Below are 61,524 nucleotides of genomic sequence, written 5' to 3'. Positions count from 1 at the left end.
GACCCAATCAGCAAGTTCTTTTTTAGGCAAAAAAACTACTGAATTGGGACTGGGCTGTAGCAGTTATTCACAGTATTGCTTGGACAGCTGAAGTTGCAAAAAGACTGTTTTCTTGCATATTATTCCAGCGTACTACGAAACAGCTGGACAGCTCAGGATCCTACAAGGACCTTTAAAATCCCATTTGGGTGTTGTGATTTCATACCTGTCCTCTCTGTGCTTACAGGGCCAGATTAAGGAGGGCCACTGTAATGACAGAATGCCAGTAACCTTCTCTCCAGTTTGCAAACTCTCTGCAGTAGCTAGTCATAATTACAGGTTCTCTGCCCTGCTAACATCTAGGGACTGTTCCTCTGAGTCCCCGGAGTTGAAAACCATCTCAAACGGTAGAGGAAGGAAGTGGAGAAATAGTCCTGCCTCTGTTCACATTACAACACAGAGTAGCAAGAGACAGTGTGGTACACCTGCTCTCCCTGCAAAGTAGGAAACATAGGAAGCTCATCTGTAAAAAAGCTCATCTGCAACTAAGGACTATGCCTGTCAAGTATACATGGCCTGATCTTTATTCCCATCCAATCCCCAAAATATCTTCCTGGATATGCAAGCGTAAACACAACACCAAGATTTACTTTTCTTTTCAATTCCATCTTTCAGATTAATGCCAGTGAGAGTCCTAAAAAGGCAAACCATGCTGACTTCTTCACTTGGAATAACTGAGCTATGTAATTTTGTTTCTGAAATTAGAAGGAAAGTAATCAGGGTATAAATATGAGCACCAGTCACTTATTCTGTTAAGCGGAGAGATGTTGTTTCTTTGCTCTTAAGAGATTTAGAGGTAGAGATCCTATTGGAAGGCAAAAAAAACCCCATCAACAATACAGTTCCTAGATTGTTCAGGTGCTTTTCAACATTCCCACCATATGTTTTTTTTTCCAGATGTATTGCACAACTATTAACAGGTGTGCTTTGCTTATGGCCAAGTTCTGGGCATGGCAAGAAAAACACATTACATAAAAGATGGTGTTAACATTTAAATCCATTAATTAGAACTTTCTATTAAGTTGCCATAAATTCTTCCTTGAGGAAAAACAAACACATTATTTCTAAATATTTGTTTGTCTAAGTAAGAAAACCTTGATATTTCAATTTCATGGGATTCAACAACAGCTAGTCAAAATGTTTAATTTTAAATCTTTTTTATTGGAAAAAAATGGTTCTTTTAGGAAATATATGTTTTTCTAGGAAAAGTTATTTTAATTCTTCAACTTTTACAAGGATTTTTTTTGAGGGGGGGAGAATGGACAGGGGAAGGGGGAGAGAGGTTCTATTTTGTCATTACATATTGAGGTTTGTCTACCTGTTTCAGTTTTTGGGCTGCAACGTATCATAAAGTTTGGATTTTTCTCTAAGATTTTAAAGAAAATGAAACAAGGCAAATTGTAAACCATATTTACCATTTACATACACTCAGGAGCAGGCTCTGCACCCTTTTAACATGCTGAATTCACACTGTGGTGGGAATTACTAATAGTCTACCTCAGATTTGCCTCTCTCAATTTGGACACAGCCTTGTTATCTGGGATTATGATTACCAGTAGATTTATGCTGTGATTTTGTGTTAAAGAAACTGAAAACCTTTGGTCAAGTGTTTAATTACTTCTCTTGGCAAATCCTGGCCACTTCCATGCTGAGGTGTAGCCTTTTGTGTAGGTGTCAACTCAGCTCTTTTAATGTGACAAGATCCATCTCCTCCACTATTTATTACTTCATTCTTATACTGCTGGCTCCCCCCCTCCCCCTCGCCCTCCCCCCCAACATACGCTCTGCCTAGGTAGTTTAAAAACATAATCGGAATTACTCCAAATTGAGAAGCTTTTGCAAACAGGAATATTTTTTTTCTGTACCCTACCGGTACTATAAAGTTCCCAACACAATAACAAATGTGTTATTAGTAAAACATAACTACCTTCTCTTCTCAATCCTTTTTCTCTCTCTCTTTTCCAAAGCTTTGGCAGTCGCACATAAATTTCAGTGCATGCTGTATCCTATTTCAAAACATAACCTCACCCAGAATTGAACTAATCATTTACAAAGACATTTCAAGAGACTAACTCTTTAAGCAATCATTTTAAAGACACCTAAGATAGTGATCTAGAGTCCTTCTAAACATGAGTCATTCATGCAAACTCCTGAGCAACCTTGAGATTTCACTCTAATTATGTGCAATTACCTGTAAATATCTGATCATACGCCAGTGAGGCTGATCAGACTGATACCGCCTTTCTCAAGTAAAGAATCTTGAGGACTGAACTAATCTCTTGCATCTTTCAAATATTCCCAACGATTTACATGAACAATTAAAGATTAGCTTCTCCAACCTATCTGGTATTATGTCATATTTTCAGTATAGTGTAAGCATTATCTTTTTAAAGGTTTAAATTCAGCATCTCTCAAGCCTCACATTGCAGCCTGGATTTGCATCTACTGTTGATGGTACAATCCAGAACTAGGTGCCTGTCACACTAGTAGACATATAATAAAGCCAAGGACTGTGTGTTAAAAACAGAGCTCCCTTCTAAGACAAGCCTCCTCTTTGTTGGGAGAACAGTTTACAAAGAAGTGGCATCTTCCACTAACAATGAAACCATGAAAGCAGCCTGGCCTTCCTGTACCTCCTCCAAACTCTTCCTGTCTGCAATCTGTTCTCCTCCCTCTAACTTGCAGAAAGGTTGCTCTGCTTTCAGTCTCTTGCCACGCAGGTGAAAGTTAGTAAGAATTAGGTCCCAGTCTGGCAAGATCTTATCTGAGCTGTATTTATTCACATAAGGTGCATCTACACAAGATACTTGGAACACAGTAGACTAATTCTACTGTGCATTAGCGCGATGGACAAAACCCATGGACTGATGTGCAGTAGATTTAATCTTAATGCACAGTAGTGCCAGTTACGACACATTGGTAGTACCCATCATTACAAGTACTAAACTTAACACACCATAATCAAGGCATATTAATGAATGTGTAAATGTACCCACCAGGTAACATTCATAGTGTTGCCAACTTCCGTGATTTTTGGTGGTGTTCTTAAACTCCCGCGCATTGCATTAGTTTCACTAAAACTTTCATCTGCAGAAAAGTGGGGCCTAAATGATACATTGACTTTGCGCTAGCCCTTTGAAGGCAATGCATTAGGAATGATTTGTCCAAAGTACTTCATTACCCAACAACTTGATTTACTTTAGCATGTGTACACAGAATCTGACATAATTCACTCTTATCCTGCTCTGCAAGTGGGTCAATACATGACTACATGCTATTTTGAACTGCCAATGAGAATGATAGTTTCTGTCCTTCGAGGAAGTCAGTGTGATGAGTGATGCAATTAAGTCATTCTCGCCCATCTCTGGGTTTTGTAAATTTCTGTACATGATCAAAGGATTTGCTGCGCACCGGTGACACCATGTGTTTGATCACTTACGGGCCTGAGTGTCATAGGCCTCACTTTGGAGTAGCACCACAGTCTACAAGTAGTCCTGTAGATTGACAGAATTGCTTGGATAATGATGGACTGCTCAACATCACACAAAGTATCAGACTAGATCAGTGATTCTCAAACAGGGTGCCATGGCACTCTGGAGTGTCTTGAGATCCTTTCAAGGGCATCAGACAGAGTTAGCAGTTAGGTGTGCAAACAAGATTCACAGGATAAACCCAGAAGTTTCAAATATGAATCCTTAGTGTTAAAAAGAGTCTTAACTGTTGCAGTCTTTCTGGGTTCTTTGCAATAGAATAATTGCTCTGTTATTTTTCCTGTAATAGAAAAAACAGAACAAAACCTGCAAGTGAAAATGAAGAGCTGACATTTTCTAAGAGATGCCTGAAGTCTAAAACCACTCGAATAGTTCTTGCAGGGTATTGTGTTATAAAATTATGTCCACATAGCACAGTTCCTTACTGAAGTGGAACTGAAAAATTGCAGTTGTGGGGTTTTTTTGTGGGGGTGTTGAAACCTCTGTTGGAATCCATGCTATTTTCACTTCACAGTAAATTGCTTGGAAAACATGTTTATAGAATCACATCTGTGCTCCATACCATTTTGGCAGTCTTTCAGCTGCCTTTCCATATTGTTTCTCAGCCTGCCCCAACCAAACAGACTGGTTATTTTCATGTCCTCTACTGGAGTCACGATGGCCAAGTGTCATTTCCCTGTACAAATGCTCATTGTGGACCTGGAATTTTGTTCTATTCCTGTGCAAATCTTGTAATCATTCTTTCTGCTGGATCTGTGCTGAGGTCCTGGATTTCCTCTTCCTCCACAAGTGAAGGTTCAGGAAACTGGGATCCAGAGAGAGGCACAGATGTGTTTGAAGAAAAATGTCAAGGCAATAACCAAGGCAGGCCATATTAAGCTCCAAGTTAAGACCAAAAGGTATGGAAAGGCAAAGGCTAAAACCTGGACTTCCAACAGTGCTCCAGCCACCTGTCATTATAAGGGCCTAAACAGGATTTTGGCACATAATCAGTAATCTGCTCTTTTTCTTGGATATAGCTAATGGACAAGAGAATGCAGAGGACTGTCTAACAACTTTTTGCATATTGTTAGATGCACTTGCAGCCAGGAGGTCTTGAATATGCAGAAGCCTAACCAAAAACCCACAGAAACAGAGCTGGACACACTGACCATATTTCCTGTCATCAGGCAGCCTTCTCTTACTGAGAACAGTGCTGCAGAGGAGGATGCTGAACATGGTTATATTTGTCTTAATTATAATTAATTTGGCAGTGCATGTTGTGATATACACCTGGTGTTTTTATTCCTAGGGCTGGATGATTCCATCATGGGTATGTATGCACTACTCTTTCCAAATGCGATTTTCCCTTCCTTTTAAGTTACAGCCTCCTTCCATGTGCTCACAGTGGCAGTTGCATTCAGCTAAAAATGTAACAGCAAGCCTGTTAGCCTCACAAGGCTGACCCATCAGCCACATCATGCCCTTTATTTTCTTTCTGGTTCTCTCACTCCCATTTAAACCACAACCACCTTTCACTGCATGCTTGAAGTTCTGACCCCTCCTTAGTCAGATTATTTGCTAGCTACTCCTATAGCAACGAGGCCTCCACTCCATGCCACATGTTCACATGCCAGTTTCATCACAGACTTTCCCATGTGATGTGTTGAATTCTGACATACATTATTAAGACACGCTCTGCTTTTATTAGATTCTCAAGAACGAGTTGTTTTAAGCAAGTAAGCAATTAATTTCATTCTTCAGTGCAAGTTTGGTATAAAACTAACCTTTGCAAAACATTTGTTAGTAGAATTCCTAAAAGGTCTTTCTTACTACAGTATATTGTTATAGTATACTATGCTATTACGGTTTCCTTTTATTCAATATAATCAAAGCCACAGGGTGGTGCGAAAAAGAGAATCCTCCCATACAACAGAAGCACATTTTGTTTTCCTCCCAGGTAGACACTTAACAATGGAGTGCACTGGATATCTCTTCCCAGCAAAGTCTGCATCAGCCTTGGAGCATTGTCCAAAGATTTCAAGATGTGGTAGTATTCACTACCACATGGTAGCAGGCTTGACCAGAACTAGGACGTTCTGCAGCCTTCATGCCAAGTGGAACTGAATGATCAGTTCCCAAAAGTCCTGAGATGGAAAGATATAAACAGGGACCAGTACCTCAAACTGAACCAAAGTCCTTTTGGTGTCCCTCTCTTCCCCCCTGCTTCAGTCAGGGCCCATCTCTGCTTCCCTTGTCCTACTGTTCCTTCAATGTCTCCCTGTCACCTCTTCAGCATGAGGTACTACCACCAGCGTGGGTCTCCCAGGCAGGGCTTCTTAGATGCAATCTTCTGCCTCTCCCCTTTACAGCTACCCTCCACCTCACATTGCCTGGAGAAAGACCAGGACCTAGGAGGCCTGACATTGGACCAAAGATGCTCTCAGTCTTAGCTGGGGTCCTCCCACTGCTGGCCTCCCAGTCTTCTGCCCCCCCAACCCTCTCTACCTCAGCAGTCCAAAAGTCAAGTTTTCCTTAGCAGCAACTTCACCTGCTCTGATTGCTGGAACTCACTCTATTGTCTCACTCTATTACAGTGGTCTCCAACCTTTTTAAGTAAGAGATCACCTTTGGCATTTAAAAGCAACCCAAGATCTACCATGTGCCACTGCCACCCACCCCCCACCCAGCAGGTAAGTCTGTGGGGAGGGAAAGGGGGTGCAGATTGAGGCAGAGGGAGAAAAAATGATTTGAGGGCATGCCTCTCCAGCAGGTAAGTTCCACCCAACCGGGCCCCCACTCAGTTTACCCCTGCTCCTGTTTCTGCGGCACTGCCCCTTACCATGGGGTCCTTAATGTAGCCCCTGCCCCTTCTCTCCCCCATGGACTAACCTGCTGGGCTGGAACGCATGCGTGCATACACATGGGCACTCAGCCCCTAACCTCAGCCTTGGGTTGACTCCAAGAGGCTCCAAGATCTATCGGTGGATCGAGATCCACTGGTTGGTGACCACTGTTCTATTATATTCCTGCCAAAGTGAGATCTCCCAACCTGAGTAATCCTTCTCAAAGGGCCTTTCCCCTTCTTTTTCACAATGTGGGGGAAAATGGGACCCTATTATAGAAGGGAGGATGGCGACTGGTGGTAGAAGTTATAATATAGAGCTGCTCTCTTAGACTACAGAGATTAGTAATTGGGAGATGGCCCCTTAGTTAACTAGCTAGTTAGCCCAAGAAACTAAGAACTCCAGAGACTTGTTCTACAGTAAAGTTTGTTTAGTTCTTCTCATTCATGTATGCTTGTGCTTGTTGAAGCCAGTGATAACTATATGGTCTCAAGAAAGGCAAATGAGAAAGGAATTTGATTTCCAAACTGAAACAGACGTTGGAAACTGACAGCGAGTGAAGCAATACCGCCGTGTGGAGACACAAGAGCCTCCAAGTGATCTGACTGCAGTTAAGTAACAGGATAGTTAGACATGTAAGTTTTGCAACCTCCCCCATCTCTCTGTGGTTAGGGAATACTGCAGAGAACTGGACAGCATTTAGAAACAGATTTGACTGGTACCTAGCAGCAGGACCATCCCTAGGGGGTGGAATTGGGGCAACTGCCCTGGGCCTCACGCTTTGGGGGGCCCTATGGAGTGGCCACGGTGACTTTGCACTGCCACCAGCTTCATGTCTGGCTGCTCAGCACCCCACAGCCACTCCTGCTGAATCTACCACCAGCTTCCTTGCATCCAGCTCTGGTTGCCTCTGCCTAGCACTCACAGAGCCAGAGAAGAAACATTACAAAGTCAAATCCCCAGTCTTCTTGCACATTGTCAGAATATGAACTTAAGTAAAATACTCCAAATACTTAAGTAAAATGTCCAAATTTGAGGATGATTACATGCCAAAAAGGAATGAGATTCTTGAAAGAGATTTACGTTCAAACAAACAACAAAGCAAAGTATAGATCCTTATGTTACTGACCTAAAGAGACTGAGTAAAAACCATGCTTTTGGGAACTTGACAGAATCTCTAATTAGAGGCAGGATTATTTGTGGTATCACAAACTCTGCATTACAAGAAAGGCTGTTCCATGAGGGAGACTTATTCCTAGAAAAGACTGTCCAAATGTGTAGAGCAGCAGAAACTGTGGAGGCTCAGGCTGCAGAACTGAATGCACAAAAAGTAGGCATGAAAGAACGTGACCAGGAAAAGCCACCTGGCTAAGGAGCCCTCTAAAGGAATGAATTTTCTATTGCTAAGGAGCCCTCTAAGGGAATGAAGGCTCACATGCAGACATGGCACCACGTGTGGAAGACAACATGGACCCAAATGCCATGCTGCATTTGGAAAGCTCTATTTTACAGATAACAAGAGGAACTGTTTTGCTAGGGGCAGCAGATCCCAAACACAAAAACCTGAAGTGCATACGGTAGATAGCATACCAGAAGAATTTTATATAGATATGGTAAATCCCCATGGATGGATCCATGGGTGGATCCAGAAGGTTTGCAGTGACATGGCTATACCCTTGGCCTCCTTTAGGACAGGTCCACTCTGCAAGAGCCCCTGGGGATCTTTTTTAAAGTCCCCAGAGCAGGTGAGAATCCCCTCCCCTCCTGTGCTCAGAAGCATGTTCCTTCCCTTCTGTTTCCTCCCCACCCACCACTCTGCCCTCTGCTGCTTTCCACACTGCGTTTGTAACAGAGGACATTTCAGAGCTGTTCCTACTTGCTCCAGCCAGGCTGCATGGGGCTGGGCTCAGCTGCAACAGCAGCAGCAGTCATTGGGGAGGAGGTTCCCCTTTCCTGTGCCTGTTCCCCAGGGAGACTTGGCAGGATGGGGGAATGAACCCACCCACCCACCACCACTGCTGCTGCCCTACTGCATTCCCAGCTGAGCCCATTCCCTGAACAGCCCATCAGCTGGAGCAGGCAGAAGTGACTGTGAAGCTTCTACACCCCTGGGACAGTGAGGAAAGCAGCAGGGGCAGGTGAGAGAGAGGAAGAAGGGGCCATGCCTCTGACCAAAGAGGGAAGCCAGGCAGGACTCTTATCTGGTTTCTGGACTTTAAAAAGTTTCCAGAGGCTCCCCTTGCCTGGTCTGCCTGTATCAGTGGGAGTGGGGGAAATGTGGGAAGAAGAAGCTGGCATTGGGGGTGCAGTTGGCTCTGGATCATGGGTTGCTACTCTTGAACCCTCCTTTGCCAAATCCTACATCCACCCCTGATAGACTCAAGCAAAAGGAAAAAAGATCAGAGAGAGAGAGACTGGATTTTGCCACTGGAAGTACAAGGAACAATGGTTTATTTTAATTTGGACATGAGCTCAGGTTAAGCTTTTACCAGAAGACGAATATAAAAAATTAAATTAGAAACCAAATGCGAGTCCAACAAACACCAAATAGCTGGATGTTCTGGAATAAATATGCCAGTGAAAGGGAGATGCGTCGTTAGCATCCAATATAAAACAGGAGCATACCAACTCCCATTCACTGTGGTCCCTAAGGAGGTGACATCAATTTTGGGTCCAGCAGCTTGTAAGAAACTGAATTTAGTTATGTGTGTACTTGCAGTACAAGACACAACATTCATACCTCCTGATACTACTCTTGGCCATCACAGCCCAAATCTGGGCAATTTTCTTAGGAAGAAACCAATTATTCCAGAACACAAGAAGCAACCATATCCTTATAGAAAGAACTGTACCTACAGGTATAAATGAAACTACTATCATGAAGAAAAAGGAAATCAGCCTTGGCAATCTGCAGTTAATAAACTTTATGCCAGGTGCAGAAGCACAGATGCCAAAAGTGCAAGTCAGTCAGATTCTAGCATAAGGATTCAAGTCTATCAAGATGTGGAGGAAAAGTTTCCCAGCAAAAACAAATAAAACTGGATCTGATACTTTGTGAGTCTGAGAAGTGAAACCTGAAAGACTCAGTGAGCACATCCACATAAAACATTACTCTGCATTTATTTAGTACTTGCTATAAGCCAGAGTTATTGCACAGTGCACAGTAGCCCCAGTGAATGCCTTTTAGGTGACACTACCGTACGGTAACCTAATATTACTGTGCAGTGGCATCTCAGCACTGTTTTTGCCACATAACACTACCATGCAGTAGTATCAGGCTACTGCACAGTCAGCACCATGTGTAGACACACCCAGTGAGACTTGTTAAAAGAGCTGCAGAAAAGAAAGAATAGAAAAGTGAATGGTAAGGACTTCCCTCAGAATTTCATGGTAGTAACCTTTCTCCTGGAGGTAGGCATGAATTTATTTTGTATTTATTATTAGGAGGGAAGATGTGGTAATATAAGTTAATATTTAGAGATGTTCCTTGCTTAGACTACAGAGGCTGATAGTTAGGACATGGCTCTTAATTAAGTAGCTAGTGAAAGTGACTGAAATACTGCAGAGGCTTGTTTACAACACCACAACAGAGTTTATTTAGTTCTCATTCATATACGCCTGTGTGCATCGAACCCAATCATCACTACAGGGCATATCTCCCAGCTGCTTCTATCAAGATGCCCAACTGGCTGTTTTCCTTGCTATGCTATAAATGTGTGCTCACCTGTAGTTGGAAGAGTGTCTGGAACACTGGCATCATGAACTTGCCCAAGGCATTCCCACATTGATACGTATGAGCTTCCCTCCATAAGCACTAAGGTATAAGCAGTCTCAAGGTGCATAGGACTAAGTACCTGAGCCTGCAGGAAATGCAGCCAAAGCTGCCCAAGTGGGTCAAAATTAGGGTGTCTGAATTATTTACCTAGTCCATAGCGACATCTATGCCTGTAGTCTAGGTCTGGCCACAGATCAGGAGCCAGAGAGTCCAGAACAGGTGACATGGTAAGCAGGAATAAAGTACTGGGGTTTAAGATAGAAATAAAGGTCAAAGCTACTGCTGTATGTGAGCCATTGAGTAATGAAAGGCCAAAAGAAGGGCTTGGACTTACATACTTAGCCTTCCCCTCCCAGCCCATCTTTCCTATAGGCACTTAGTTTAACACTTGCAGGTGGTAGGTACCATTCTAATACCAGGTGATGCTGCTGAGTGTATAGATTTCCTTCTAACACCCTCTTTTGTCAAGAAAGGCTTCCATAAAGAGTATTATTTCTATTGTATATACAAGTATGTGCAACTTCAGAGGTTCCTCACACCCTGTAGTAGCCCTATAGCTAATAGGCACATGGCCTCAATCCAGCTTGGTAACCCCTTTTGGGGTGGGGGGTCATTAGTGACTTTAATCATGCACCAAATCAAGAATAGTTTTGCGAATATCCATTAGCTGGCTCTGGAGGGCCAGTACAGGTTCTTTTCATGCTTTCAGAAAGGTCACCTTCCTCATGCGGAAGTTCTAGGCCCACTCCTGTTTAGCAAGGCACACTGCCAGCTTCTAAGGACAATAAACAACTGCCAAAATGTTCGGTAACATGTGTCACACTGTATCTGCCTCCTTTTACTCAAGCAAGCATTACAGTAATATCAACTGCTGGTATAGCTTATTGCTCAGAATAGGATCCCTGACTTGCCACTGTTGGAATGAATGCTGGAAGACAGAAGTCTACATAGAGTATGCTAAGCTGGAAATGGTTTACTTTATTGAAGGTAGGCTGAGAACACTTGGACATGGGTGCCCAGGAACTTCACAATACTTCTTTCAGGTTCTTTCACAATACTTCGTGAAAGAATCCAGATATCTGTGCAGGGTAGTGCCATGCTCTGAACCAGGAGATATATTTCCAGAAGTCCTGATGGGTGCTATTGTGGACACAGTGGAATGGACATACTAGAGTACAGTTATGTAATGTGGATGCTCACATCTACAATTTTATGTGACGTGCTAATCTGTAAAATCAAAACATATCCTAAAATTGTATATCCTGCAGTGCATTATATCTACTGTATTGGAGTGTGCTGTTTGTAAGCTTTTATGATAGAAGTACTCCAAATCTGAATGAAAAATAAAACGTGAACTATGCTTCATCAGGATCTCCTAGCAAGAAAACATTTTAACAAGTAAACAAACAAACAAAGCTCTTATAGAATATGTCACTGTAATCATCACACCATACTTTTTATACATATATATTAGTTACTGACCTCAGTAAGATTTTTAAATTGATTAATTTCAAACAAAGATCCAAAAGGGATTTAGGATTAGGTCCAAAAAGAGACTTAATGCATAAAATCCTCTCAATAGGATATCAATAATTGCTATAGGAGGCATGTCTTTTATATTGTTGTGTGTAAATTTAGCTTAGTATTGTACCAAATTTAAGCTCTTAATAGCAGGGATTTTGTCTCATTTATATTGTACAACACCTGGCTTATAGTGAGTACTATCAGGAATAATTAATTCCTAAAATAATTTCCAAGTGATACAGTTTGTCTGGCAAACCTGGGGCCTAACCTTCCTCACTGACAAGAGATATGCTGGTGGATCTCCTGATCAAAGTCCTCCTGTTATCCTGACGTTTATAGAGGGAGCAGTATTTAAACAGCTCTGCACAATAGCTTAGCTGCATTGAGCCTGCACTGTTCTTCACAGATTCTGTACAGGGGCAGGTGGCTTTTTGTCTAATAAAAATCAGGGAAAACAAATAGGCTGTTGCCCCAAAGGAGATCCACCCACCTGACAGCTCTGAAACAGAGTGGAACGTAGGCCTGAAATGATTAGGAGAGTGTGGAAATAGAGCTCCCCATCCTCACAAGACACCAGTTTGTCTTTTAGTTTTTGCCTTGTCCTGGTGTTTCTCTTCCCCAGAAAACCTATACAGAGGTGTACTATAACCCCACTGATGCCTGAGGACACAGAAGAAAGAGCAGGGATTCTCCTGGCTGAATGGGAATAGACCTCTGTCAAGATCAATCAGTGTAGTATAGATGGAGTGTACGCATCCCTTCTAGTTTTACAGCTCTCCCTCAGGATTTGGCGTTTGGAGCATTCAAATTATATTTTTCTACATGTCAGATCTGCTGTAGAAGTATATACCTGCCAGGATAGCCCTTCCTTTTCCCCAAGCTAGAGGAACACATTTTTTTTCACTTCCAATTTTAACTTCTATATCAAGTAGTTCTGCTTCTTAAATGCATCAAATTCTGAGGCTGTTGACAAGGAGAGCTGTCTTACTAACATGATCAATACTAGACAGCCAGGACATGATCTGTTATGATATATTGAAAGCTTTAGGGTTCAGACATTTCCAATTAATAATTACTTAGCTATTTGTCTTTCCATCTTCTGAATGTGCTGAGTCCCCTGCTGCTCTGTGTTATCAACAAGTGGAGTAATTTATTCCTCAGAGTCCCAAAGTGACAAAGCAGTGTTTCCAAAAACAGCATTTGGAATGTTTGTTTATCACATCTTCTGCAGACAAAGGAAAAAGAAAGATGACACGCTTTATTATAAACTACTCTTTAAAATAAAAAGATCTGGTTTTGATCTAATCCACTGACCTAACGGTAGAGCTGTTTATCTTTGAGGTGGTGGTTTAGTTTTGATCTTGATCTGTTGCTTCCCAATCAGGGGGGATTGGATGCAGCATGAAAATGTGGGGCCAAATTGTGCAGAAACAGAGACTTCACATAATCTATAGGATGCAGATAACAAAATAAAGAGAATTAACCTTTGGATGACTTGAGTTTGGGGACATTTTGCTACACTGACAAATAAAAACATTTTTTTTTCCTGACACAGCCAAAGGGAGTCTACACATTAATTAAGGACAACATCTAAAAATGTAGTAACAGGTGCCCCTTCAGTGATACATTTCTAGCTTTCCTAATCTGTGTTAAAGGACTCTAACAGGGTGGTACGTCCTACCTATTTCAGGTAGCTCTTCAGGTGTTATGTAAAGATCATACAAAGCTTTTTGGCAATATACAGCATAAATTCCCTATTCTGGCCAGTCTTCCTGCTTTTCACAGACTATTCAGGTACTGAGGGTAAGTTATCAATGATTATATACAATAAGACATGTTATATAATCATAGCTAGGTTCCTCACTTATTTGTAGAGGAAGTGGTGCAGGCTTTGAAAGAACATCACCTCTGAATAAATTACTGGCAAATCTGGACTATTTGTTTTTGCTGTCAGTGGTTTACAAAATCATAGTACACTTAGTTCCAAATATCCTGGGGCACAACAGCAGCATTTCTCTATCCATTGATCTCTATTTCAATCACTCCAGCACCAAAGCCACCCATTGCAATTAACATTCTCTTGGCTGAGGATCACTGCAAAGGTCGCTCTCCCCTCTTGGTCAAAAGGATCACAGCTGAATAAAGTGCGTATGCTAACATTGGTACAGCATGTACAACTTATAAAGCACCAAGGGCATAAAGAAGGCTGCAGATGCACTATAAAGGACCAAAGCTCCTTATTATGCCTAGGTATAACTCAAAGGTATCTTTAATCTGTTATATCTCAGAGAAGGAAGATGGAAGCAACACCACCATCTCAAATATATACCCTCAGAAGCACAGGAGTTCCTGCTAGTATAAGTTACAATTCCTCAGGCTCCATAGGGCAAATCTAACCCCAGGTAAAATAATTTATATTGTAATTTTAGCTAAATGTTTAAGGTGTAGCACAGTTAACCACAAGTATCCAAAAATCATGAGCCAGGTTTCTCCAGAATCATGAGATTTTAATAGTTGGGTTTTTTGTATGTGTCTTCTGTTTGCTCAGCCCTGACAGGAACATCTCCAAGCTTTTCTCGCATACATCAGGGCTAAAAACTTTTAAGTAAGCTCAGAGATTGTTACTGTCAAATTATTTCAGGACAGGCTTGAAGAAAAACACTGATCATCATGAGATACAGAGTAAAATTGTGGAAGTGACAGTGTTTGGTTATGAAGCCCTAGTTCTATGTTTTGGAGAGCTCCTGGACTCCACTTGCTGCTTATTTCAGTACCCAGTGGATGTTTGCACGCACAAGGAGTTCCTCCTTATTGTTCAACCAGTCCCAGTATTTAGCAAAACTTAAGTGCTTCTTCCTTTGTACTTGGAGAAATCCATGGCAAGTCTGTACCACCTAGAGCCATATCAGTGAGCATGACCATGAAAATGTGCGCTGCCTCTAAAGATACTGCTTCTTTAAGAGGCTTATAAAAATGTGACTGTGTTTGCTGTATGGAACTGGCTGTAGGTAGTTGATTAAGAGCAAAAAGTTCCAAGCAGTTGTATTAATAGAATTATTTTCCAGTTTCATCCCTCTCCTTTAGTTTATTGTGTTAATAAAGCTGATTGCAGTTCCTCTGCAAAAACCCATCAACAATGTATTGCCTAATTGTTTCTGCTCTGTGCAGAATACCAAGTACTGAATACCTTGGTATGATGCAATGCTCTGATACAGCTCCTCTTCAGTGTATGCCCATGGCATGCCCAGAACCACTCTTAGATATATGGTTTGGAAACCTTCAATCCTTCCCGATCATGGTGTATACATGAGAGGTCACCCAGACTTTTGAACCATGTGCCTAAGCGGGAGTATGGAGAAGTAGATGCTTTCCAGACCATCCATCCATCTTTTAGGCCATTAAGACAGGATATAAAGGCTAGACATTTGGTGCTTCCATGGCTGTAGCTGTATGAATGTATGAGAATTGGACCCTGGCCTCCTGTGCAGTAGACAAGGATTCCGCCACCGAACCACAGGGGACTCCACCACTCTTAGACTCTTGGGGCACTTGTATATGTGACAATCATCATGCTGTACACATGACAAAAATGTCATTTGTGTGGCTTAATGGCATCACACATTACACATGCACCAGTTTTGGGTGTTTTAGATGAGTTTGCATCATTGCAAACTAAACTACATCCCAATCTAGTCTAGCTTGCAACCTTGCAAATTGCAATGATGCAGCTGTCAGCTCAGGCTCTGGCCATGAGAGACACAGGCAGGCTCTGCAGAAAAAAAGTATCTGGCCCTTCACTGTTTCTGCTTCAGCAGCCTGCTGAGGTTGGCAGGATACCTGGGGCCACCCCGGAATGGGCTGGCTGGCTCCTGGAGCAGTGCAGGAAGGCAGCAGGAGGGTGGCTGGGTGTGCTGGCAGCTGGAGAAGGTGGTAGAGATGGTGCATGAGGTGTGGGGCTGCCCAGCTGGGCTGCTAGCTAGCCAGGTGCTGCCCCAGCTTAGAGATACCTGATCCACAGAATCATAGAATCACAGAAAATAAGGGTCGGAAGGGACCTCAGGAGGTCCATCTAGTCCAACCCCCTGCTCAAAGCATGACCACCCCCAACTAGATCATCCCACCCAAAGCTTTGTCTAGCTGGGTCTTAGAAACCTCCAAGGATGGAGAGTCTACCACCTCTTTGGGTAATCTGTTCCAGTGTTTTACTACCCTCCTAGTGAGAAAATATTTCCTAATATCTAACCTAAACTTCCTTTGCTGCAACTTGAGATCATTGCTCCTTGTTCTGTCATCTGCCACCACTGTGAACAGTCTAGCTTCATCCTCTTTCAAAGCCCCCTTCAGGGAGTTGAAAGCCAGTGTTAAATCTCCCGTCAGTCTTCTCTTCTCCAAACTAAATAAGCCCAGTTCCCTCAGTCTTTCCTCAGAAGTCATGTCACCCAGTCCCTTCACCATTTTCGTTGCCCTCTGCTGGACTCTCTCCAATTTGTCCACATCCTTTCTGTGGTGGGGGGGCCCAAAACTGGGCTAAGTACTCCAGATGTGGCCTCACCAGTGCTGAATAGAGAGGAATAATCACATCCCTTGATCTGCTGGCAACACTCCTACTGATGCAGTCCAACACTTCTCCAAGCTCACTTGAGTTTCCAGTGGCCCGTGCACTGTCCCTGCTGTCTTTTCTGGCTTCCAGCACACCCAGCTTGTCCCTGGGACAGCATGGGGAGATGGTAGGAAGGCAGCTGGGTGTGTTGGCAGCCAGACAAGGTGGCAGGGACAGTGCATGGGATGCTGGAGGCCTAGGTGGACTTGGGGAAGTGTTGGATTGGGTGCCTCCAGGCTTGGGCAACACCCAGACAGCTAGGAGCCTGCCTGGGCTTCTAGTACCCGTTGTGTTTCATTTGACCCTGAAGGGGTAATCAAGGAACAGCTCTGTACTTAATATAAACAGTGTCTTTATTATGGCAGTTTCTTACAGAGGTGTTATAGACCCTGCTGTTCTCTCTCAGCCTCTCTAACTCTCTTGTTTCTTCCTGTCTCCTCCCCATCACTTTGTGTTCCTCCTTCGGACTCCTTCTTTCAGCTGCTTCTGGTTTTGCCTCTGAGATCCATACATATTGTTACACTGTGCACCGTCCCTGCTACTTTCTCCAGCCATCAGCAAACCCAGCTGCTCTCCTGCTGCCTTCCTGCACTGCCCCAGGGGCAAGCCAGCCTGTTTCTGGGTGGCCAGCTGCAGGAACCTGCTGAAGGCAGAAGTGGCAAGGGGCCTGATCCTTTTTTTTTCCAGCGGAGCCTACCTGACTATCCTGCAGCTAGGGGGCAAGCTGCCAGTGGGTCTAGTGGCCCCTGAGCTTTGGGGCACCCTGATCCTTCCCTCCATGGTGTCAATCCCCCCTGGGGCCACTTGGCCAGGCTGCTAGCAGGCTGGGTGCTGCTCCAGCTTGGGGTTGGGAAGAGATGGATCAGGCCAGGTGCTGCCCTCGAGTTGGGGCTGCCCTGGCGGTGTGCCACTGCTGCAGAGAAAAGGAACAGCACCCCACACAGCTCAGAGGCCTCTCAGCCTGCCAGCAGCTGCCCCGCTAGCCACGGATAGGCTCCAGCTCTGACAAAAAAAAAAAAAGTATCGGGCCTCTGATTATACCATGACAGAAAAATTGAAATGGTGGGTTTCAATTAAAAACCAACCATTTCAATTCAAGGGGCATAGAATAAAACCCTGAGGACTAAATCCTTGTCACATGTACAAGCGCCCTCAGCCTTAAATATACTTATCAGACACTTTTGGGCATGGTATTAAAATGGTGCTGGGCATTTACAATATGGTTTTCCCGTGCTTGGTGCATGAGGAGTAGGGGGGAACATGCAGAACACATTTTTGTGGCAGTGCTTCCTAGCATGGTCTGACTTTATATGGAAGTGCATGCAATGTCAAACTCGAAAGAGAAAAGTTATAAACAGAAAGTATCTTTCCATTCATAAGCACTAGCCTGCATAGGAGGCAAGCTGCACCCCACAAAGAGCATTTTACACCCCACAGAATTATGGGTAGAAAAATTCAAAATTATGCTAAATTAATTACTTAGAAATATAACCAGGTACTTTGTATAGTTGGGAGTGGTTGTGGGGTATGTGGGGCAATATGTGACAGTGTGGGGGGTGTGGGTATGTGTATGGGGTTTGTGGGCAGGTGTGGGGTTTGTGGGGGAATTTGTGAAGGTATGGGGGTGTGGGGTTTCTGGGTGCGGGTGGGAGGGTGGGATTTGTGGGCAGGTGTGGGGTTTGTCGAGGGTTGCGAGGAGGTGTGGGTATGTGGGTTTTGTAAGTGGATGTGAGCACCCCCTGCCACAAGTCCACCCCCACATGGTGCACAGCCCCCACCATCACAGCAGCAACAGACAACAAGTTCTCGGGGCGGTCGTGGCCAGCACATGGGGTTGCAGCACTGCAGGAGGGAGCTGCACACCATAAGGCTGGGCAGGCTCTGTGTCTCCATGTATGGCTTCCCACTGGAGTGCTGGAAACCCCACATGGAAACACAGAGCTGGCTGGGCTGGCCCAGCCTGATGGTGTGTGGACCAGGAGCCACACAACATCGAGCTGGCTCCGTGCCTCCATATGGGGCTTCCCACAATCCAGCGGGAAGCCACATGTGGAGGCAAGCAGGAGCCTTCCCAGCCTGATGGTGAATGACTCCATGCCTCCATGTGTGGCTTCCCTTCCAGCCCAATGGTGTGCGGTTCCTGATCCATGTGCCATTGAGCCAGGCCAGCCCTTCATGTTGGGCTTTCAGCACTCCAGGAGGAAACTGCACATGGAGGCATGGAGTCATGTGCCATTGGATTGGGTGGGCTCTATGCCTTCACATGTTGCTACCCACTGGAGTGCTAGAAGCTCCATGTAGAGGCACTGAGCCAGCTGGCCTGGCCTGATGGCACACAGCCCACACCCATGCACATGCCCACCCACAAACCCCAAGGCCAATCCCTACTTCTGCAGCCAGGAGTTCCCCTCCCCACTTACCCAGTGGTCCAGTCACATGGCTATGCACCTCCACATCATGGAGGTGGAGGCACAGAGCTCACCACAGTTAAATTATACAAAATAATGCAGTTATGCACAGTCATGCCTTTTATGTGCAAAATCGCATGGGCACATAATTGCTTAATTCCCCAGGGTATACTATATGTGAATGGGAAGGATTCTGCCTCTCTGCAAAAGTGAATAACTTCTGGTACTCACCTTGGGGAAGCAAGATTCTACCCTATCCTTCCCTATTATCAGACTTGCAAGGCATAGTTGTGCCCAGTATGTTTTAGGAAAAGTTTTGCAAAATACCTTACATTACCTAGAACCTGCCATTGTATGGTCTCAAAGCTCTGTATAAAGGCTAATGATTCAAGTTTTAAACACCCTCCAGGAGGGAAGTACTTAATTACAGCAGTTTGTTAACATTAAAAATAACTATAGTACTGGTTTGTATACTGAGTTGTTACTGCAGTTCCAGTCTATTATACTCCAGGCTATGATTATATAAAATTTCACAAGCCAAGCAGGGATATACCTGTTTGGAGAAGAAAGTAAGTGTTGCAGCAATTATATATGATTGGAATACTTTTTTCTGAATTAGCCCTGAGCTAAAACTCCAATGATGCCAGGAGGCATCTTGGAGCCTTAAAGGTTGCATTTTGATAGAGAAGTTCTGACCACACATGAACATTAAATATTCTGTGGCACTGTTTGCCCATAGTGTCGCAACTAACATTTTACTCCTGCAAATTCAAATTAAGCCAATTATTATTTTTTCTTTATTTTCCTCTTTGTTTTAAATGGATATGTGATTCTTCACTATTGTGTAGAGTTGCCAACATCAACTGGGTCATACTCCAGAGAAGGTTGCATTTCAGTATTGGTGGAAATTCTTAGAATGTCTGAAATGGGCAATGAAGGTAGCTAAATGTATTTGTGGGAAGTGATAGGACTATGCTGCTGGCAGGGCCAAATTTGGTTCTTGCTCCACCCAAACTTTAAAACCAACTGCCTGAGTGGGGCAGCAACATTTCTATTCAGGCAGTGCTGAGAGAGTCATTGTCATCTCCCTGATTCCTGCTAATCCTTCTTGGCTTCACAGATATCAATGATAGAGATCCTTCTTAATAACCTTGAAGTTTCACTGTGCAAACTATCCTTTCTTCTGCAATTTTTCTGTCTGTTAACCATTCCTGGTAATGTTTCTCTTCTATTTCAGAGCACTGCAGACTTTTTTGTTTGTTTTTATTTTATGAATCTGAATAAGAGACGTACATTTAACTAGAATAACTACAGAACTAATAACAATATTTTTAACATTTTTTCCTTGTTTGCTGTGTTTTTTTTAACTTTTATATAAATCTAGCACATTAGTGTACATTGCAGTTATTTGTTTTTGTTTTGATTTTAAGCTGAATAATATAGTGCTAGGCCCTTTTCAAAATTTTAGATATGCCCATAGTTGCAGGTACTAAAAGAGTAGGGGAAATGCAGCTGCAGTATACATTGTCCAGAGAGCTTAGGAGGAAATTTTGCAGATGTGTCCACAATAAAAAACCTAGCTATTCTAGCAGAAATCCGTAGTGAAGACACAGCTTATGCTGACACAAGGACTTTTGCCAACATAGCTATTTAACCTCTTTGAGTGGCAAAGGCTAAAGTGACAAAGTCCTCTTGTCTGCATAGCTGTGCCCATGTTCATGAGAGTTTTACTAACTTAGCCATGTTAGCATGGGATGTGATTTTTTTCACATCTCTATCTCTAACTCTTGTTAGAGATAATAAACCATGTTGTCTGAAGTCAGTCAGACGCAATGACACTTTACAGCCTGACTAATTTGGAAAGGCATAAGCTTTCCTAAACAAGTTTACTTCATCAGATGCTATAAATGGACCTGCAAGGAGCATGGGTTCTAAGCAGAAAGCAATACTTTGAAGACAAAAACTAGTTCTAGACTAACTGAATTAGAGATGCTTAAGCTTTTGTGAGCAGAAAAAAGGCAGTAAAACCACAGGGGCATAAGGGATATAGAAGTTAGCCCAGGTAATGGGGTAAGAATCTACAGTCTCTGTTTAGACCATAATTACCAAAATCAAGTCCACGGGTGAGTTGCTATTCTGCAATTTTGTGTTCAAGTATTTTTTGGATTATTTTGGTTTAGAAACAGTTACTCTGAGGAATATTATGGAATGTACACGGAAGCTAAAGTGTGTTGCCCCAGGCTTTTGTATCATTCTAGAATTGAGGTCAGATCAGAGTCCATTCATTCTTTTACACAGGGATTGCCCCATCTGTCTCTCTGAATTGGTTAGTCTACAGTACCATTCTGTCCTGCCTTCTGCCTGACATAGTTGTACCAACAACACATTTTTAGTGGTGAACTGGCCTGCCTCATGTCAGCTGAATTTTTGAAGTCACCTGATGCACTGCAGTCCTACATCTTCCATCCCTCCAATATAGGCATGACTTAAATATGACAATCAAGGCCAAAATATAATCAAGAACCCTATATTTTATTTTACAGTAAAATGATTTCATCTAGTTAATAATATTTAACTAATAGTTTAAAACGGTTCAAAACCCTACGTTCCACTGTACATACATAGATACAAAACTATAAAAGCATCTGGAGAGGGCTTGTAAGGATCAGAAGGATCATGATTTCAAATGGAAAAAACCTCTACAAGTTATGTTTGAAAGGGAAGTGATGGCCATCATGCATACAGCCATGTACCCCACTTCTGCCATTTCTTGTAAATGGGCAACTTTGCTGGGACCCTATAGCATGTGCAAGAAGTCACAGAATTGTTTTTTTTTCTCTTAGCCCACCACAGTGATAAGTTAGACCCTGATATCCTGGAAAGATGTATGCAGCACTCATCAATAACTTTAATATATCATTATATATTAGTCTGCAAAATCAAGATATCTGTGTGTATAGAGAACTAACTTATACTCAATTTGGAGGTTTCTTCAAAAAATATGAAACTTTTTTTCCCACCACCAAGTCTTGTGCAGTTAATCTCATGTTTTTGAGACACCTGTGTTCCAGGCTCAAGGTTATGGAGAAATAGTATATTCTCTTCCTTTCACTCAATCTTCCTTTCCCTTTTTCTCTATCTCTGTCTTCTGTCTGACTCTAGATTCTAGAGCTCACTGTCTACCCTACCCACTTTCTTTTACACTCTGGTGGCCTCTCCTTTCCTTCTCATCCTGTCTTCTTGGTCTAGAAGTGGTCCTTTTTTGTTTTATTTTTATTTCTATTACTTTCCCTCTTCTTTATTCCCCATTTCGCTCCTCCACTTGCCTCCACACTCCTGTCTGGTTCTCTTTCTGTCCATAGTTCCCTCATTCTTTCTCTTCCCCATTTCTTCCTTCCCCTCCTTTTGTCCTTCATTATTATCTCTGAGTGCTTTCTCTCTCTACAGTCCCTGTCCCTCTACTGCACTTTAGGTGAGACTACATGAAATGTAGTCACACCAGACTTAGCTTTAAAACAGCTGCCTTGGGTCTTAATGACAGAGGAATCACAGCAGCATGGAGTTCTGTATGGGCTAATTACCAGCATATTTGTCCATCCTGTACTGAGCTCTATTTCTGTGGCTTGCATGCCTAGCAGTACCTGGGCCAGCTATTTTAAAGCTAGGTTGGTTTAAAGCTCTGTGAGCTGCAGTCACAGCTCCACTGAAGTATAGACATAACCTCTCTTTTTTTCTCTGCCTTTCTGGGGAACTGTTTCTCTCTTAGCCTTCTATAAAGGGTCAGGAAAACCTTTGTTTCTACACTGCCCAAACTGGATTCTTAACTTGAGCTAGCTATCTCCAGATAAAGTCCCTGGGAAGATGCTGCAATATGTACTTTTTACCACAAGTTTGCAGGTCAGATCAGTTTGCAGGGAAGACTAATATTTGCTGAAGTAGCATACTTTATGTAAATAACAGAATATTTGTGGGAAGTTGATTTTGAATGAATAAGCTGGAGCTTGGAAACCTGGTCCAAGAGTGAGAAGAGCCATCATCCTGTGTCCATATAAACCAGCTTTCCATTTGAATATAAAATACCCACAAGTGGCTACTTATGAGCACAGTGCAGTGGCAGTACTTATGCTTGTCCACAAGTCTTGGAGGTGTTCCTCTGAGGGTGTATGGGGAACTACATGCTAGCTGCTCACTCCACATCCCTTGGGACCTGCTGCTGTTTGTCTTAGAGACCTGCTGCAGACGGTTAGCACTGATCTTGCCTTGATACTACAGTGCTCATTGTGTAAGGGCCTAATGCTTGCAAATCATGCTTTTACATTTTTACCAAGAGAGCCAGTCTTAGGGGTAGATGATGTGGGCAACCACCCAGGGTGCTGCGGTTACAGGGGCACACACACACGTGAACAACCCATGATCACAGCAATGTGTTTCCCCCTGCTCCACTCTGCCTACCTTACCCCAGCTGATCCCTACCCCAGGCAGGAGGAGCAGTGCCCAGCCCACCCTCCCCCCAACCTCCAGCCACTGCTCAGGAGGAAATGGGTCAGGCAGTGTAGGCAGCAGCAGTGGTACATGCCTGCCTGCATGGACAACTGGTGCCACCTTAGTCAGGGGGAGCACATGCCCCTGCACTGATCGGTCAGCTACCAGGGGGGTCACCCTGTGGCCAATCACACTGATGGTGCTCCCACTCCCTGGCTGGTGCTCCTGCCTGCACCACTGCCCATTGCCTGCACCAGTGCTCTCAGGGGGTGCACATGTACTCCTGTGCACCCACTACATGTTGCCACTGCCTGCCCATTTGCCTGGCACATCATGCTGCTCTGCCTCACTGCCAAACTGCACCCCATGCCCTTCCTGCTTGCCTCTGCCTGCAGCAGCACTGCTGACCAGGGGTGGGGGCACCCAAATTGCGGTGCCAAAATACCAGTTCACCCAGGGCACCGGTTTCCCTAAGGCTAGCTCTGTTTACCAGCATAGCAGAACAGTGTAGTGCCAGCAAAGAACCAACAGCTTCAGCTAGTCAATATTAGAACAAGAGTAGGGGCAAGTCCTTGGAGAGAGGAAGTGAGAGATTGTGGGGGGGGGGGAGTGTGGCTCAACCAGTTATTTCTGTCTTATCAAAGAATTATCAGCTACTTGCCAGATTTTGTGTCAGTAAGAACAACATGTCAGCACATTCTTGCAAGAAGGACTAGCAGAAGTGTTCACACCCTGCCACACACCACTGGGTCAACAAAGAGGAACAAACTTTTATAGCTGAGTGACAGCTGGAGGAAGTGGCCTTCCCTTTGGGCCCCTGGCTGGGCCTGGGGGTGAGGGGAGTGTGGTGTGGTGAGGCAGTGTTAGAATGACGCTGTGGCTGTGATGTTGTTACAGCAGTACCCATGAAACCTTAGTAACGGCCTGAGATCTTGCAGCAGCTGAACGATGTGCTACAAGGACACATCTGCTGACAATGGGGTGCTCTTGGGTGATAGCACAGAGAGGCCCAGGAAGGATGCGAGTCCCCTGACTGTTAGTTCAGACCTAGTTAAGGATTACCTTAGATGTGTCCAAGTCAGCAGGCCGGGATGACCTTCATCCGCGGGTGCTGAGGGAATTGGCTGGTGTCATTGTGGAGCCATTGGCATGGCTGTTTGAGGACTCCTGGTGCTCGGGCCAAATCCCTGAGGACTGGAAAAGGGCCAATGTGGTCCCTATTTTCAAGAAGGGGAGGAAGGAAGAGCCTGGCAACTACAGGCCAGTCAGCTTCACTTCTATCCTGGGGAAGGTCTTTGAAAAAATTATCAAGGGCCACATTTGTGAGAGCCCTGGAGGGGAAGTGATGTTGAGGGGTAACCAACACGGATTTGTGCCAGGCTGATCCTGCCTGACTAACCTGGTCTCTTTCTATGACCAGGTAACAAAGAGCTTAGATGTGAAGGAGGAAGTTGATGTCATCTTCTTGGACTTCCAGAAGGCCTTCGACACAGTGTCCCATCCAATTCTGGTGGGCAAGCTGAGGGACTGTGGCATCGATGAATACACAGTCACATGGGTGGCAAACTGGCTCCAGGGGCAAACCCAGAGGGTGGTGGTGGACAGGTTGAAGTCGACCTGGGAGGGTGTGTGCAGCGGAGTCCCCCAGGGCTCGGTCCTTGGGCCAGTGCTATTCAACATCTTCATTAGCGACCTGGACGAGGGTGTGGAGAGCACCCTGTTCAAGTTCACTGATGACACCAAGCTGTGGGGTAAAGTGAATACACCGGCAGGCAGGGACCGCATTCAGGCAGACCTGGATAGGTTAGAGAAGTGGGTGGACCTGAACAGGATGTGGTTCAACAAGGACAAGTGTAGAGTGCTGCACCTGGGGAGGGGGAACCAGCATTATAGTTATAGGTTAGGGGCTGGCCCTCTGAGCACCACAGAGGCAGAGAGGGATCTTGGAGTCAGGATTGACTCCAGGATGAATATGAGTTGCCAATGGGATGAAGCAATAGGCAGAGCCAACCGCACTCTGTCATGCATCAACAGGGGCATCACTAACAGCTCCAGAGAGGTCTTGCTCCCCCTCTATGTGGTGCTGGTCAGGCCACAGTTGGAGTACTGTGTCCAGTTCTGGGCACCGCACTTCACGAGGGACGTGAAGAACCTGGAGAGGTCCAGAGGAGGGCCACTCGTGTGGTTGAGGGCCTCCGTGGCCAGCCCTATGAGGAGAGGCTGAGGGACCTGAATCTCTTCAGTCTCCACAAGAAGAGACTGAGGGGGGATCTTGTGGCTGCCTTCAACCTTATCAGGGCCAGCAGCAGGGACTCGGGGAAAGTCTGTGTCCCAGGGCCCCCCTTGGAGTCACCAGGAACAATGGCCACAAGCTGAGGGAGGATAGGTTTAGGTTAGATATTAGGAAGAACTACTTCACTGTAAGGGTGGCCAGAGTCTGGAATAGGCTCCCCAGAGAGGTGGTGCTCTCACCTTCCCTGGAAATCTTTAAGAGGAGACTGGATAGGCACCTGGCTGGGGTCTTATGACCCCTGCCACCCCCAGTGCTCCTTCCTGCCCATGGCGGGGGGTTGGACTTGATGATCTATCTAGGTCCCTTCCAACTCATTAATTCTATGATTCTATAGGTGTAAGATGATGTGCCCCACCCCCTGCCCACATCATGGACAGAGCACAGCTGAGTAGAGCCTATGGGAGGGGTGGGGGCAGGTGCAAGCTGCCTGCTGTGGGCTCAGGGCTCTCTGCCCTGTTGCATCTCCCCAGGAGCCCTGCACTGGCCATGCTGCCATGGCAAGGCACCCCCTAGCAACCTGGCAGCATCCCTGCTGTTGTCAAGAGGGCAGGAGATACCTCACCATGGCAGCATGACCAGTGAGGGGCTTAAGGGGGCAAGGCAGCAGGGTAGGGATCCCTGAGCCCACAGCAGGCAGCTCACATCCTCCCTTGCCCTGGGCGCAAATCTGGCAGGGGGCATGTGCCACTCCATTTCCCCTCTCCCCAGGAGTGTGTGCAGCAGCAGGGAGCTGGCCCCTCCACCCCTGGATGAGCTGCCTGTGAGAGAGCCCAGGGGTGGGCCCGGAGGTGGACCAAAACCCCTATATCCAGTCCTATGCTTCTGTGCTGTGGCTTAGTGCCCCGCACCCCACAACATGCCACTGGCCTGTCTGGCAAAAAACTGCCTGGTCCTGGGTGATGCCAAGTCAGGGGGCAATCTCAAGGGGGGCACATGCCCCCCTCCCCGTGTCCCCCCTACCACTCGCCTGTGATATGGCACCCCCTGTGTCCTGCTCCCTGCAGCCCCTTGCAGGCTGGAACTCTGCTAGCCTGCAAGGAGAAACCTGCTGTTTCCCAACCTTTTTGTAGTGAATGGAAAACCTGGATCCCCACACAATACTGGGAATCTGAGACAAATGCAGTCCGAGACCCATGTAGCCCGGGACTGGGACTTGATGTTCCCATTTTGGGACTGTCCCACCTAATTAGGGATGGGTGATCACCCTAGCCTCTTTTCAAGGCTCAGGGCTCTCAGACCCCCACATAGGAGGTGCCAATGCAAGGACATATTGAAGGCCAAACCTCAAGAAAACAGATTCTGACATCAAGAGCTGGGAGGAGCTGGGTGTTGACCAACCTCAATAGTGTCACAACCTCAACCAAATGCCAACTTGTTTCAAGATAAAGCATCTCACCCCGAAGCCGAGAAAAGAGAAGGGAAGAAGGAAGAAGTGAGAAATACCAGCCTACAGCATCCTCTCCCCTGCAGAAGGGCCTGCAACTTCTGTAGATGTGCATGTGGCTCAAGGATTGGGTTCAAAAGTCACCTCAAGATCCATCCATGAACTGTGGTAGAGATCATCTTCAAATTGAGGGGCTGCTGGCAACAGGGAGCTGTGATGCTCCAGAAATTACATGGTGAGGACAATATCTTTTATTGGACCAAATACACGGTGTTTGGGGGTGGGAAGGAAGTTAGACAAGCTTTCTTATCTTTCCAATACAAGACTTCCTTCTACAGGGGTGTTGTGGGGCCATTTTCAATGTCATTTTCAGGCATCTTCTCAAAAACTGGGCACCGGTGGGGAGATGCTCCAGGTGGGCTGGGGTAGGGGGAGGTGTGGGTGGCAACTGAAGCCCTGTGGTGGATGAGATCCATCGTGCATAAGAGCCAAGTTACACACATGGCTTGAAAGAGTCTTGTTCCCAGGCCTCTGGACTTGGCAGGCCTCTAAAAGGGAAACACCCTTGGACATATCAGATCTGGAGGGAGATCTGACTCTATCCGTGTGCAGTTAAAGACTTGAACCAGACTTGTGTCAGGATTGATGGCAGCTTAGGTTATGGATTTGTATGGGATAGTTTAGACAGGGATGATCCTGCCTCAGGTAGAGGATTGGACTAGACCTCTGGAGGTCCCTGCCAACTCCACTTCTCTCTGATTTCTAATTGCTGGCCTCTTATCTAGGGCTGCAGTGGGCTGAACTGCACAGTACTCTTCCTGACATGAGCTATTGTCCCGAAACCTCACAGTGCAAAATGCTGGAAAGTTGAGAGAAATCAGGGGCTTCTTTTGTTAAAACTCTTCCACCCTATCTCACTTTCTGATACCCCCTGGCCCCTCCCTTCTCCAAAAACAGGGAGGGAGGGAGGGAATTCAAGGAACAAATCTCCATTTTTCCATGATCAAAATGAAACCACTATCTATCTATCTAGATTTAGATATCTATATAGTTATATGAAGTGAAAATGAAATTGAGTGAAATGAAACACCATAAACGCCACTAATACATAGAAATATATATCTATATAAAGATCTATATCTTTATTGATATAGATATACTTATGTATTAGTGGTGGTTCATTTTAATCACAGAAAAATGTGGATTTGGAATTACTTTCTTGAACCCAGAAAGTTGGGATTGTTTTTACCAGAGAACCAAGATTCCTGTTCACTACACAACCCCACCCCCGGCCGTGGGCAGGGAAGGCCTGTCCCTTTAAGAGGGTCTGCAAGCTCTTTCACAGCCCTTGGAGCTGCGGCGAGTCCTGTGGGCGAGAACTGAGCCCAGGGGGCACTACTGGAGAGCGCCGTCTGCCCATTGGTCGGGGCTGGGGGAGAGGGGCGGGGCTTGAACCCGGGACCCAAAGCTGATTGGTGGGCAGGGCTTGGGAGTGCTGTGTGCCCATTGGTCAACGCTGGGAGCGGGGGGCGAGACCACGGTCTCCAAGGGAGATGGGGAGGGTATGCGCCGAAAGCCGGAAGCAGCCGCTGGAGCAGCTACGTGAAGTCAGGGCGCGGCGGTGGCGGCACGATGGGCTGTTTCTTTTCTAAGCGGCGGAAGCCGGGCAAGGCGCCACTGCCCTCAGGCGCGGGGGCGGGGAGCGAGGACACGCAGCCGCGGTACAGCTGGGACCAGCGCCCCCAGGTACGCCTCGCCCCTGCCCCCCGCCGTAGGGGCGCTCGTGGCAGCCGTTGGGCAGCGCGGGCACCGGGCGGCGGTTGGGTGCTGACGCCACCCCCCACCCCGGGGGCTCCCCGCGCGCTCGCGTCAACCGTTAGGTGGCTCAAGGGGGCTGGCTGGAAGGGGGCGTCACAGCCCCCCGCGCCCCGCTCCTCCTTCGTGGGGCCTTGACCCCTCTGTCAGGGGCGGGCTGGAGGCGCTCCCCTCCCCCCCATGACTTGGTGACTCTTCCCTGGTGGGGAGTGCCAGAAGTGTGACTCCAGACCAGGGTGCACCCAAATCCAACAATTTTACAAATAAAATTAAAATTCTGATTTTTTAAAATCAGAATTATTTTATTTGTAACTTTTTTTTGTTAACATGCTTTTAAGAAAAGCTTCTATAAAGATAGCTTTAATTTAACATGTGTTAAAGCTCGAAGATATTATCATGGGATAGGGTTGCTAACTCTCCTGGGCTGCCAGCTCTGGTATACTCCCAGCCATCGATCTCCCAGTGACTATTGAAAGCAACCCAGGAGACCGATATTGTGAATGGGTCGAGTGGTACAATTAACGACATTGCATCATGCTGGGGGGGGAAGTCTCTGGGAATAGCTTCAGTCGGAGTTGGCAGCCCTGTCATGGAATTGGGATGATAACTTCTAATTATCTACTGGTTGAGACCATATATTCAGGTAACCTTTTTAGAAAAGTTCTATGAGTAGGTCACAACAGGCCATTAACTATGTCAGGGGCTCAATCTTATGGGGTTCCCAGAGGCTTCTGTATAGATGAGCAAAGATTAAAGAAGCCGTACACTTCCGTGAATCTGCGTAAAACCACTGTACCCACTGGGTGCTCAGTCTAGAGGATCCCATGAAGCATCTCTGTGATGCTTAGTTTCAGTTCTCAGGCTGTGGATCCGTGTCTCCAGAGAGAACGTCCTTGTTTATAGCAGTATATGGAGAGGAGAGAACAGACCTGACTACCACCCATCAGCCCTCTTGTCTTTCTTACAAGTTTGTGTACACAGTCAAGCCCTTACCTCTCTCTAAAAGTGCAAAGGTTCAAGAAGTTAAATGAATAAAGGATATTGAACGACAAGAAGGCACTTTTTGTAGAAAACAATGATTAAATTGAGGCTTTTTGACTGGTGATTTAAATCGTGATTTCAGATATTTAAATCAATTTGATTCAAATCAAATCCACCCTGCTCCAGACTGGCAAAGTGAGGGTGGCAAGAGCTGCTGGGGTGGGCATGGCTATCATTAGGGATCCTGGTTTTCTCTGATTTTAAAAAAAGCTCCCAATTTTCAGATGATAAAAAGTAACTCAAAATTGACAATGAGTCCTGGTACAAAGAGGTTAAGAGCCACTGGAGTAGAAGACCTCTGGAGATCCTTTCCAGCCCGGCTTCCCAGTGCCTGTGTAGCAGCTTGGTGGAGAGTTGTGTCCTGTAGGAGAAGATGCTTCTTGGTGCTGTTGGCTGATTCCTCAGAGGGGTGAAAATGGCTGAGATCTTTCAAGCAAGTAGCAAGTTGGAAAAACTCGCCAAAAGAAGTTGTTTTCCACCCTTGTATTACAGGCAGGGTGAGACTCATCATGCCCAGATGTGATGGAAGCTGGCAGCGTAGCCAGATTGGACAGCCGGCAGCATAGCTAGAAAGGGTTTGGAGAAATCCTTGGAGGAAAGGGTAGCTATTGAGCATGGGAGTGAGGATACAGCCTCTGAATCAGAACTTCCCAGATCTTAAGTGCTAGAGGCTGCATGTGACAGAGAAACAGAATTGGGTGGGGCTGGGGGGGGGAAACACTGGTCATACCCAGTTCACTTCTCTTTCAGCATCCACTCTGCTACTGTGCGACAGACCTGTTTGATGTGCAGTGGGGACATGGGCCAATGCCCACCAGGTGAAGTTGAAAGCCCCCTTTAATCTTAGTCACAGGGTGCACATCAGGCGCCACTAAAGAAAACAGGGATGGGAGTGAGGTGTGTGTGTGAGACAGGATGCTGGCCAAGATGGACTTATGGTCTGACCTAGTAAATGTCAGTTCTTATGTTCTCCAGTTGTTAAGAGGAAATTGAGATAACAAGGTGTAGAGTGGAAACTTGAGCCTGAGTCTCTTGTTGTTTTTTACACATGTACCCCCTTGGCTGCAGATTTTACTTCGTGTTTGTGATATTGTGTCCTACTGATGCTCCATTCTTCCCTAGCCTTTTTGCTTGCTCAGGAAGAAGGCAATTCAGAGGTTTTCTTGTTTTCTTCACATGTACAAACGAGTAAACAAATGAAAACCATAGGTCACCTTCCCTTGTCGAGGAGGAGAAAAGGTGCAAACCCATTGCTGTGTGCACTTCACAGTTTTAAACTTGGCTAGATGCCTCAGTGTGTCACCTCAAGCTTTCAGAGGGATTAGGCCAAGCTGTGAGGTTAAGTCTATGAAAAGCTTGTTGGGGCAGTCAATGTGTGCAAAGATAAAATGCTGATCTGTTTTTAGGGGAGACTTATAAGTGCAGCTTGACTAGGACAGTAAAAGGAAAGGGGCAAACTTCACTGCTTCTGGCAGTTTCCTCACAACAGCAATAAATTGTACTTGAAGCCAGGATCACTTTGATCTATAGGTGAAAGGTAGTGCAGGTACCCAAACATTCATTTAAAATTATAGCAGTTGAACTAATCAACTGAATCTTGCTAACAGTGGTGACAAGCCTAATAAAATGAGCTACAGATAATTCTCAAAGCAAGTGGAGGAGGGAAGTAAAATCTGTCATGGTTCTTCAGGAAGTGAATGTATTGACACACTTGGTGCAATGTCATAAGCACCAGTCTTGAAAACTAACTGTTAAACATTCTGAAATAACTAATAGGCATAATCTGTGTGAAAAAGAAGCACACCTCTTGTCTATTGACAGCTATTTAAGGGCTTCCTCTTTTCATACATCATGCTTGCTTATGCTTCTGGGTTCAGTGCACTAAACCCCTTTATTACTAAACAAATAACTTAAATATTCAGTTTAAAGTGCTATAAATAAATTACTTCAGTATGTATTATCCTTTCCTCTTCTCTTCTAGTTGGCTGCTAAATGTATTCAGTGCTACCTGTGTCAAGTCTCAGTTGAGAAATGGTAGCAAACTAGTTCTCTAAAAGTTCAATTTAAAACATAGGGAACACTGGCCTGGTGTACAGGCATCTATAAAGTCGAGGTTACAAGTTGTTGCAGGGGCGCTATCTTAAAATACAGACAGTTTCTTTAAAAACAGCTTTAAGCGCTGCCTCTTTGGTCTCCTGTTGCATCCTTCTGCTTAGTATTGTCCTCCCTCGTTGCTGTGTGGAAAGACTATGCAAACATAAGAACTATATAAAGCCCATTTACTATTATAAGCACAAAGTAAATATGAAAACTGTGAAACGTCTAGGTTTCTCTGCCTATTAACAGAAGCCCCCCAAACCGCATTCATAAATAGTTTTGTTAGCTGTTTTCTGCTGTTAGTTTCTGCTAACTTTTTAGAGCTTGTTAACATAACCTTTTGGACAGGGAGTGTTCACGTGCATTAGGTACTGGTGATCCAGCTTTTACAGTATGTCTAATTAGAAGATTTGGCAATTGCCTTTAAAGGAAATTCTATAGGAAAGTTTGCAGATCTAACAATGCAGGTGGAAAATACTTGCATGTGGGTAACCGAATCTTTATGCTTATAGACTCTCGCTTTGTAGTGTAGATTAACCTGTCAGCTAAGAGTGTAAAAGGCCCTTGTCACATGGGACACTTAATACTGTACAGAGTTAATACATGCTGAAGCTGGAATGTGTTCTGAACACTTGCACAGGAATATTTACTGTGATCTCTGTGCCTCAGTGGAGTATTGAAATTGAACTGACTCTCTAGTGTGGAGCTGGGGCTAGGGCTAACAGTTAGCTGACTTTTGGTCCTAGCTGGGGCATTGTTGCCCCTTCAGTGAGGAGAAAAATTGGGATTGGGTCCCAGGTGGGCTGCAGTGCTATGATCTTGGCAAAGCTCAAAGGGAAGTGGGGGGCTGTGAGAATTGGCCCCTCTGGGGACTGCAAATTCCCATGTTACCTCGATGGAGTGGTCTCACTGTAGCTGAACATGTGTTACTTAACACAATCTTGAGATCCTGTGTCTGCAAAAAGTCATAACTCTGTTGTAATACACATGTACCTAGCATGTGTTTTACTGCTTGAACTTGCAGACACTCCTGTTGTAAGCACGGCTAACACAAGAGATGCACCGATGTATCAGTTGCATGTTGGATCTGCACAGATAAAAGGGAAATTTACGTTATCAGCTATCGACTTGTTTTGGCCATTGCAGCCAATAATGCTTACCGATAATGATGCCTTCTGGCCAGGGCCATGGACACCTGGGTTCCCTTGCTTCTGTGGCCCCCTGATGCTACAGACCACAGGGTTCCCTTGGGGAAACAGTAGGTTTCCCCTTGTAGGTAGACAGCATTCTAGCCTGCAAGGGGTCCTACTTGGGACTGCTGGGAGTGAGATACAGGGGGTGCAGTGTCCATGTGGCTAGGAATACAGCCAGGCAGCATGGAGAGCTGCTCTGTGCAGATAAGTCTATGGAGGGGAAGAGGTGTGGGCAGGGTGGTGGGGGAGGGAGGGAGGGAGTGGGGCACAGACTCGGGCCACTGCCTAGCCAGGGTGGTGCACGGGACCCAGAGCTGGGTGGGGCGAACAGGATGGAGACATGGGCAGCTCATCTGGAGGGTATGGGGAGGGGGCAGCTCCCTGGCACTGGGGAGGCATGGGGTGGGGATCCCAGAGCTCACAGCGAATGAGCTTTAGTTCGAGTGCAGCTGCCATCATTTTTACATGTGGGTACGCTTTTAAGCAGAGCTAAGCGGGACAAGGGTGGATGTGGGTTGCTTGCTGTGGGCTTGGGGCCTTCCACCCTGCTGCCTTTGCCCCGGATGCCCTTCACTGGCTGTGAGCCCCCTGCCCACCTGGGAGTGGGGGACACAACTTACTCCCCCCCTTGCTGCCCAGTGGGCCAGGGGCGTGTGGTTGACGCAGAGCTCCTAGGGGTAGAGGCAGCAGAGCTGAGTGCCCTGAGCCCACAGCAAGCAGCTCGCATCCACCCAGTGCACAAATCAGGGTGTGGAGGGCACATGCATGCCCCATGCCTCTCCCAGGGGGTGTGTGAAGTGGTGGGGACTCACCCCTCTTCCCCATGCTCCTTGGGTAAGCTGCCCGTGGCACTGTCTTGCTCTCTACCCTGTCGACTTAACCGGAGTAAATTGGTTATGAGATTGGCATTGGCTGATACAGTTGGTTAATAATTGGCTATTGTTATCAGCCACTGAAATCTTTAATGGTGAACCCTAGCTAACGCATCCTAAGTGTAATGCGTGAAATGGCCTGTGAGGTCATATTTTCTAGCTGACCTAGCTGTGTTGGTGCTGAAAGTTAAGGCCTGGTACTAGATAAGCTTCCTTCTGTCAGGGAACAGCGGCCTCAAGGTCACGGTGGGCCGAGGGTTCGGTATGGAACAGGCGGGATTAGCGACGAGGAGTCTGAGCGGTACGGGACACGTGTGGTTTCAAATAGATGGATTTTATTTACTTATGCTTCTGGAGCGTAGGCAGAAGGCTTGCTTGTTCAGTTACAGTATTAACAAACATACGAACGACAAAGGGGTCTGTTGGTCCACGGGGTTCTTGAGCCGAGCCCTTGCTTTCTAGCCCAGAGGCTAGGTGCGGCTGCCCAACTCAATAGTCCCAGGACTGGTCAACAGCTCATAAATTGGGAAAATGAACTGTAACACGATGAGATGAGATGAACAGAGTCCAACGTGGACGAAAAGAGGTAGTCGGTGGTGATGCCAAGGTCGATGCCGAAGGATGTGACAGTGTTGAAACCGGTGGTTGAGATGCAGGTCGGGTCAATCAGGATTGTGGTCAAGATCAGGGCCAAAGATCAGTTCGGTAGCCAGAGAATCAGTACGAAGACGAAGTCGAATAAGTCGTGGAACTGCAGCTGTGAGGAGACCAGTGGGCCTAAAGCCCCCCTGAAGAGCAGTCCCTGTAAAGACAGCCTCTGCTCTCAGGTCGGGTTGATCTCTCCCTGCGAGACAGTTTCTGCCAAGGCAGTCTCTGGCTACCTGGTTGTCTTAAAAGACTTGTGGGCCGCCGCTCAGGGGGGAGACCGGAGAGAGATTCGACCTGAGAGCCATCAGGTTGCTTTCCTCGTAGAGTTTTCTGGACTGATGATATCATTTGGTTGGCAGAACTGAGCATGCCTGTTGTTACAATCTAGGTCAGGTTTGATTGACAAGCCCTAAGGTCGCACAGGGGGCACATGCTGGGCACCCTGGTGATTTTCCACTAACCTGGCATGTTCAAACTTAACCCTGTGTTACCCAGCATACACTCAAAATTTGGTCCAGACACCTTCATTTAAGAGGATGGTGGAGCTCTGCTAAAAAGAAAATCTTTTGTTTTACCTCCAAGGGGCTCTGCTGCCATAGCTATCCTTGTATATCTGTGGCAATAGCAAACCTGAAATATAGAGAACCGTGGAACTTGCTTCCCTGCTAACTGGGGCTTTGTCTGTGGTAGGAGTTTCTGTTCCTGCATCTGTATTGGTTAGGAGTACCATAGGTATTATTCCTGACTGGCAAAGTTGTGATGGCAGAAGCTGCTGGTGTAGGCAGAATTGTAATAAAAAATAACTGTCCAAATCGGTATAGCCTGGTTTGTGGTGATAGGCAATTTTTTTTTTGGCTTTGCTGGTATAGCTGACTCAACACTAGGAGAACTTAGTGTCTCAACTCTTAGGCCATATTTGCAGCTTTCACTTCTTAGAAACTCCTTGGTATATTTAATTATTCTGCAAGTCAAGCATAAAAACTTGACTTGGGCCATCTTTGCATCCTAGAGTACTGTAGGTAGATAATCTAGCTGCATGGATTGAAACAGGACAAATCGATGGCTCCTTTTTGCTGAACATTAGAGGTGGTTTCACTTGGAATAATGACCCCAGATCTTTAAAATAAGAAGCTTCTTCCAACCTTTTAATGTAGATCTGGGTTAATTTTGGGGCTAAGATCATTATGTACATTTTAAAATCAGGGTTCCTGTTTGTTTGTTTTTGTCATGTGCCCCACCTCTACTTTCTTTTCTTTCTTCTCCTTCTCTGTCCTGCTGCCCCAGTGGTATTGATCAGAACAATGACATAAAAAAGCTGGGACTGCCCTTCAGACCGGTAAACAGAAGGGTTTGGGGCCAGAAATCAATACACTGAAATTGGGGAAATGAATAATGAGGATGAGCCATTAAGTCCATCACTCCCTTTGCAAGTCCTTTATATGAATCTAGGAGAATATGTGGAGTAGCAACCTTTACTATCAGTGTGAGTGTATGATACCTGGAGAGTGCTGTCATTCTGATCTTGAGTGGGGTCTTAACCAGACAGAGCCAGAGACAACCCAGATGACATTAGCACTTGTACTGGCTTCAAATAAATCTGCGTACTATCTAGAATATGACATGGCATTCCTACTGTTACCCCTACCTTTCAAGCAGCTTTTTCCTCCTTTGTCTTATTTCTTTGGGGCTTAGCTGGCCATTGATATGAACCCATCACTAGAAAGGTTGCTAAAAACAGTGTTTTAAATAAGGGTTTTGGTTGTAGCCATGTTGATTTAAGGACATAGGCAGTGGTATCTTTTATTAGACCAACTGACTAGTTGGAAAAGTTCTTTGCAGGCTTTTGGGCGCAATCACCCGTCTTCAGGCATAGGAAGTCTCTGCTATTCTGAGACTCTAAGGCTGTTATTTCATTGCTTGGAGTCTCAGAACAGCAGAGACTCACTATGTCTGGTGAAAGCTTGCAAATAACTTTTTTCCAACTATGCAGTTGGTCTAATAAAAGATATCATGTCTACCCAAAGAACCTTGCCTGCCTGTGTTCTTAAAATGCTTACTGATGACATGTATTTGCCAAGATCTTGGAGCATTATGCTAGTCTTTAGCAGTGAGATTGCATGCAGGTCATCTCTGGAAACAAAAGTTTCATCATGCATGCTTTGTCTTCAGTGAGGCAGGATCTGACTGATCCATCTCAATTAACATTTTTTCCCAAAAAAGAATAACGTTTTCTAATACTCAGATTGCTATAAAGTTGTCACAACCCCTTTGCCTAAAGGGAGTAAAGGATGTTAAAATGAAAGCCTCCCTTAAATACTTTATCTTAAGTACTTTGTGGGTTGTTTTTTATTTTGTATCTGTAATAAAAGGCTTAATTTTTTTTGTGATGATTTGTTATGGAACTAAGCAGACAGAGATCTCTCTACTCAGATGCCCCAACCTTATCTGAATTCCTGTCCATAAAGAATAGAAATGGCCAATAAGGCAGTTTCTGTCCCTCAGCATAGACAAATGTTAATTGCCTCATCTTCTTGTCCAGGCAAATCAATAAATTAATCCTAGTATTCTACATGTAATTGCATCTTGTCCTATACCTTCCCTCTCAAAACCTTAAGTGACAGAGAGAATTAAGTAATTTAATAGTATGGCCCATTTAGTGGAGAGGGAAGGCTGAGAATTGAGTGCAGCATGGGTTTTAAATGTCTTATTTTCGTGCCATTTATGGCTTTGGTGACATGTGCTGTCTTGCAAATTTTAACTCAAAATTAATGAAACTTTGTAGGGATTTCCAGGGTTCTTTGCATCATGCTGTATGTTGCTGCTCCTCCTGATGTTCTTTTGCTTGTTCTTCAAAAGATTCTGTAGCTCAGCTGTGGTGTCAAGGATTCTGAGGTGATAAAATAGAAGCGTCCACACTGTTGTGGGGGCACCAAAGACTGGTGCTAGAGTTTTAAAGCCAATGAATGCAGAAAATGTTGGCTTGAGATTAGTCATCCCTAGGGTAAGGGGCATTGGATCCCTGAATCTATATAGATTGATGCTGTGGTGCCACGGTTTCAATACAACTGACTCTAGCTAGCAAATTTGATTTTTGTAAGAGTAGATCCTTAAACCTCTAACAACTACTTCCTTATAAGGCCTGTAGTGATAATTGTACTGGATGTGGAAGACATACCCAAGTTAGTGCTGTGTAGATATGTCTTAACTTTTGCCATGCAATCTAGCTTGGCTACAAGATGCAGTATTGTTGCCTTAGCACAGCATTTAATTTGAGTTAGTCTGTGCCTAGTAAATTAGGCTGGGCAGAGAGGCCTGTTTTCACGCAGGTATGCTCCATCTGGTAGCTGAGCTAGCTCTGGTGGCAGTGTAATAATGTCCTGAGGCTGTCTTTCTTTTGTAGGAAGCCCTTCAGATAAAATTGGAACTCTGCTGGTCCAGAACTACTATTTTAGTCCACAATCTTTCAGGTGAACTCACTCAGGGGCCCTTGAATGCTGAAAGTCATCGGTGGGACCAAGGAGGTGGTTCCAGTCCCTGTAGGATTTCATTCAGTGCTGCATCATTTGCTGGTGCTGAAAATGAGTGGAACTTTTAATCCAGTGCTGATGATCGTCTTCCATCATTCAAAATCCAGTTTTTGCTTAGGTTATAAGCATAAGTCAGTTTCTGATGGCAGGGCATAAAGGGCTTTCTTGGAAATCATTAGGATAACATTGAGCATGGGATCTGCAAATTTTCCTTAATAATATGATCAGCTTCATTCTGTTATTCCCCAAGCTTTGGAGGACGTTTTAAAGCATAAATTGGCAGCTCTACCTGGAATCTGACTGTTCTGACATGAACATCATTGTTGTTGGGTTGTTTTTTTTCTTCCTGTTTTGGCCACATCTTATGGTTTTAGGGCTGGAAACAGTTTTCTGGCTATGCTGGAAGATACTAGCTTCTTGTCCCTCATGTAGCAGGGACAAGAGGTAATTTGTTTCTAGTTTTCTCTTTTCGTTTCAAATTTTACCTGAACTTCTGCAACAGGAAATACTTGACTTCCATATTCAGGGTTCTTAGTTGAGATTAAGGAACGTACAGTTAATGGGCATCTTTACACATGCTGGGGTGGGGGAGTGTTTTTACTGGAGCAGTTCTTGGGAGCCACTCTAATTAAAATGCCCACAGCGTCTTGTGTAGTCAGCATCCCATTCTTCAAAGTGGTGGTGGGGCCACTTCACCACTATTTCAAAATGCAGGGACGCTGAATATGTATGATGGTGAGGCTGCTGAAGCATTTGAATTAGACTTGATTAATCAAGTCTGGTCTGACATGTTCTAATTAGAACATGTCAGGACAGGCATCAGGCACATGCATAGGTACCCAGTGGGAATTGCTGTGTAAATCTATTCCTTGGCTGTAAAGTAACTTTTTTTTTTACTTTGCATGGTGATGTTGACATTATGGCTTCTTTTTCCACAAGGCAAACTTGTGTCATTATTGACTCCAAGATGAACATGAGCTGCTGTGGCAGGACGACCTAGGGGCGCCATGACCTCCCCTAGTGCCTTTGCCTACTGTGCCAACCTGGGCTTTGAATGCACCCTCCATCTCGCCCACCACATCTTTGATCTTATTGGTTCAATTAGGGAGGCTGCCTTCCTGCCCTTCTTGGCACGGGGCCGGTCTTACTATACCGGGACTTTGGTTCTAGTCCCTGTGCTGGTCCTCTCTCGGGGCCAACTCAATACACGCGCCCCCCTCCTGGGGCGGCTCTCTGACTGTGCCCCTTCTCGCCCAGCTTGGACTTCTCAATGGACTTACGCCCCACTCAGGGCTTCCTAACTTCCAGGCAGCACCCTGCTTGGGCCTGCCTCCCCTATGTTCCATGGCTGCTCACATACTGGCCTATTCTGCGCTCCCCGCGATCTCTGTGCCCGCACTTGGGCCTGTAATCGCACTTCGAACTCCGCACCCGTGCTCGGCCTATAATCACGCCTCTTGCGCTCTGCAGCCCCGCCCTGGGGCCCTTGCTCGTGCTCCTTGCGTTCGCTGCCCGCACTGGGGCCTTGTATGCCCCCACTGGGGCCCTTGCTCGTGCTCCTTGCGCTTGCTGCCCGCACTCGGGCCTTCTATGCCCACACTCGGGCCCTTGCTCGTGCTCCTTGCGCTCGCTGCCGGCACTCGGGCCTTCTATGCCCACACTCGGGCCTGTGGTCACACCTCTTGCGCTCCGCTGCCCCGCCTTGGGGCCCTTACTCGCGCTCCTTGCGCCCGTCGCCCACACTGGGGCCTTCTATGCCCGCACTTGGGCCTGTGGTTGCGCCCCTTGTGCTCCCCGCCCGCACTCGGGCCTATCTATGCCCGATTTGGGCCTACGCTCACGCTTCTTATGCGCCCACCCACACTGGGCTTCCGCCTCTACAGGACTCTTCCCGAAGTCACCCCAATGGGCTGGGGTCGGGACAACCCCACAACGCAGCACCCTCTGTGGTGCCAGGAACTCCCCCTCCTTACTGGGGAGCTCCTGCTGAGGCCTCCTCCACCCCTACAGCCTCGCCTGGTCCTCCGGTGTAATAATCACAACTCAACAAAACTATAAGCTGGCCGGCTATAACACATCATGAGCCCCCGAGCTTATAATACCAACTCCACTCTATGCTGGCTTTCTCTCTACCCCTGCGTCATTGCAGCCAGTCAGACTGCAACCATTGACTCAGGCTGCTCAGCTCTCCCACAGTACCGGGCAGCGCACTTCAAGAGGGATCTGGCCAGCCTGAAGAGGGTTCAGAGGAGGGCTACCTGGTTGGTGAGAGGGCAGCAGGACAGGCCCTACAAGGAGAGACTGAGGGACCTGAACCTATTCAGCCTCAGCAAAAGGAGGCTGAGGGGGGACCCAGTGGCTGCCTACAAACTCCTCTGGGGAGATCAACAGCAAATAGGTAGAGCCCTTTTCTCCCCAGCACCACCTGGGGTGACAAGGAACAATGGTAATAAGCTGATGAAGAATAGGTTTAGGTTAGAGATCAGAAGGCAATATTTAACAGTTAGGGTGGCCAAAATCTGGAACCAACTTCCCAGGGAAGTGGTCCTCACCCCTACCTGGGGCAAATTCACGAGGAGGTTGGATGATCACCTGCCTGGGGTCTTGTGAACCCAGCATTCATTCCTGCCTGTGGCAGGGGGTCAGGCTAGGTGGTCTGTTCAGGTCTTTCCTGACCCTAGCTACTATGAAACTCATGCTATTATATTGATCCAACTGACTGCAAGCATCTGAGATCCTTCTTTTTGAGCAGTAAGCTTTTTTTATTTTATTTTATTTTATTTTATTTTATATGGCCTGTATTCATATTTATTTTTTATCAGGTGTCAGTGAGTTCATGTCAATATCTAGATTTTGATTCACAGACTGATTCCATAACAGTTTTGCCTTTGAATATTTTAGGGCTAGCACTTCTATTGTTTTCCAGTTTACTGGATTCCTGTTCCTAGCTTGGGAAAAGTATCCATTTGAGCCTGAATTTTAGCTGACGCCATGATTTTAAGGTCTGATAAAACAGTTCTTTAGACATCAAGGAGAGCCTTTTGACCAAATCAACCTGCTTCTAATATTATTACCTGTTTCATACTGAACTGCACTGAACATTGAATATTACCCTATTTCCTGAGTTGTTTGGGACAGTAGTTCTCTGACCGTTATATTATAATCTCTAGTTAATGATACATGGAGCACCCCTTCCATAAACCTTCCTTGAGGGGTTTTCTTGTCTTGGTGGCATCAATGAAAATGTGAGTGTTTCACAGACCTATCAAATACACATATATGAGTGCCACATAACTGTTGCATATGGCTTGCATTGGGTTTGGAGTGTTGTTTCATAAAGCTCTAAGGACTTTGTCTGCTATTGAACAGATAATTATCAGGGGAATATTGTTCTCACTGCCATAGCTACAGCCTACACACTTAATGAGAGAGACTAATCGTGATAAATAGTCTGGCATACTCCTCTTTGGAATGCATATACAATTGGCCTTTACAGGCATCCTTGTTATGGCTTGCCAAGTGTCCATTAACATGGAAATATTAAAATGTATTCAATTAAAGTGCATCCATTGCATCCTTCACACTTTCTTTGTATGGATTATTTAAATCTACCATATTTACCAAAAACAAAGATACTTCTCAATTTAAAACATTTTAAATTTGTTATAATTTTCCATATATAGAATCTAATTACTGGGAGGTGATCTTAAATTTATCCCCCTCATTGCTGCAGCAAGGGGAGGTAGGGAGGTCTAGCAGCCTGGCCTTCCTGCTGCCTGCCCCTGCTCCCCTCCCATCCCCCACTCGGTCCTGGAGCAGTGGTGGCACTGATTCTGTCAGGCCCCGGTCCCACTCCAGTCTTGGGCTCAGAGCATCTGTTTGTTCCGACCCCTGCCTGGCCTAGCAACTGGCAGCTCCAGACTGGACCCTGGAACCTGGCTGGAGCTGCCACTATTGCAGCATCCACCTGCCCTCTTTCCCCCCCCCCCCCCCACTGGAATCCAAGAAGCGGGTGTGGTGGTGGTGGTGGGGAAATGTCTTCGTCTTGAGTTTCAGTAAATACAGTATTTGAAGCTGTATGTGACTGAGGCAAGAATTTGTTCCTTATAGTTCCTTTTCAGCTGTATTTGCATAGAATGTGAAGGTTTTCAACCTTTTTTTTTCAGTTGTGGACCACTAAAAAATGTAGAATGGAGGTGTAGATCCCTTTGAATTGTAAGTGTGAGTATTTACATACTTTAGATAGATCATAGTTATCTTTCACGGACCCCTTAGACCTAGTCTGCCGACCACAGCTTGAAAACCACTGACAGAATACTTCCGCCCTTCACCTTGGAACTCTTCACCCCTTTTTTTGTGGGGAGAGTGGGATGCTTTTACTTCCTGATAAACCACAGTGAGAATATGCAGAAGCTTCTCCAAGGGGAGAGGCTGTGCACACTAATGACTAAGACAGTTACTTCTGCATCTTCATGATCCTTTTCTTCCTTATGCCTCCAGACCCTTCCAGATGATGTTTTTCTAGTGTTACAAAACTTGTCTTTGTGGGGAGTCTGTCCCTAATCAGCCCCTTCTTCTTGCATTGGAGGCAAGGCTGAAGGATCTCCTTGCAAGCCACCATAGAAATTGGTAGGGGTGTAGACCCTGCTGCTTGTTCATCTTCCGTCTCTCCTTCCCCTTGCTTCTGGGGAGGAGAGCAGAGCACTGGGATTGTGGAGGGTTGGAAACTTGGCCAGATGTTGCATTTGTCCTTGGGACAGAATAATTGCATATACAAAATACTCGCTCCCCAGTGTGTGACTAGGTTGCAGTACTGCTGAGAAGGACCTGGAGGTTACAGTAGACCAGGGGTGGACAATTATTTTGGGCAGAGGGCCGCTTACTGAGTTTTGGCAAGCCATCGAGGGCCGCATGACAGGCAGCCCAGGGCAGATAATATTAATTTTCTAAATCTTTTAGGGGCCCCGCAGGCAAGATAGAATGGCCTGGCGGGCCGCATTTTGTCCCCCTGCAGTAGACCATAAGCTGCATATGAGCCAGCAGTGTGCTTTTGTTGCCAAAAATCTAACAACATGTTGGGCTGCATTAACGGAAGTGTCAGCTTGTAATCCCAGAAGTGCCTGGATTCATAGGTAGACAGAGACAGTGGTCTGCCACAACATAGCAACATTAAATAACCTCTCTCTACAGGCCTTGCCTTCATTCTCCTCCCTCGTTAGCTTCCTGCTGGCAAAAGTAGTACAAAAGGCATCTTACAGTGGCATGTGCTTAACATGCTAGAAATTCCTATCTCATAGAGTTGCTCGCTGACATGATCTAATATGTGCTTGGATGCAAAGGATGGGGAAACCTGTGGCATAGCTCTTAAAAATCCCTGTTTAGATATTGAAATGTTATGGATGAAATTCTCATCTGTTTCAGCCTATTGGATGATTGACCTATGACACTTCTGCTCTTGGTGCAGAACCCAGGGTACAAACGAGTGAAGCAAGCATGTAAGGCTTAATTTCAAGTCTGTGTATCCCTTCTCTCCCCACCTAGCTTTATTTGCTATTGAACAGGTAACTACTGCTAAGTTGTTGCCACGTTCAAGATGGATTTGACCATTTAATTTTAATTGGTTAGTGATAGCTGTGTTCAACAGCTGCTAAATCAAGGTTGCTACTAAATCAAAACCTGTTGGACCTTGCATCAGAATGTTGAGCGGTGAGGAAACTGAATTATGCATGAGCCTCTGCTGAATGACCTAATGTTTTCATTAATGTGTGTATTCCAGACAGACTTTTTTTTAACATTGCTTGGTCAGCACTTCTGAATATCTAACTTCCTGCTGTTACAAAAATCTTTTATAATAGGGGAGTTGTGAAAATTTCCTAAATTTTGCTTTTTGCATGTGGCAGCATTTTGTAGTCTTACAGCTTCTCCTGTGTAGCTTGCATGTAAGTTTCTTTTTAGAGGAACTTCAGATATCTGCAGTAGTAACCCTTTTTAAAGATAACTTAGAAAAATCGGGAATTTTTTTTTAACCATTTAACATAAATTTTAGCTTTTCCTAGAATTCTTTCCATCTGAGGTTTATTTTAAACTTTTTAATATAGTTTTTCCTCCCACAAAACTACTTGTTTACAGAAAGCATTCATTTTAATTGTTAATACACTTGTTCTCCAGGCTGCCTTCCAAGGTGCTGAAATTTTTGCATGGGCAAAAGCTAATCTTTGTCATAAAATAAAAATTCTGTGCAGGATGTTTCACTTATCCTAGTTTGAGTAAAGCTAATTCTCTGTCTGTATGGGGTTTTTTTGCTCTGCAATATTTCTGTAATAGGAATTGACATATTTCTCAGGGCCGTGACAAAATTAAATCAAATTTAATTAAAGTTACAACAATGTTCTATGGCTGTATGGTTCTTGTATTTAAGAGTACTACATTAAGAAGCACAGCTGGGCACTCAAGTCAGGAAATGTGTGAACTGACTGTTCGTTCAGTTGTAACATATACAGAAGGCTGCCTGATCGTGACTAAGTGATTGAGATGCATTTCCTGTAAGTTCCTATCAGCTGATGCCAGTGTATAACTGGTAGGTCAGTCAGCTATCACATGCTTGTAAAAGACCTGTGTGAAACTAGAAGAAAAAAGAGTATATTGAAGAATGTATTTTCACACAATTTAATGAAGTTTCAGAACAGACCAAAATAACAGAAGTTCTGAAAACTATTTTTTTTTTGTAAGCCAATTTATGGACATAGGCTCAGGGTAAATAGCAGAAGTCAAAACTTCCATCTTCCCATTTTTAGGAGAAACATCTCTTTTGTTACTACATGCTCTATTTTTAAGCAATAATATTTTTTTTCCTGAAGTGACCCAGAATATTTTACTTGATGTCATCTGATGGATTAACAAGGTCTTGATTACTTCTCTCAATGAATCTTGCAAGTCCTTTGCTGCCCTCTAGTGCACCTAAAATAATATTCTTATCAAACCTGCCCAGAATTTTAAATTTGAAACTGTAACATGCAGTACATCATAGTGTGTCCCCTGCTCCTGCACTGCATCCATCATAGTCATCTCTTTTCATACCTTTTTCATGTTTTTCTTTGGTTGCAGTAGTAGTGGGCAGACTGGCGTTGGGTATTTGGGGAAAAAAATTCTGAGAAGGGTCTCTCTGGTGTAGGTCAAGCATGTCAAACATTTGGCCCACAGGCCAGATCTGCAAAGCTACAGGCCACTGGCAGTTGGGGGACATGGTTTGGGGTTAGAGGGAGTGGCCTACTGCAGAATTTGTAGATATGATGATTTGGGATCAGGAGGGTGAGTGAGGGCTGACATAGCTCAGGTTACCGTCTGGCCACTTTGCCCATAGTCACCACTGCAGCCCCAGCCCTGCCTGTGTGCACTGTAACTGGAGCTGTTGCTACCATGTACTCTGTACCAGAGCTGCCACCCTGGCCTGAAATGCTTGTCATCAGGTGGGAGCTGGAACTGTTGCTGTCAGACCCATTTAGTGTCCTGAGCTGGATTTGGCCCACAAGGAGCCCTGCAATCCAGATCCAGCCTTGGGCAGCTGGCGAGTTTGACATCCCTAGTCTTCATCTGTTTCTTTCCCGATGAAAGGGCTTTCCTGACCTATAGAATTACTGTAATGTAAATGTGCAGAAGTCAGCTAGGCTAGTTGATAATGCTTCCATACCATTGTGGCAAGGATCAAGGTATGATTCACCTTGTTCATTTCTACTCCTTTGGCTTCTCTAGGAGGCTGTGTGGGGTCTGCACAGTTAAATGTGTAGCTGCTGGTCAGCTAAATGGGTCCCTGGTACAAAGCTCTGTGCAAATAGAATACAGTCCTTGCCCCAAAGGGCTTGTAGTAAGGCTATTCTGAAAGTAAGGCTATTCTTGTTGTAGAGTGGCCTTTCTTACAGCCTGGCAGTATGATTTAAAACAGGAAACTTATGGCTCATGGAGTCATTGTATCTGGACCAAAGATATTGGGCTTTGGTGGCATTCAGTGGCAGGGAGCTGTGCGTGCTCTATCCCATGCTGTCATGTGAACATGACCAGTTATGACTGCCTCTAACTCAGGAGCCTATTCCTGGCTTACAAAATCTGGCCAACTTGTTGCTTCTCCTTTAAGTACTGTAAACATACTTCTCAGTGGCTGTTTAAAACCCCATCTAACTAACTTTTTCCCTCTAGGGTTTTTGTTTGTTTGTTTGTTTGTTTACACATGAGGAAATAATTTTTTCTTTATTCATCACAAAGACTTTCAATAATTTGATAGTGCCCAGTCAGGGTAAATCATTCAAACTGTCCAAAGAAGAAGGTTGGAATGGGGGAGAAGGATACTCTGCAAAACACATTTGTGAATCTTAGGCTTGCTCATATCCATTGCATTCTTGCTAACATTTTCTACGTAACCTTGTGTGCATTTTTAGAGTATTACTGTTGGTGGGTTGGAAAATGGGATTTATTAGTCATAAATCTGATCATGCGAGTTTCACCCTCTTACTGGCTTTAGAAAATTCTCCAAGGCTGTCAGATTGACCTGGTTTTACGGGGGCAGAAAATACCAGTTTTCTGAAGTCATCTTGCACGTGTAAGACTGTATGTATAATGTTAGATATCTCTGTGTTAGGTGTTGTAAGATGCTATCTTAATGTGCTCACAGAAAAGGGCAGAGTTGAAGCCGTTTTGGAAAATGTTAATATTCTTATTTCTTCCAAACTGAATATTTTGTGTAGAACATAGTATAGTGCAGGACTTAGAACCCTTTTTGCTACTGGATACAGGAGCTTGTGGCTCTGCAGGTTGCAAATCTTCACCCCTGGGAATATCCAAGATGTCTGCACTTAATTTTTCTGCAGATACCTGTGTTGAAGAGGGGCTGGGTAAGCACAGGCAGGGAGGGCTGCGGAGGGGTTGGGTGGCTCAGCACAGCTGCCTTTGCCCAAACCTGTGCTGGACTGAGCTAAGTCGCATCTTCTTGGACCACATTCAAACCCAGAGGCCTACAGGTTGTTGACCCCTGGTAGTATGCTTTTTCTATTTGCTCACTCTCTCTACTCAAGCTCTCTTCTAAAGAATAAATCATGGCTGACTATTCAGTTATTTTTATTGTATAAGAAGTCCTGTCTGCAGAGATCAACAGATTTCTAATATTTGTTTTTTTATATAGGGTGGACAGGTGACCTTGCATAGCGGTGTTTGGTTTCAGTGTCAAAGCAAGATATAGAGCAGGGTAAATGAAAGGTGCTAGTGCATGGCCACTATAATGGCAGTTACTTCAGGAATACCAGAGCATATATTAACCTAGGAAGAGGGCCATGCCCTACCTTGCAAGTCTGTTTAGTAATATTGCAGTCTGGAAAGGCAACTTGTTAACAAGCTTTACAAAGCTCATCTTATACATAGCGGTTTTTTTTGTTTTTTTTTTAGAGTGTTAGGGGAGAGGTGCGCAAGATAATGACCGAGAAAGATGACAGGGTCAGAGATGGCAGCCTAGGGTGTTCAGAGGATGTTAGTCATTCATTGCTAATAACTTGTATCACAGCAGGATGTGGGAGTCCATTGTACAAAAATATCATGAGATGAGACCTTTTCTGAAAGACCTAACAGTTTCTTTCACAAATGGAAGGGAAGGAGAGGTAACTATTTTAATTTTAGATGAAAAACTCATTTGCAGGCTGTTGTAGATTTGTGCAGGGTGTCTGACTGAGCATCGGCCAGGAATTGAAACCAGTAATCTTTTCTCAGGGTACTAACTAAAAGATCATCTTGAACAAAATCTGAGACACAGGTCTCTTCTCAATATGCGAGTCCTGAACAGTTCTGTGACACTTCAGTCTCTTGCTATTGAAGCTAATTAGTGTGGGGGAGGGAGACTTTTAATACCAACTACTACATTATTCTTTATAAAGCTAAATTAACTTTTTTTTTTTTTTTTTAATTTCTAGGTTGATCCGAAAGACTATACGTTTTCTGGACTTAAAGATGAAACTGTGGGCCGCTTACCCGGAAAAGTTGCAGGACAACAATTTGTCCTTCAAGAGTGTGAGAACTGTAACATCTACATCTTTGATCATTCTGCTACCATCACTATTGATGACTGTACAAACTGCCGAATCTTTTTAGGACCCGTAAAAGGCAGTGTGTTTTTCCGTGACTGCAAAGACTGTAAGTGCGTAGTGGCCTGCCAACAGTTTCGCACCCGGGACTGCAGAAAGTTGGAGGTGTTCTTGTGCTGTGCTACCCAACCCATTATAGAGTCTTCCACAGGCATGAAATTTGGCTGTTTCCAGTTCTACTATCCGGAGCTGGCTTTACAGTTCAAAGATGCAGGCCTTAGCATCTTCAATAACACGTGGAGCAACATCCATGACTTTACACCTGTGTCAGGAGAAAACAATTGGAGTCTTCTGCCTGAAGATGGTGCAGTTCAGGATTTTGTCCCTCTGCCAACTTCTGAAGAATTGAAAGGAGTCAGAATATCTACAGATGCCACAAGGAGCATCATTCCAATAACTAGGGGGCAAAGGCAGAAGAGCAGTGATGAATCATGTTTGGCAGTATTGTTTGCTGGTGACTATACAACAGCAAATGCCAGAAAGTTAATTGATGAAGTAAGTGACCATTTTCTGTCTGCTGTAGCTTGAACTTTAGTAAGCGTTGCATTTCCTGCAGTATCAGATAAACTAAATTGGGAAGTTAGTGTCTTGCTTCTGAATGTCTACTAGCACATTTTTTAGGATGTAGTTTTGCTTCATTGGAAACATTTTGAAACTTGGCAACCTTATATTTTGCATACATTCATTTTTTTTACAGATTTAGGTGCTTATGACTGTCCCAGGAGAGCAGGAGTTCAGTTTATTCAGTATATCACTGATTAATTGGGATTTGAGATCTATGTGCGTGTACCCCAGTTGCCCTGTGGGCATGAACAGACCTCTCACTTAAGGCAGTTCTGATTTGTCCCACGTTTTGACTCTGATCAAAGGCGTCTGACATAGCCCTTTACACATGTTGTAGTTTGAGCTGGGACTACACAGCAGTTGTCCTGGGACAAAGTACTAGCACAATTTTATCTTGAATGCCTCACGAGTACTTAAGTGAGACAAAAGGTTTATAAGTCCATAGGATCCCAAGACAAAGGGCTTTCTCCCCAGCAAATTCAGTGCCTGTTTTTTACCCTAAGTTTTTTGTTTGTTTATTTGTTTTTGTTTGTTCCCCACAGTAGGTGCAGCAGAGTGAAAATGCTAGTACGTCAGTCTCACTATGCAGCCTATGTTACATACATTATCAGCAGCAAAGGCAGGATCCTGATAGAAAGAACAGCTGACTGCTTCATTATGCATATTGTTAGGACAGTGCTCCTCTCCAAACTCCATATGCATGGAAGATAAATGTAAAAGTAAATCCCACTTTTATTAGGTAAATTCCTTTATCCTTTTGTTTTTGATTTAAAAAAAAAAAAATCTGGCTTGCATTGTAAGAAGAGGCAGCAAGTTATCTATAGTGCCAGTGGAGGGAGAAATGCGTGAGCTAGGCTTCATCTCTATGGGTACCTATACACAAGCAGTGAGGCTGCTTTGATGCACTATAATCAAATCCGCTGGAACATGGTAATTCCCACACTCTAGCAGACTCCAGCATATTGTATATCAGTGTCCCCATGCTTAAAAATGATGGTGAGGGTGCTTTAACTAAAACTCATTTAATGAGCTTTAGTTAAAGTGCCCCCACTGCCACTTTTGAGCATGGGGATGCTGATGCATGAGACAATCAGGTGCTTTTAATTAAGAGCAGCTCTTGGAGCCACTCTGATTAAAGCACACACAAAGATACCTGACATGAAGACATGCTTATCTGAACTTCCCTAATGTTCTGTACATCTTTTAGTGGAAAGGTTTGGTTTGTTTTGGTTTTGTTTTGTTATTGAAAAATCATGTTTCCCCAACAAGAAATTATTGCTACCCAAGAAAAGAATTTGTGAGGAGTTCATGGAACGACAGGTTGTGGGAGAACAGCGATACACCAAAACAAGGTCTTAAACCAGCGGTTCTCAGCCGCTGACCTGTGGGCAGATCTGGTCTGCAGTGCTGTGTCATCCAGCCTGCAGGGAGGTGGTGGAGTGGTGGCACCAAATTTACAGACCTCTGGGAAGTTCCACACCCTATATGTATGGATGTGCATAGGGCTGGGCAGGAGTGGGGTGGGGTCCCAGGACCTAACCTTGGTGTAGGGGCTCAGGAAGGGGCAGTGTAGTGTCCCAGAGCCTACTTCTGGAATGCTGGAGCAGGTGGTGCTGGGCCCCAGGGCCTGATCCCAGGCTTGTGGGAGGGGAGGGGTGGTGTTGAGTCTCAGGGTCCTGTGCTGAGGCATGAAGCTTGATCTAGCTCATGTACTAGCCCCATGTCACTCATCTGGCCTGTTGGGCGAAAAGCTGAGCACCGCTGGTTTAAACTATTCCTTAAAGATGACTGATCCTTTTCCATCCAGTGTTGAAATACTGGAACTCTTGGACTCCTTTTTGTAGTCCTTCTTAATATAAGACACCAGTTAAGACTTCTGCTGGAAATGTGGGTTCGGTAACTGCTTCTTGACTCCTTGTGGTAGTAAAATGAAGCAGGAGGAGGAAGCAGGTCCATGAGGTAGGTTTATTGCTCACAAGGAAACTTGCTGACTTTTAAAGGCTATGAACACCTATTTCCAGTTAGTTTTAGCATCTGCTTGTACCCAGGCAGACGAGGTTCTTTATCCAGATGTGATATCTCTTACTAGACCAACTAAATAGTTGGGAAAAATTGTTCTTTGCAAGCTTTTGGGCACAAATGTGCTTCTTCACACATAGGGAGAGTTTGCTGGTGTTTTGTATGCTCTCCTGGGTAGAATAGAAGCCAATATGCAAAATGACTGTACCCAGCACGTATGAAGTCAAAGTCTTGCAGCCTGAAATTAGGGTGGGGAAAAAATCACGTTAACAAATAGTTTTGGGTAGGAAAGACTAGAAGCCAAAATTGGATGAATAGAGTGAGAGCATAAGGAAGTATGAAGGTGAAGAAAGCATTTTGTATTGGAACTGGAAGAAAAATAGCTTGTCACTTTGCTCTAGTGATTTAATGTTCTGAGGGGAATAGTATTGAATATACTACCATATACTTTGGGCTCCAGCTTCGAAAAAAGGCCCTGTATCTGTCCCTATATGTGTAACAGCCTTAAACATTTTTAATTCAGGCTTGTTTGTTTTTTTTGTTGTGTGTTTTTTTTTTTTAAACAGATGACTGGAAAAGGCTTTGTATTGGTTCAGACTAAAGAAGTTTCAATGAAAGCTGAGGATGCTCAAAGAGTTTTTCAGCAGCGTGTATCTGAATTTATTCCATTGCTTGAAAAAGGTAAAGTTTCTTAATGTTCACTTTTTTCCCCCCTCCTTGTCAGTCTCTCCTCTCAGACAAAGGCTGAGGAAAGAAGGAAAGAAATTAATTCTCTTGCCCCTTAGACACAGTTGGAGTCCGCTGGAGTGACTACTGTTGAATATATATCTTTTTTTTTTTTAAATTAATATTGGCTTCTTGGCCTTTTGGCTTGGATGAAGTTATTTATCTGGTTCTGAAGTGATGAATGAATAGTTCCCTGACCCTTGCAGGTAGGCTTTTTGAAGTCTGCATTCTTCCTAGATGATCTAATGCAGCTTGTAGCATATGCAAGCCTCTAACAGACTTAAACACCTTATTTCAGACAACTGAAGAGCATGCTATTAGGGTGTAAACAGACATTGCCTTTGTGCCACCGTAAACATTTTTACTAAGGCAAAACAAATGGATATCCATGCCCCTTGTGCCACAAATACTCAAAATTTGCAGCCATGACACAGGTGGTATGATTTTTGTGCTATTTTGCAGCCATTGCTTGTTTGCTTTTAAGGCAAGAAAATGTGGACAACAGCACTTGTGGGGCTTCAGAGGCCTGATTCTGTGCACCCCAAGAATTTCCATTCCTGGGGAGTGTGGAATCAGGCCCCTGAAGCCACGGGAGTCCCTGCCCAGGTTCTCTTGTTGGGGGTTCTTGGGGATGCAGTTGACACTCTGATGTGGTCCTAGGGAATAACATGATTGATAGTTTTGGCCCTGAGAGCAGAAGTGTGCCATGGAGATTACCTGTGCCACATTTCTGCAAGCAGGGAACACATCTCTTGGTGTTCCTCAAGATCGACAGGTTGGGCAAAGCATGTTGCCCATTGTCCCACAAAGCAGATCAGCTGTGCTCAGACTTTCTAGGTTGAATGCCCACTGCTAGAGAACCACCCCCACTTGTTATCTTGCATATGAAATTCAAGAGGAAAAAAGCCAGAACTCTGAAGGGCAGCCAACATAGAATTGCAATTTATTATTAACCATAGTGGTTGGCTCTAGTTAAAGTATTTAAAAACAAAGAGAATACATTCACACTTGTATCTGGGTGTTGAAGTATTTCCATTTGTATAAATCCAATACAACCCTAGCAAATGGCTCAACATAAGTGTATGTTTTAGTCCTAGTAACAGTAACCCAAAATAAGCTCATATTCCTTTTGGTCCTACACTTATAATAGCCATTATGTGAGTGTGTGAACTCTGGCCTTCAGATAAATATTTTTAAACGCATCTGTTTTTATAGAATTTGAAGAGAACCGTATCTGAAGGTGAAATTGGAAAGTGATCTGTTTAATACTATGTGATAGCTAGCTTGTGCCAAGTTGTACTCCAGGCAAAAATTCCTTCCTGGCCTGTCTCTGTTCCTAACAGACATCTTCCATCTTGTAAGTTTTTCAGCTCAAATTTATAACTTTCTGGTCTTTTTGCAGTGTTCTGTTTTCTGAAGAAATGGAAGTGGAATCTGCCTATACAGTTTTCTGTATCAGCTTCTTTTCCAACGTGGACTGACAATTCTTTTTTCTTGGACAGGTCTTGTATTTTCACAGCTCAGTTAACCATAGCTTTAATTCTTGTCCAGAATGATGGTGACTGCTTGTGCAAACTTTTTAGGTGCCCATTGGAAAACTTAGGCTTCACAAGGAATGAAGAAAGCTCATGGAATGAAGGTTCATAATAAATGAAGGATGTTACATTTAAGAGAGTAATCTAAAGCATTTGGAATAAACCTAAAATTGTCTTTTAGGCCCTGTGGTTGCTTTGGAGTTTAATGGGGATGGTGCTGTAGAAGGATGTCAAAGCATTGTAAATGAAGTTTTCAGTGGAACCAAGGTGAGCTACTGTCCTGCTTTCTGTTCTCAAAAAATATTACCATACACTGAATAAGCTTCAGATATACTACAAAATACGTACACCTTTTCCTTTTGCTAAACATGTTGTAGTCAGCAAAACTTGACATAATTCTATTTACCCAAAACTCAAATACACTCACTGGCGGGCAATGGGGAACTTCCTTGCTGATGACTTGACTTGTCATTATAGTTCTAGGAATGTAGGATTTTCTCTTTAAAACTTAACAAAAAAGGTGGTCTTTGTCTTAATGTAGATAAGCAAGTCCCTTTTGTAACCAAACTGTGCTCTAACTCTTACACAATAGGCATAGTAACAGCTTGGTAGAGAAATAAGACAAGATTGTATCTTTTGAAAATGTTATACTATAAATGTCAAGGTTTTGTTGTGAATGTAAGGGACATGCAACATATGCTTTTAAGCATATACTACAGTGGGTTTCTTCCTCTTCTACAACCTAATTTTCCTCAGTCTCATTTTCTTTCACTTTAATTCCTATTCTGTCTCACCTTCATTCACTGTAATAACTCTCTTTGAAATGGTATCTGTTTGAACATTTCAGAGGAGATGCTTCATGTGATACAAAAGGAAAGTAGCTGAAAATATTTAAGATGCCAAACAAATAGATTAATACATACTGGGGACATATACTGAAATGTCTAACACAGCTGGTCATGTTATCTGAAAAGAATGCATCATTGGGCATATGATTGCTCAGGCTTTGGATCATGGGAAGGTGCCATCTTACTGTAGCTGCAAGACCACTTCATCCATTGCTAACAGAGTAATTAGCAAGTATTTGTACCGTAGCCAAGCCAAAAACCACAATAGACTTGGATCATTGAGACTAGGGATGTGCAGTTCTATTAGACTCATGCTTTCCAGTCTTACTGATCTTACCCCAAAAGGAGAGTCTGTTAAGCGTACTTGTAGATAATTTTTTTGAGCAATGGTGTCTGTAGCTGTGTCCTCCACCCCCAACTCTCCTACCCCCTTTTTTTTAACTGAGACTGCTGGTTCTTGAGTATTCCCAGTTCCTTATTCTGGACTGCAGTTCCTCATTCTAAAGCTGAAACAGTGTACTCATTACTGGAATCAAATGGAACTTTTTTCACTATTTAGGTTATTTTATTAATAGAACTACAATTTGCTGGTCTTTTACCTTTGGAGCTAACCAAGTAGCAGTTTCTTCCTACAAGGAAGTATTAATAATAAACTCCAAAAAATGCGTCAGCACTTCATCATTAGCTTTCATTCGTCAAGAGGGACAGAAATTAGTTGACACATCCCATAATGCATATTCCTGAGAAAGAAACAAACTTAATAAAGAAGCTTCATATGCTCCAGAAATAGGTTTGGTATCATGAAGAGAGCTCAAATTCTGACCAGCCTATTTTATCCTCTGAAGAGTTGCTGTTGGATTTACAGTTTTAAAACACCTTGAATAACTTATTTCTTACTGCATGAAAAGTGCTTGATCATTCACTCAGAATACTGTAGCGTAGGGGTGAGGAAGCCCTTCCACAGCTGCAAAGGCAAATCTTGTATTAGGATTTGGTGAAAGTAAGTGGTATGACTTAAACTGAGATTTTCACTTCTGGCACATTGATGGTTTGTTTTTATTTTCTTTTAAATTTATCTTTCCTTAATGCAGTGGTTAAAGGACTAGACTAGACTATGGAGCAGTGCATTCATTTCTCTCTGCTACTGGCTTCATATGTGAGCTTGACAAAGCATACCTAAGAATGTGGCAGTTCTAGTTTAATTTGCTGGGTTCTGCAGTTGGAGTGATGTGGTCCCCCAGTCCTCTATTTTAGCTTATACAGGTACAGGCTTATACAGGGTTTTTTTGGGGGGGAAATAACCCCCAAACCTTGGTTATTCTGGGAGGACAGATTTTTGGAGAAAGGTGTTGAGAAGCCATTGTGTTTATAGTCAAACTGTATCACACCAAACAATCATTAGATCTGTTGAAATATGTGGATTTCACAGGGCTCTAAGAAATTATAACGTTTCAGTAGGCTGTGGGGTGGACAGCTGGATTAAATAGCTTGAGCTGACAGGAATGGCCTCAGAATAAAGGAGGTGTTTGCACAAGGGAATAAACAGTTGCCTGTCAAAACTGAGACTAAATTGGACTTGAGATGGAAGATAGCTGGATTTTGTATATAGCTAGTTCAAGTTAATCCTGAAGAGTAAGAACTACATGTATGTGGTCATCCAGAATACTCAATTTCTAATATGTTAGAAAGCAACTGACATTCCTGTTAGGATAGCCCACACAATTGCTTTGTGTAAAGTCTAGGGGATAAACTTTCAACTCTGGTCTTAATTAAGAGATGCTTGCTTTTTAAGGGCACACATGGCTTGCTAAGCCTTCCTTGGTGTCCAAACAGGTCAGAATACTGAAGGACCTTTGTACAGCTGTCTGTCCTTGAATGTAGCTAGTGTAGCTAATTTGCTGGAGGAGTTTATTTTTTCTTTTCCAAGGACCTCTGCCCTGGTGTTGGAAACTTGAATTCAGTTTTTGCAAAGCCTGAATATTAATAAACTTGAATGTTTGGCAAAAAGGCACCTTCTGCTGAGGGAGAAGTACTTGAGTTTTAAAAATATAGCAGTAGGAGGGCAGATAGAAGAACAAGAACAGCTTATATAGCTTTAAAAAAGAAAGAAAGAAAAGCTTGAGGAGGCAAAACAAAATACTTTGCTCTAGCTGAGCTTCTGAGCATACCAAATACATTTTCTTCCTCCTGGATGATAGCTGAAGTGGTGGGCCCTAGCTTAATTTTAGAAAGGACTTTCTGAAGAAAGGACAACCAGAGAAGAGAAATATGTTACGAGTGCCTGTCTCTTGCTTACAGTGCTGATCTTTGGCCACTTTCAGGAACATATTCTCGATTCTAACTTGTAGAATTATATTTTTAAAGGAAACTGTTTATATGAAATTAGAAATTAGAAATAAAAATATCTGTAATAGAGGAATCTTAGAGGCAGATATGATTTGTGTGTTGTGCCTGTGTTGCTGACATGTAACCTTTCCTTGTTTAAAAAAAATAGATTTTTGTATCGGAGGACAAGACATCAGCTTCTCGAGATGTAGATAACTTCTACAACTTTGCTGACATGCAGATGGGAATGTGAAGTATAATATCTAACCTGTCTCCCTGCTTGGATGTCATTTAACTATAACACTGCATCAGTAGTAACGTTTTCCTAATCTGATTTTTTTTTTTTTTGTTGTATTGCATGTTTTTATACAAGAATTGGTAAATTTCAATACTGTAACATGAATTACAGTAAACATTGTAGTTTCACGTGTACATTTAGTACCTGAAAACAATGTCAGAAGCAACAGTTTTCTAGTAATACATGTGGAGTTTGTTTGTTTGTTCGTTTTTTCTAAGTGAATTATTAACTGGAACTTTATATTGACCCATGAGCATTCCTTGTAAATCATCTTCTACTTGTATGGTTTTTAGTATGTAGGTGTAATGCAGAACCAAATGTGATATATTGTTAAATGGAACTTTACTGAAGCCCACTATTGCAAATAATGTATGTAAACGGTGCATTGTAAACTCTACAGTTTATATATTTTCCATGCCCCCCCCATGTTAAATTTTGTTTTAATCAGGAAAAAGTAGTTGCTGATCTTATTTGGGGTTTTAATCTGGAACTTTCTCTTTGAAGTGTGCTTTGCTCCAGTCTTTTCTTTATATAATTGTATGTGGAAACACTGTTCCAGTGCTGTTTACCAAGTGGACTAACCAGTAGTATGGTAGATTTTGCAAAACCTGGTCTTTTATATTCTAAAACATGAGTCTTGGAGCTGAGATGCAGGTACTTGGTGTCCACTGGAGACGTTATCTAGAGGAGTTGAAGTAATTCTTGGATCACAGGAGGGGAGATTAGTGTAGGGGATGTCTCTGCTTTTCTTTGTATCCCAATTACTATAATGGATTTCTGGCAGCTTCTGTAGTCAATTACTGGGACTGCAGAACAGCCTAGAGTAGGGGAAGTGGTTTAAAGTAGCATTCTTTATATGTTTACAGCAGAATCATAGGTTTGAGGAGAAGCATCACTGAATTATTAGTTGCATGCAGTTGTGCAGTTTTAACTAATATTGGATTGCTTCTAGAAACAGACCAAGAAAGCATATGAGGTCTGTAGCAGATCAGGTGATGCTTTCTGCATTTAGTAAACTTTGATGAATGTGGACACACCTCGGGCGTGGTGGTGGCTTGTAGAATATTAGGTCTTAAAGATCTACAAGATTCAGATTCACATTGGAGTTTCACATGCCCTCCACGTCGTATGTGGTATAAACTATTGTACTAATATTGTGTGCAGAGATGCAAAACCACAACGTTTTAAAAGCAAATACATGCACCAGCAAGCCACAGTGTTGTGTGCTTACTTTATAAAAAAGAAAATCTCATTGCTAGGTGACCAAACTGTATCAAAAAGACTTTGATAGTTGGACTAAAAGTAATTGTTTGGGATAGTGGGTCCCTGCTGCCTCAGCCTCTGTATGCCAAAGATTGCTTAATGAGATATCACTCTTGCTTTTTTTTCCTTGGGATTGGTCTGTGTAAGTATGTTTGCTGTTTTCCTTAGTTGGTGTAGAGAGGCAATATTTGGGTCCTGAACCCTGCCATGTGTGCTGTGGCTAGACTAATGCATGCCCTGGATCTAAATTAATACAGATAATGTGCCCTTAAAGATTGAAAGGAAAAGCACTTGCTCCATCTCCATAGTAGTAGTTTTTACTTTGTATTATTATTAGTTTTTTACTGCTTTGCAAAACATTACATGTGCTGAAGATCAGATTTTTCAAATTTTGGTTAGTCTGTAATGCAGGAGAGCACCTACTAATTTAAAGCTATATTCATGTGGGAGTTCTGGAGGGACTGTGAGGTGGGAGGGAAAAACCTATTCATAAGTTGTGTTTGTTATGTATTCAGAATTTCTACAGATGTATGAGTCTCTCCCTAATCTCAGCACTACACTTTAGAAATCCACCCAGTAAACTTCAGAAGTCCTTATGTAACTTTTTGTAAATGCTCCTCAAACCCTTTGACCTGTAAGTATGGGCATGCAATATGTAAATGAGGATTTAGTTCTTTTTATTTTTGTATCTTGTCCACAGCACTTCCTACTTTCAGATCAGGCTGAATATTTTTGGTTATGTACCTGGATAATTTCTACTTGAAATTGACCCTATGGAGGCTTAACTTTAGGCTTGAAACGTTGGGAAACTTTTTATAACTTTAGAAAAATGCTGTTTTATACATTGGCTGTAATAGATATCACCATCAAGGTGGTGTGTAGTTTTTTTTCCCTCTATAAAAAGTTTAAATAGCAAATGAAATTCATTTACTGTCTTCATTAAACTCCTGCTAATAATTTAGGAACAAGATGCATTCCTAATAATAAAATAAGCTCTCATCAATTTCTGTATGTATTGTGTTTTGGTACAAGCTTCATGCAGTTTTTGTATACTTACTGTACAGCTTTTATATGCAACTTTTGTCTTGCATTTGTGAATGTGATTCATAATAAATATGGAAAACTAAACTGCTTCCATATGGATTTTGTAATATTTTATTTTCAAGAGATTTGTACATATTGTTGTAAGGCATGTAAATAACTAGCCAGTATCTAGTTAGAAACACAATCAATAGTTAAATGGGAAAAAAGGTCAAATGGTCATATAACTCACTACTTAATGGAATAAACATTAATTCTTTTTTGTTGCCATCCACACTTACCTCAAAAGGATTGATTATCTCATAACCGTGGCTGGTTTAGCTATTAATAGAGAGAGGCATCACTGTTGAGGAACAGGGATGGGGAGGGAAATATGACAACAGTAGTCAGGGCGTCAAACAATTGTTTTGCTAACTTTTCTTATCACAGCTAGCAAAATGCCTTTCTATAGAGTATGAGATGTATGTCTGCAGGAGGCGGTGTAAATGAGACAATAACAATATAACTTTAAGACTTTGGACTCTAGTTCAGAGAATGCAGCAGAAAACTTTTCATAATCTCTCACAGTAGAGCTAGCAGATGGATGTGTATGGTGTTTTGGAAGTATTATTGGAAAATCTTCCAAGCAGTGTTCTGCAGGTAAGTACTGTTGGGTGAGTATTACATAAGTCTCTGTTTCTAGAAACATTATGGGCATGACTGGCTTTGTATTAGCTTTTCCAGGTCTATGTGTAAGCAGGTGCTTATTCTTGTAATTGGATAAGAGAACAAGTATTTGGGTTAAAAGTACAGGGGCTGCAGGAACACGCTTATTAAGAACCAAGTTTTCCTGTTCCTTTTTTGAAAAGCCTGAAGAAACTCCATGCATCTTAACTGTTTGCATTTATCCCTTTTGGGTATAAGCAGCAAGTTAACAATATACTTGTGCCACAAATACGGTTAGCAGTGTCAGTCTAAAGTTAATCCTATATTTCAAGTGTTTGGATGCTAGTCTTCTAGGAGCGATTCAGACTGTACATTACTAATAGCAAGTGTAGGACACTTAGCTTTCTAAGCTACTTCTAATTTGTTTTCCTGGGATGAGTATGGCAGAAGGTAAGGCATGGGGGTACTTTAGAGATTAACTGGTTCAGAGACATGAACTTTTCATAAGCACTAGCCTACTTGATCAACAGTTTTTGCATCTGAAGTATGTTCTTCAAGGTAGGCTCTGCAGCTACAGAGGGGGTACTGTATCTGATTTTTGTGTACCGTACTTAACTTCATGCATGGAGTCCTGTATCATTTTTATTTTTCATTATATAATTATGCTCAATATTAAATTTTAATTAATAAGTGCTTTATTAATTAAATTAAAATTTGCAATACTACAGTTGTAAATTGTCTGCTTTTGTTAGTCCTTTGCTATGACTCTAATATAAAAGCTGTCACTTGTTTGTGTGCTTTTTTCCTTTTTCATAGTAACACCTAAATCTTTGAAACTGACTTTTCATGTTCCAATGAGAATGATCTCTGGCCCATTGCATTCCTAAATATTTATATGCAGAGGCAATATATGCTTGCAGTCCAAATACTGGTAAGTAGTCAAATCTAAATAGTTGTGAATAAAATAATAAAACTAATGTAAATGCCAGACTTCATTTAGATAACTGAGGTAAAAAGCATCCCGAAACTAATTCCTGGAACAGAAATAACAAGTTCTAATTGTCTGGCTAGTAGCACTCACAACAGTGATATTCTGCATGTTTTCTTATATTGAAGAGACTATGTGCTTTTTTTTAGGCTTGAATTTCAGCTTTTTAAGAGTTAGCATTGCACTGAAGTAGTATTACCATTCATGCATATGTTCTCACTGTAATATACTACACCTCCTTTGATTAGCCTTTCACTCACTGTCGGTCTCTCTGGAATCTATTAAGGACCCAGCTGTATGCTTTGTTAAGGGTATGCCTGAATCATGCACTCTTGAAAGCTCATGAACTCCAGTGGTCTTCAGCTACTTGGGTAGCTTCCCTGACCACTTTTTCTTCTTTGTCATTCCTGTACCTTCTGAAAACCTAGAAAGCTTTCTCGCTAATTATGAGTTATTGTGAACCTTTGGAGGTCTATAGGGAAGGCAAGTCTGGTACACAATTCAGATTAGTCCATCTGTCCAGTAAACTAAATGTTTAAACTTTGGGAATGTGAAAAGAAAAACCCCAACTGAAGTAAATTCTTCTATTTTGAACCTGTCCCAACACAAGCTGTAATAGTCCTCCAACAGTAGCGAATTCCAGAGTTGCACCCGCTGCTTGTCAGCTTAAAATTGTTAACAGCAGAAATGTGTTCAGTTATTGGCTATAGAAATTGAGAGGTGTCATGGTGGGGATCTGCTATAGAGCACCAGACCAGGAGGAAGTGGTGGGTGAGGCTTTCTTCAAACAGTTAGTGGAAGTTTCCTGATCACAGACCCTGGTTCTCGTGTGGGACTTCAATCATCCTGACATTTGCTGGGAGGGCAATACAGCAGTGCGCGGGCAATCCAGGCAGTTTTTGGAGAGTGTTGGGGACAACTAACTGGTGCAAGTGCTGGAGCAGCCAAATAGGGACCATGTTCTTCTTTACCGGTTGCTCACAAATAGGGAAGAATCGGTGGGGAATGTACTAGTAGATGGCAGCTTAGGCATCAGTGACCACAAGATGATTGAGTTGCGGATCCTTAGGAAAGGAAGGATGGAGGGTAGCAGAGTAAGGACCCTGGACTTTGGAAAAGGAGACTTTGACTCACTTGGGG

General features: G+C 43.7%; 1 protein-coding gene across 1 annotated transcript; it reads left to right on the top strand.

Moving 5' to 3' along the window:
- Positions 1-28,394: 28,394 nt before the first annotated feature.
- On the top strand, positions 28,395-58,838 carry RP2 (RP2 activator of ARL3 GTPase). Its single transcript, XM_090064682.1, has 5 exons — positions 28,395-28,567; positions 47,962-48,627; positions 51,282-51,396; positions 53,158-53,243; positions 56,319-58,838. Exons 1-5 carry the CDS (start codon positions 28,454-28,456, stop codon positions 56,400-56,402), a joined length of 1,065 nt encoding a protein of 354 aa, XP_089920808.1. The 5' UTR covers positions 28,395-28,453; the 3' UTR covers positions 56,403-58,838.
- Positions 58,839-61,524: the final 2,686 nt, after the last annotated feature.

Source organism: Crocodylus siamensis, chromosome 1 (genome assembly GCF_052110815.1).
Source record: "Crocodylus siamensis isolate JL-2025a chromosome 1, ASM5211081v1, whole genome shotgun sequence".
Classification (NCBI taxonomy): domain Eukaryota; kingdom Metazoa; phylum Chordata; order Crocodylia; family Crocodylidae; genus Crocodylus; species Crocodylus siamensis.
This window is presented reverse-complemented; position numbering and strand designations above follow the sequence as displayed.

Coding starts and splice junctions, on each gene's coding strand:
- RP2 (XM_090064682.1), top strand. CDS start 28,454: ATGGGCTGTTTCTTTTCTAAGCGGCGGAAGCCGGGCAAGGCGCCACTG. Junction 48,628..51,281: donor CCAGAAAGTTAATTGATGAA/GTAAGTGACCAT, acceptor TTTTTTAAACAG/ATGACTGGAAAAGGCTTTGT. Junction 51,397..53,157: donor TATTCCATTGCTTGAAAAAG/GTAAAGTTTCTT, acceptor ATTGTCTTTTAG/GCCCTGTGGTTGCTTTGGAG.